The sequence below is a fragment of the Ictalurus punctatus genome, chromosome 14 (genome assembly GCF_001660625.3).
Source record: "Ictalurus punctatus breed USDA103 chromosome 14, Coco_2.0, whole genome shotgun sequence".
NCBI lineage: Eukaryota > Metazoa > Chordata > Actinopteri > Siluriformes > Ictaluridae > Ictalurus > Ictalurus punctatus.
This window is the reverse complement of record NC_030429.2, coordinates 6,739,618-6,811,706: the sequence shown is the minus strand read 5'-3', so window position 1 is coordinate 6,811,706 and position 72,089 is coordinate 6,739,618. Positions and strand designations below refer to the sequence as shown.

Here is a 72,089-nt window from a genome sequence, read left to right as displayed (position 1 = left end):
TTTAGAAAGCAATTTGGGTAAACAACTCTGATGATGAGGATAATAATTTCCAGCAAAATGGAGGCTGCCATGAAAAATACTGCACTTGCATTAAATATAAACCAGTACTAGACCATGCCTATGTAGTAGTAGTAGTAATAATAATAATAATAATAATAATAATAATAATAATAATAATAATAATTGTCTCATTCATTAGTCTTCAATAAGTGCTTTACAAACTTATTGTTTACTAAACAAAATATATTGTTTGGCTCAGTAATACTATAGGCTCCGAATCCACCTCAACCCTGACCAAGATAAAGAGGATACTGAAGACGAATGAATAAATATGAAAAATGCAAATCAAATTGGAGCTATGCTATCATCCAAAATAATTGCTCCACAATTTAAGCTATGCATTGTAACTGAGTCTAATGTGTGTAGTCTAGTGTGTAATGCTTTACGACTGTGCCTTGGGCCCCGTTTACACCAGTGTGTTGTAGTTAAAAAACAACGTTTTAAATCGAAAACGATCCTCATCCACACTGGCGTTTCCGCTGTGTTTCAGAAATGATCTCCGTCCACACTACGTGACCGAATACGCACGTCACATGACCATTCATGCACACTGAGCATGCGCGTAAAAGTATAAACAGGAAGTTGGTTGCTAGTTACGGCAGGCACAACAATGAGCATGATTGCTGGTGTTGCATGTTGGGCTTACGCCGCTCGAAATGAGATTTGTTGGCGATTGCTCTAATCATAGCTTGCCCCTTGTGCATGTAGGCAGGTGCAGTATTATAGTATACAGAATTTAATTGAACAATGGCTGCTAAGAATGACGACAAAGCCAGGTCATATGGTAGGGGCTTGACGAATCAGGGAAGAATCAGGGGACGAATGGTGGCGAAGCCATGCCTTCGTTTTCAAAAGTCTTTGTTTTGGTCTGTTTACACTGAAACGTGAGCCCGGCCTTTTCAAACTAAAATGGGATCTTTTGCGTTTCCAAAAGTCTCCGTTTTCAAGGGTGGAAAACGCCGGAGTAGTGTAGACGACAGGCCTAACCGTAGCAACAGTTATACATTTTAAAACGAAAACGCACTAGTGTAAACAGGGCCTTGCATGATGCCAGTAGTCACCAATCATGCCTTGACTGACTATGTTAAAAATTACAAAAATTTCACTCTAAAGTGTTAGCTCAAGTTATGTTCTAAAGAGTAAATAATAATTATTGGAAAGACTGCTTCATTAACAAAGAATGTCAAACATTTGAATGCAAAATGTCTGACTGGTCATGGAAACAGAATTATTATGTAAATATTGCCGTCCGTTTTATAGCTGCTATTTTAAAGTGCAAGACTGATTAAACAACCTTATAAGGATTGTTTTCCCCCTGAAATAGAGCCTTAAAAATCTAATGCTTTGTGTCAGATGCACTTAATTTTTTTGAAGTCGTCCTGATAAAACCCTGCATTACTTTCAGAAGGCATGAAACAGGCATGAAACAGGCTGTCATGTGCACTAACGAGTCCAGCATAGACTGATGATTCAGATAAGATGAAAAAGCCACTATAACAGATTTGAGGCGAGGATGTACAATGGCACAATGTAGGCCACAGCGGCGAGCATTCCCAGGAGGCCATTCAAGAGAAAGGCAAATATGTCTGTTTTTAAAGCACTGCAGTGTGTACTTATGTAACCACTGACCTTAGTGTGTTTGCAGAGTTTGGGGCAGTCTGCTGCACATTCTTACTGTTGCTACTTCTTTTATCTGTCTGATCAGTCGAACAATTCCAATTCAACGAACTGAGAGTTCAGCAAACATCATAAACCCCCTTAAGACCTGCATTCCACCCAGCAGTGCTTTAACCTGTGACCTAAAGAATCTCCCAGAGAGTTCCCACACATTACATTTATCACAGCTGTGTAATCACACTGTCTGAGCACAGAGGACACAACCAACACTATTTTGTTAGAACAACCTTAAAGCATGCAAACAAGGACACATCCTAAGAGGGCAAGGTTTTGTATACTTTATGTCTCTCTAAAAATAGGCCCATACAAAAGCACTTCTCTCTTTTCAGTGCGGCAGCAGCGTGACCCAATTCTATAGATGGCTTGCTCCCAGCAGGATTGGGGAAGTTAAGGTGAAGCACAATTCATGGGTGAAGGCATCTAATGTGACTTTATTTTTAGACTGCTACATATGAGAACATTCACAGCCTGGGGAATAAAGTCACTGGAGTGTAAAGCCTGGTTTGGCAAAACAACATGCACTTCCACGGCTACACGAACGGACTCCAGAGTCCATGATGGAGAGACGCTGGAACACGATATAACATTCTCCGACAGTAATGGCCAAAGGGATTGTGGGTAGGGGGATGGAGGGGGTTTAACTATGATCTATGATTCACAAGCATATTTTTAAATGCAGTTTTTATTTTTAATGTATTGGTAGACCTATAATAATCGTACAGTTTCAAAGAAATCTTATTGACAACACTGTCATTTTTAATCGGTTGTCTTGTGCTTCTGTGTTAGCATTTTTACAGCCTGGAATTTGGCTCCCCGCCCCCAGAGAGACAAAAACTGCTTAGCTCCACCCCCTTTCCCCTAAACTTCCTATAAATAAACAGTTTTAATGAATGGGTAGGGTTGGTTGGAGGTAAAGGGAAGCTGTTGCATCCTCTGTATGTATCAAAAACCAAATGCATCTGAAACAAAGAATTAGTAAGTCCTGCCAATCTAGCAAATCCTAGTAAATGGCTGCAAATGCTAGAAGACTGGCAAATGCTACAGGTTGATGTCTGCCTTGCAAGACTATTAAGCTTAGACAAATGAAGGTAGGAAAATTAAATTTAGTTTTTCAATAAAACAAATACAATAAATACATTGGACAAGGAATATGTGGTATCCACTGACTGTACAGGAAAAATGGGACATCATGTAGAACAGCTTGGTATTATAATAAGCTATAGCTAAGCAAAATTCTACAAATTGTATATTTTGTCATACTAATGTAACAGGTATAACTGTAAACGGTATATACCAGTGGTTTTCAATCCTGGTCCTGGGGGACCCACTGCTCTGCTCATTTTGTACGGCTCCTTTATTTAACACACCTGATTCAGATCATCAGCTCGTTAGGAGAGAAATTCATGAACTGAGCCCAGTGTGTCAGATATGAAAGACATACAAAATGTGCAGTGCCCCAGGACCAGGATTGAAAACCACTGGTATATACTATTTCAGATTGCCTTATTATCAGAGTAAATATTTAACAGCTGCCATGAGAGTTTCTCTCATGACTGGGGATAAGAATAGCGGTTACATCCTCTGTACAATACATAGAATGGTGAACACACATCACAAGCTGCTAGCACACATCTAAAAACACCTGATGTGGGGAAGATCTTACAGGAAAATTGCTTCTTCTGAACCTCATTTACCAGCTCTTGGGAGAGCACATAAAGCAGGCTCTGTTTCATAAAAAAAACACACACACCTGCTCCTATGCTTTGAAGAAAAGATGATGGGATTTACCAAAGTGATACGCTCAGTAACAAAAGACTGTATTGTTGTATACTGTGCTGAAGGAAAGCACTGTCCTCTCTCCTGTTGTTTCTGTTCTTTTGCACAGTGCTTCATGATACAGTCAAATGTGCAGTAGGATAAACAGATTGATGTGCTAGCTCAGCCCTTTGCTGGCGCTGTTCTATGTCAGGTTTGAACCTCATTGGTGCAAAAAGAAAGCAAAAGTGACAATTGACAAATACACATGCTGTTCTCTATAATATTTATATCCACACTGCACCTGCATATCTACCTTACTGAGGCAATTTCCTTCCACCCCGAATACACCTGATCCTGCTAATGAAGGTGCTCAGGAACACCTAGCATGTTAGATTATATTCATGACTAAATCTGGCAAGGATTTAATAATGCAAAGAGGCTAGCTCCAGAACAGAAGAATTTTTGGATGGTTTATTAACTGTGGGCACAGATTTAACAAATATAATAATTAATTTGCTTATTTTATCATCATTAGTACCGGTAGCTGCTTTATCCTAGTCAGGATCATGGAGTCATCCTGGGACCACTGGGCATGAGCAGGAATACACTCTGGGATGGGATACCTATCCATTCCAGGGCAACATGCACATTCTCTCTCTCTGTCTGTCTGTCTGTCTGTCTGTCTCTCTCTCTGTCTGTCTGTCTCTCTCTCTGGCAATTTAGGGTTATCAATACGCCTAACTGCATGTTTTGGGGAGGCGACAGGAACCCAGATGGAAACCCACATGGAGATGGGAAGAAACTGTGAAACTACACATAGGTAACCTGGTAATAATAATGATAATAATTTACTTTTAATTATAAATTTAAAAAAGACTGTGAGCTACATTAAGCAAAACATGCAAGTATAATGCAGGCATACCCTTGCAGATAATAATAAAAACACAACATCATTAAAGCGTTGCTCTGAAAAAAATGTTTACCATCTTAAAACTGTCGAGACTTGACACATTACTGGCCCGTTTCTGGCAGAATATTCAATATCCCAAGAAGTTTTTCTCAACCGTGCTGCAGAGCTGCAGGAGGATAGGGGAACCAGCTAATTGAACACACTGTAGGACTTGACTAGGTCACAAGGGCAGGAAGGGGCTGGGTCATGAACTGCTTTAGAGGCAAAAATGAGAATATTTATAGCAATATGTGTATAAACAGGAAGCCAGGGCTGTGTATAGTACATGAAAAAAATAGTCTGAAGCGATAAGCATCTTGTAAACATATGAATTAGTCATTACAGAACGCTTTCAGAATTCGGCAATTAAATAAAAGAGTGTAAACATGGAAATATGACAAGAATGATAAAATATATATTTGCAATATTGTAAAATGTCACTTGTGTTTTCCATCCATCCATTTTCTGTACCGCTTATCCCAGACAGGGTCACGGGGAAGCTAGAGAATATCCCAAGGGGCTCAGGGTACTAGGTGGGGGACACCCTTGGCGGGTTGCCAATTCACTGCAGGGCACAATCTCACACACAATCACACCACGGACAATTTGGAAATGCCAATCAGCCTACAAAGCATGTCTCTAGACTGGGGAGGAAACCGGAGTAACCGGAGGAAACCTCCAAAGCACAGGAAGATGGGAGTCAAATCCCCAACCCTGAAGGTGCAAGGAAGACATGCTAACCACTAAGCCACTGCGGCCCCCCTACTCGTGTTTTGAAAATCCTAAAATTCTACATTGCCTGCTGTGATGGGACAAGAAATTTTTTTTTCCAATAAACAACACAGAAGTGCCTACACTTTTACCCTCATCAATAAATCTTAGAGTAACATTCATAAAGAATAATAATTGGCACTAAAATTTCCTAACTCAGTGTTTCATCTTAAAACCAATTCACAAAACTAAGTTTTTATTAAGGAGTTACTCAACTAAGAGTTAGGGTAGAGTTGACCTCATTGCTACAGATAATGTAATGTCTAATAAATGAATGTTGACAGTGATTAGCTGACGTGGTAGCGGCCAGCACTATAAACTCGTAAACAAAAGCCCAATGCACGTAATAAATAACACAATCAAAAAGTGTATAGTGTTGCTGATTTCATAGATAAAAAGCATCTAAATACTCATTTAGTCTATGTATATTCATTTGTATTTTAATGTACATTCAATAAAATTAGCAATTTTGTAGTTAATAGACAACTAAAAGAAAATCGAGATAACATGTCAGCATTTGGATTTTTGTTTCTGTGCAGTAGGACATCAACAACGCCCTCATCTTATTTTATTCTCATTGTAATGTGAACTCAGGCAATGGATTCTGATTTATCGGGTTTACCCATACATGTTCAATTTAGTTGAGAATTAGTAACTGTGAAGGTCATAGCATATGATTTACATCACACCATTTAGTGAACTCTCATCCTATTTTACTTCTATCCTGCGTTCACTGCCATCAGGATGGAAATGCTTCATCATATCATAATGGTATCCAGTCAGAAAAACTCATAGTGACACTTATATCTAAGGAGACACATGGACCCTATGCTCTCAGTCTTTTTGAAGCAAGGCTTCAAAAGACAAACAGGGTTTATATACTCTTGGAAACAGCAAGTAAAATCAGGAAGCCCACCACCAAGGAAGTGCTGTTCAATATTCAGGAGCCAGAGACATCTGGTGGCTGGGAGGGTTACTGCAACGAGCTAGTGTCACATTAACATTAACATGGCCTTTATTTTGTTTAAGACGTTCTCCTAAATTGGCCAGTTAAGATCTACTTTTATTCTTTAGATTCTTTTTCAACACAAATTCTACTAGTATACAAATTGGAAACAGCCGCAACCCTGAAAGTGCCCAACCCCTTGCCTTAGTTACCAGGTGTTGCACAGTCAGCATTTGTATATTGAAACTTGGTAGGCTATTACATTTAATGATGCAATAACATCACTGGTCTGTCACTGGTTTAATACTAATTCAGATTTTATCAATGAGACCTTCATCTTCTGTTTCTTAAAGTAATAGCCACCAATTTAGTGGCAGTAAAGCGTACTTGACTTGACTGACTGTATTCTAACTTTATCTAGTGCCTGCACTCTTTAAAAAGGAACGTGGTTTATAAAGTCTAGGTTGACCTTAATATGTGGATAAAATGTCAAATGACTATCAAAGATAACTCCAAGATTACATACTTAAGCAAGGGGAATATCTGGGTGCTATCCGAAGGGAAAGTAAAGTAGCTTAAAATCACTGTTATCCTTATGCAGTTTAGTTGAAAAACATAGTGCTTACACTTAAAGTATTTGGCTGACAGTTTTATCTAAAGCGACTTAGAACTGAAACATACAACAGAGCAGTTGAGGATTAAGAGAGGATTGCTCAAGGGTCCAACAGTGGCAGCTTGGTGGTGCGACCTTATGACCTTCCAATCAGTAGCTCAACTCCTTAACCACAGAGCTATCATGACTTTGTGTCCATGGCTTGGAGAAAACTGTTGAGAACATTAGTGGTGGGTGTAAATTTTTTTTGCATCTGTATAGGTTAGAGAATCATCTGCATAGTAACCCAAGCCATACTTCCTGATGAGGTACAAAAACAGCATCATATATTGCTATAGGTTGGGTCGTAGTACTGGTCCCTAAGCAATACCTTGGACCGCTGAAGCAGTGCAAGATTAATTATGTCCCATGAGGACACATAGTCATTCAGATTAAACCAATGATGTACAGTACCAGATAAGCCATGCGATATCATTCAGCCAACAGTGAGGATGAGCAACACAAGTACTTCAATTGAGAGTCACATGATGTCCTATGACGTAAAGCTCATATCTTTTCCCAATCGATAAGTATGGTTTTAAATCTCTTTTGTAGACTTTTTCAACAATACAGCCACACAATCTTTTTTTTTTTGTATTTTTACAGACTATAAATAGAGTAGAGAGATAATATCAACATGAGTCACCACATAAAGGCTTTCCTTTAACCAAGTATGACAAATTCCCATCAACAGATGTGCAGAAATTTAATCAGCACATTTCCATTTTGCGTAAACACATTTCTTCAAAGCTTAGTGAAGAGTAAAACCGAGTGCGATTGTGAGTGCATTTGTGTGTGCATTCTTTCATCCGCACAAAGGTTTGGCTTTCTGCTCGGCTGAGCTCAGAAATGACTCGGCCACCGGTGATGTTGGCAGGTATGTATGGAGAGTGGTGCAGCAACCTTCTCCCCGACCCTATCAGAGCCATTGTGCTCTTTGTCAATCAACTGTGCACTCCTCTGAACAATTATGCAGCCTTGTCCACCCCTCATTTATTCTGAGTAAAAACACAAAGAATAATGTGTAGGTGGCACACTTAGATCATGTGGAGTATCTACAATAGAAATGATGGTTTGAATAGCATATCAAGTCATTTAAAAACAAACTGGTTAAAATCGTTTAGAGAACGTATGAATACACACTGTATTATTGCACATGGCAAATAAAGTTTCTTTTAGCTGTTCAGCTTAAATAGTACTGATTTTATTCAATAACACTCAACTTAATACAGACTTATGTTAACTGAAAACAACTGAGTCAGCGTGATGATTATATGTAAACCTATATGTTCATTTAACATATATGGAAGGAGTTTCTAGTGTCCGCGCTTTGTCATTTCCGCTATATGTAAGTGATGGGTAAATGTAACTATAAATGGATAAAATATGCAATGGGTTCATTAATAAAATAATTAATTTCCCTGGAAAGAAACACCATAGGAATGCTGGAAAATAATCAGGGTGTCAGGGTGGTAACAGTTATATATTTACACACACACACACACACACACACACACACACACACACACACACACACACACACACACACACACACACCTCAATAAAGCAGACAGCATCCTATAGGAAAACAGGCACAAATGGTCATATAACCACATGCAGGCTGTGAAAACACCCATAATATCCGATAACATAATAAAGGTGCACACATGGTATGGACAAGTGGAAATGTGAAAGCTCACAAAAGAGGAACATTACAGTAACTGTTGAGTAGGTACATGAAGGAAAAAATAGTTTCTGTAGGGAATTCACCAAACGCCACCGTATCACCTACGGACATGCTATGTCGGTTATGGGGTTTTACAGACTCACGTAAATCCTTTCTCTCTCTCTCTCTCTCTCTCACACACACACACACACACACACACACACACACACACACACACACACACACACACACACACACACACACACACACACACACACACACACACACACACACACACACACACACACACACACACACACACACACACACACACACACACACTGCATTAGAACGAGACTTAACCAAGAGCACCACCTACAGCAGCCTGCATTTATCAACCACCTGATTGAGAATTTTCCCCCATTGGTGTTCCTAGACACATTTCAAAGAATATTTTATACACTATATCTGGGGGAAAAAGGTTAATTTATATATTTTAAACAAATGTGTGTATACATCATGAAAACAGCACTATGAAGGCACATCTGAGCACCTGCTCTAGGCTGTGGATTGTAAATGCCGGCTGCTGTAGATGGCGCTCTTGCCTATATGGCCAACAATATACACATGACAAATGAAACCGGTGACTCGAATATGCTGTGTGTGGTATTTATATTGCTGGCATGATTTGCATTCAATTTTCCTCTTAGAGTGAAGTCTCAATGCAAATCAATACAAAGTTCTCCTGACTGATAACCTTTATCCTGTAAGGAAACTTCACTGTCATCACCCCAACTCAGCCCAATTGAACAACTACTGTATGGGATATTTGAGACAGTGCTCCTTAGAACATCATAAAAACACCAACTGGGGGAATATGTTTTGGAAGAACCATGTACATCCATAGAAAACAGCTCCAGAGACTTGTTGAATCAATAGCAAGGTGCACTGAAGATGCCCAACACTGCTGGCCCAACACCTTCCTAACACACGTATGCTGCTTTAATTTGCCACCAAATTGTATATCTAGGAAATTCTGAAGAAAAAAAAAACAAAACAAAAGAGGAAACTGCTGTTGATGTACCAAACTGAAAGGTATTTGGGGAAAATTTACTTAGCATCACAGGAAGCATGCCCATTCACTAATAGCTGGTTTTTATTCTATTGATGCTTGGAAACGTTGCCTTTTGAACACAAACTCAGACTAGTTTAACCATAAATAGGCTCGCAAGCCTAAAATCATCTGTAATTTGTGCGCATTAAAGGCCTATATCTGGATTAGCATAAAGTATCTTGCCACCTTTGTGGACCTCCCAGGTTTGAAGCGTTTCAAAGCTTAGCACTAAGTAGAGTGAGCAGTCAAGCAAACTTGGCACAGAGATTGTGGATTTTCAACCCAAAGGAGTGAAGCTAATCTCTGGAGCCGAAAGGCAATTTTGCACCTCGAAAACATTCTGCTATCAAACTAATGCCAGAGCTTGTTTTGAAAACAAAGGGAAGGAAATGGACTGTGAAATCGCTCGTAATTGTAACATGGCTCCACAGGACAGAGAGGCAGTCAGAGAGAGCCAGTAAATCTCACAGTTAAGTGAGAGAGTGAAGGCCAATCTCAAAATGTGTTCTGGTCCTTATCACCGAGCACAGTACATACACATGATTTCACAGTGGTTAAACTAAAATTGGAGGTCAAGCACAATTAAGTAAGGGTCTGGTTGACATGGAGCACAGCATTTAAGATCATATAAGGCTGATAAATCAAATCCCAGATCTGGAAAGCTTTGGCAGAGGGAAGATATATAAGTTGAGAGCCAAGGATCTGTGAAGAACAAGTACCAGTGTTTACTTTGTAGACTAGAGTTTTTTCCTTAAGGCACAGGTTCCCAACCCTGGTCCTGGAGTACCCCCCTGTCCCGTTTCCTGCTTTAACACACCCACTTAAACTCAGGAAATTCTGTTAATTAGCTGATCAGCTAAGGCCCTGTTTACACTAGACTAAACGACCTTTTAAATTGAAAACGATCCTCGTCCATGCTGGTGTTTCTGCTGTGTTTCAAAACAGATCTCCGTCAACACCACACGCCTGAATATGCATGTCACATGACCATTCATGTACACTGGGCATGCACATGCAAGTGTAAACAGGAAGTTGGTTGCTAGTCCAAACCGGCATTCCACGTGAGGCTTACACTGCTTGAAATGAGATTTGTTGGCAATTTCTCTAATCATAACATTGCCTCTTGCATATGTAGGCAGCTGCAGTATTATAAAATACAGAATTTAACTGCACAATGGCTGCTAAGATTGACAACAAAGCCAGCAAAGCTTGCGGTTCAGTCTCCGTGTTGTTGTGTAAATGATCAAGGTAGCATAACGGCCATACGGTAGGGGCTTGACGAATCAGGGAAGGATACGAAATGATCCAGAAGACCCAATCAGGGGGCGAATGTGGGTGAAGCCACGCCTTCATTTTCAAAAGTCTTCGTTTTGGTCTGTTTACACTGAGACGCGAGTGCAGAGTTCTCAAACTAAAACGGGGCCTTCTACGTTTCCAAAAATCTCAGTTTTCGAGGGAGGAAAACGCCGGAGTAGTGTAGACGACAGGTGTAACCGTAGCAACAGTTATGCCTTTTAAAATGGAAACGCACTAGTGTAAACAGGTCCTAAATGTGTTGGGAGCAGATAAAACACTCAAATGTACAGGACAGGGAGTTCTCCAGGAACAGGGTTGGGATGCTGTGCCTTAGGGGACGGCATGGTTGCTCAGTAGGTAGCGTTGCTGCCTTGCAGCTCCAGGATCCCTTGTTTGATCCTGAGCTGTCTGTATGGAGTTTCCGAGCATGCTCTCCCCTTATGCAGACACGATGGAGCAGGTAAAGCTTTGGCAAATTGATTGGTGTCCCATCCAGGGTGTATTCCCACCTCATGCTCAGTGTTCCGAGACTCTGGACCCACACAACCATAGCCAAGGTTACTGTAACAGCGGTTACTGAAAGTGAACGAGTTTTTCTTTAGGACTTTTTTTTTTTTTTTTTTTTTTTTTTTTTTACATATAATTACAGTTTACTCAGATTAGCAGTTAAAACAGGAAAAGAAAACAAGTGTTTCATCGAATACCCAAATCTTTGTACTTAAGGATTTGGTCATTGTCCACTCTCAGATTGAAATGCGTGCATTATTAAAGACCAGTGCACTTGTTTGGTCAATCAGTTACTGTACAGACTAGAACTGTTGTATGTTACAAATTGCCTAATTAGAGTGATATAAATAATATATATTTTTTAAAATCACAAATATTTCTCTGTTTACTTTAGTGTTTTTCTAATTTTAGGGTATTTAACTTTTTATTTAATATTAACTTATAATGTCATGTCCTGTTTCAGTTCCCCCTCTGCCAACCACTTGCTGTCATCAAGTGAAAACACAGAGTCTGTTTCATTTAGACTAAAAAAAAATGCCTCATGAATTCTGCTTCACTTTGTCATTTTTACCATTCAGTAATCTCTCAAAATAATTCCTCTGATTTCCATCTGGTGTATTTGTTTCAAAAACATTCAACGTTGCTTTAAAAATCTTTTAAGGGCATAACAATTACAGGTTCCTTAGAAATATATTATCACACCCATGCTACCAGAACATTAGAGAGCATGCCCAAAATACATGCAAAAACATAACAACTGAAGATAAATAACTCATGAAATTTGCCTACAAGCCCTGGTACAGCTGTGACTAATTTGAATATAAAGCTGTTATTATATTATTTGTTTTAATTCATACGTAATAACAGCCAGGGTGTAGGACAGGGTGTAGACAGTAAATTGGTATAGTGTTGACAATAGATGGAAAAGTTCAACTTGTCAAACTCAATAGGGAGCCACATTCCTGCGCTTATACACAGAAGGAGTTTAACCAGCTTGAATAGCTTTGGGAGAGACCCAGTGTTTCAGTGCGTCATGTAATGACACCATTTAATTAACTTTTCCCAAGACCACCAGGACGAAAAAAGAGAGCCATGCAGATCAACCTCAACATTTCAAAAGATTATGAGCATGAATGCCTAAAAGCCTCTTTTCAGCAGCTCAATTTAAAAAGCATTAGCAACCCTGCAGCCTTTGGGGTTGAGCTTATCTCACATTCTCAAATACTGCATCATCAACCCCAATCAAATAATTCATAATTTTAATCCAGTTTTCCATAAAGGTGCTGTTACTGTGTTTGTATTTATTTATTTATTTATTTATTTCTTTCTATGTTTTCCCTTATATTGGCCTGTATTAGCTTCAGGCTACTGATCCATATAAACGCATCAAGTTTCATCTGAAAGTTACATTTAATGAAAAGCAACAATGTTATTATAAAAACATATTATGGTACATTTGTTCCTCATATAAATATAATTATGCGACCACTACACGAAGTCATGAAAGGCTATATAGAGCTTGTGTAATCAACGTATTCGGTTTTGTAAGTTTAAGTTTGCATTTCCTTTGGCTGAGAAAAAAAAGTACAAAGTAGCACTTGATGATTGTTTTGATTTGAAAATTGCCCTCTAAAAAATTTTTAAAACACTGATTTCCTACACAACAGTTCAGTATGTCTGAAATGAAGCGTCCAGGTTTCTTGGACACTTTTTCAATTGACCCCAAAACATTTAGTAAAGAATGGAAGTGAAGAACAAAAACTTACAAATGACATTGTTAAGCTTTTAGTATTCAACCTACCCAGTTCAATTAAGTAGTTCAGTATATCCAGCATCTGAACCTGCATAGTCTTTATAATAAGGTGCATTTAGACACAGACTCCCAAAACTGTGGCCTGTAATGATTTTGCTTTGTTTTTGTGTGGAACATGACATCTGTTTCAAAACTTTTTTAAAGCTACTATTACAAAAAAAAATTTTGAAAAAAGAAAAAAAAAAAAATGACACATAGCCTTTGAACCTGTTTTTGTTGTTGCTTTGGCCACTTGACACACTTTTTAGATTACATATCAGCCCAATGGGCAAAGATGTTTAGGCACCAACAAACAGTCTTCAGTTTGGATGAAGAAAATCCATATTGCCTCTCAGGACAAATGATACATACTATAGGCCAAAGGCGTGGAGTAAATCCCAAGTGGAGGCATAGGGAGCATGTACCTGCGGAAAGGATAGTGTCCTGATTGTCCATAGAGGAGCGCTGCTGCTCCCTGTGGCTGACTGCTGAGAGGAAATGGGAAAGAGAGGCCCGAGTGTGCCGATGGCTTGGCCGCCATTTTGAGCTTCTCCATCTCGGCCTCCTGCAGTCGCTTGGCTTTGGCCCGTCTGTTCTGGAACCAGATCTTTACCTGTGTTTCAGTCAGGCAGAGAGAGCTGGAGAACTCGGCACGCTCAGCGATGGAGAGGTACTGCTTCTGACGGAACTTGCGCTCAAGCGCCAGGAGCTGAGCTGTTGTGAATGGAGTGCGAGGCTTACGATTCGTCTTGTGCTTTCTGAGAGAACATGTGCTCGGACCCAAGTGTCCTGTAACATGGGAGAAATTGCAAACTGCAATATGTTCTCAGAAAAAAATGCAGAAAACAATTACTTTTTTTTTTCCATTTAATATGCCTCATGGGCACAAGATAAAAGAGAATTTGCTGTGGAATTTATGTACTCCTTTATACTTTATAGGCAGAGCTTTATTTTTTAATCTGATGGTTCTCAAACCAGGGGTCCATGGCATATTGCCTCGGGTGCCTAAGTGTGTTCTTGTAGTTTTAATAAACTGCTATCAAAGTTTTCATAGGTATTATTTAGTCATTATAGTTAAACGCTTCCTTAGCTGGGTCACTGGGTTAAATGAAATGACTTCACTATTGTGTTTTTTTTTTTTCCTTAAAAAAAAAAAAAAAGTTCAATAACTAAATAACAAGTATGTATTATATCAACTTGATACTAACACATTATAAATGGTTTCAATATGTTAACATGATGTACATGGGGCCGGTTCTGTGGGTAGAAAGTTGATAAATAAAGCTCTAATGAGTCCTACAAATAAATACGATGAGAGGAATGGTGTCCATAACATAATGCCTAGCGGAAGAAAGTTTGAAAACCCCTGCTGTAACCTTCCGTAGATATGTAAGCATTTCGATGTCACTCGGGCGAATGGGAATAAATATTTTGGATTTTATTTTAAGAAATATATTATTATAGCTACAAGACTGTGTGTGTGTGTGGGGGGGGGGGGGGGGGGGGTACAGCATGTAGTTCACTGTATAGTTTGTATTGTTGCTCATCTGGACTTGAAAGAGCACTGAGCTACAGTAAGGTGTCATCATTGCAGTAGGAGTAACCACAACATTACACATTCAGAAACAAAGGGTACTAAACTGTACATTTCCTTGTCACCTTTACCTTTGTACCTTTAAATCTTTAATTAAAAAAACAAACAAACAAACAAACAAAAACAACAACTATTTATTTACTTTAATTCATATCAACGTTTCCAGGTGAAAGATATTAAAGGTATGAAAGTGCACGTGAGAGACAGGGAAATCTAGTTTAGTAGTAGCTGTTGTCACAACAGTGACATGACATATTATATTACACATGTTAAACTGTTGTATTGAGCCGTTGTGGAGAAAACCCCCGGGTTGTGAATGTGTTGTGCGTAAACCTACGTGGCTGCGGTGAGCACGCGGACTTTGGCCAGGTCGCGTCGTCTCGATCCGACGCTTCCGACTTGACGGGCGATGACGGGACGCAATCCTCTGGCGCAGGCGGGCCGTAGAGGAGCGTCGCGCGCGCGGTGCTGTAGCGAGGCGTTTCCGCTGGAGCTCTGGAGCCTGCGCGAGACATGAGCGCGTCCACGCTGAACGGCAGACTCGACGCGCGCTGAGCCGAGCACGCGGCGTCTTCGCGGAGCTCCGTGCTCATACCTTGCCTCATGCGTCGGCCTCGGAATAAACAAGCGCGTCACAATAATAATAATAATAATAATAATAATAATAATAATAATAATAATAATAATAATAATTGAATAAAAAATATTCGTAATAAACCTCTGTGCTTCCGCGTGTGCCAGGTTCTCCTCCACTCCGCTCAGAGTCAAAGTTCTCAGCGTTTGAAGAGCATCCCGGAGCAAAGTTGGAGGCAGTCACGGTCACCGCCCAGACAAGAAAAAATAAAAGTTACTGAGGGAAGTGTGTGCGTGCCATTGGCTCGTTTTAAGCGCATTTATTTAGCCCATTATACCTGATTAACGCGTGCAGATAGGGCACGCGCTAGGCTTGGTGATTAATATCGAGTTCCCATTAAATTCGTTTCACAGCATATATAGTACCTTCACACTACAGTGTCAGGAAAACATGGGTACTAAACTGTACCTTTCCTTGTCACTGAAGTGGTACCCTCAAGCATATTTCCCCATCTTTTACCTGAAAAGATACATATATTCTACCTTTAAATATTACTCTAATGTTCCTTAAGGTCCAGTTAAACATTTAAACATTCACACTACTAGCTATATAAAAGAGAACCACGGAAGGTACAAATGGTGTACCCTAACGTGTTAATGAAAGGTATGGTCTGCTTATTAACTTATCCATCCATCTTCTATACCGATTACTCCTTTTCAGGGTCACGGGGAAACCTGGAGCTTATCCCAGGGAGCATCGGTGACAAGGTGGGGTACCCCGGACAGGGTGCCAATCCATCGCAGGGCACACACACATACATATTCACACACCCATTCGTACACTATGGACACTTTGGACATGCCAATCAGTCTACCTTGCATGTCTTTGGACTGGGGGAGGACACCGGAGTACCCGGAGGAAACCCCCGCAGCACGGGGAGAACATGCAAGCTCTGCACACACAGGGCCCCGGCGGGAATCGAACCCCCGACCCTGGAGGCGTGAGGCGAACGTGCTAGCCACTAAGATCATCTACTGGTGAAGGAACAACAGACGTGGTGCTGGCAAACATAATCCCTCCTATGTATGGAGACTTTTGGGACAGCCTGTAGTATATCAAAACAGTACATCACCTACAGTAACCTATAGTACTGTGCTATTTTGATATTTAGTAGTGTACACTTACAGAAGAAAGCATGCCAAACTGTGAAGTGTCTACAAACCACATGTGTAAATTTCATATGTGAAATATGTGATTAATCACATCATATGACACTTCATATGACATTTCTGTAAGGGAAGTCATGTATCAATCTGACCTTTTCTATTTTCAATACAATACTGATATCATGGGTCTGAGTTTCGGCTGGTATTCATTACCCTACTGATCTGGTGCAGTAATTTTAGTACCCTGGTTACTTTCTGCAAGTTTTTTTTTTTTTTTTTTTTTGCCATGATGTACAAAACATCACAGATGTAGGCTAACAACAGCTGGCTTTAGTTGAAGTTGTATCAACGTAGTGTGTATTACGTCAGTCAGTACCACATGCATTCAAGGTATACTCTACAGTAAATCAGACCAGTAAATCAGACCAGAAAATATGAAAAATAAATAAATAAATAAACACACCAGTGAATACCAATTCAGAGCAGTATTATCATTGATCCCTATACTACATATCAGATGAGTGCATCCTTGTTAATATATATATATATAATATATATATATATATATATATATATATATATATATATATATATATATATAAATAATTTATATATATATATATATATATATATATATATATATATATATATATATATATATATATATATATATATATATAAATAATTAAAAAAAGTACAGAAGTACAGAAACACACATTTGCAAATTATGTCAAATCAATGAGATTTCCAATCCAATTGATCCAATAATTATATATCACTCAAAATGTTTATATTGGTTTGTCAGCAGTTTTCACAGCATGAACACACTGCATGAAATACACAATCATTAATCATTGTATCTAATCTGCAGTTGAAAGAATGTCCTGATCTATATTTTCAAAAAAATGTACACACTTGCTTGATAAGGTTAAACATGTCCAAAAGCGAAATCTGATCCTCTTTGAACTTTTGTATCACAGCCTGACTAATGATTCAGACACAGGAAAGATGATTGATAAAGGTAATTCCCCTCATGCGCTTCTCTTAGCATGCTGTGAAAGGCACTGGGATTGGGCTAGCTGGAAAATGACTGTCATTACATTGTTATTATTAACACCTTGTAATTAGGCCTTTGGAATCCGGTTCTTTTAACCGGGATTTAACGGTAATGACACAAAATTGCTACCTTCCTGAAGTGTATGGCGCCCACGCTGATTAGTCTGAGACTGTCATTTTAAAAGCTATGAATTTTGCTCTGCTGTCATTTGACCTTCAAACTGTACATAGGGCTGTATTTGTAACAATGCATGACTACAAGAAACTGAAACTATGTGCATGTTTTTCCAGCTAAAATTTGACTTATGATTTTGTAGTCCAGGTCTGGAGCATACCTCTGACAAATAGAAATTTGACTGCCATTTATTACAAATATGATTTTAACTTAAATGCATCCAGGTTTGCATGGATGCCCACTGCCAGCTGGGTTTGATAACAAGATTTACGTGTCAGTGACAAACTGTACTTCCACAAAAAAAAAAAAGTGCACTGTGGTAATTATTTGATTCACTCTGGGAATGCAACAGTACAAGTCAAGAGTAATAGTTAAGTGCCTCCACTGAGTCTGGGCTCCTGCATTCTTATTACAGCCCTCGAGGGGAACGCTGCTCTGTAATTGTGACAGGTTTAATGCCGTGGCGAAGGCCTCAAGGGCTTATGGGTTCATTAAGGTTTATGAATCGCTGTGTTCACAGCTTGACTTGTTGGTATAAATGCCTGTAAATCAATTAAGATCCTGCCTTTTCATCTTTTTTCACGAGTCCCCTTCACAAAAGCGGTGATTAAGGAGCAGTCATGGGTTAAAAATCAGAGCAAACTTGTTCCTCTGTGGCTAATTTGGAGTCATTAAGGTTACTTAATGAGAAGAAAGAGAAGACATAATTAGCAGGAAATTCTATTACAGTAGAAGAGCATATCCAGGAGCATAACACTCATTAGTGGCTGAAGGGAGAGCGCTTTGTATTTAGTTCTGCCAGGTAATTACTTATATTAACACCTCATGGAGTACTAACCACAAATGCAAATTTGAAAGAACAAAGAGCATTATGAAATAATTAATAAGAGAGCTTGGATCATTTTTGACAGCTTTTAATAAAGTGTGATAAACAACCTACTCTGACAAAGGTTGTGTGAAAATGCTTATAGGCTCAAACCAGTAGTATATGGAAAATGTTCTAGACCTCAAAAAACACAGAGTTCTAGACCTTAACGCTTTCTGAAACCATTTTAACCTCCTGTCACTACTTAGATGCATGACCAGGTGCTATGTTCTTGGCAAATAATAATAGGACCTCTTAGCTTACTTTGTCTACAAACCTAAACAGCAGATATATACAAAAAGAGTAGAGCAAAACATATATAATGCAATTTGATCATAGTAATTATGTGGCTGTTTTAGTACTTCCATCATCAGTGATCAAGCTTTCCATGATTTTTTTAAAAAGTGTAACTGTACGACTTTAAGATATAGTCAACTAAAATTCACAAAGGTTCAGCAACCTAAAAAAAATTCTTGCAAATGTCAGAATAAATTACTGACTGAATGGCAACAATTATCTTTTAATGCTTCCTTATTAGTGTAGTCATAGCTACAAATAAGACAATATGAAGTGGTTATGTTGTGTTTTGCATTAGCACTTCCTGGTACCACTTTTGACTTGAGTCACAGACTCTGAATAGATGACACATCTGTTTTGAACTTGAAATGGACAATAAATGCATACTTCTCTGCATACTTCTTTTACCAGAGAGTGTAAAAGAAATAATAATAATAATAATAATAATAATAATAATAATAATAATAATAATAATAATAATAATAATAATAAAAAGTCTGTAAAAGGTTGCAACCCTTCCTTTCTGAGTTGTCTTCAGCTAGATAATCTACATAAATATCTAATAGTCATACATACTTCATATATTTCAGAGGCTTGACTGCAGCAACACATGCCACAAGCTCTCCTTACCCTAGGTTCATACTAGCAAGCAACAAGTCTCTTGAGGATGTGTAACAACTGCTACTATTATTGTTAGTGGGGGTGCACAGTTCTTATAAATGTTAATAATCAATAAAAATAACAATAACAATCAAAAAATAACAATCAAAATGATTCAACCCCCATTGCAAACCAGGTTTATTGTCAAAATTTTCAGACTTTCAGCTGATTGCAATGAACAAATCAAACAAAAGCAATTGCAATATGCTGTCTATGAGGAAGCTAAAGCTTGGGCATCACTGGACCTTTCGACAGGACAATGATCCCAAGCATACCTGAAATTCCACCAAGGCTTGGTTGCCGAAAAAGTCCTGGAAGATTCTACAGGGCCATCACAGTCACCTGATTTGACACCCATAGAAAAGCTCTGGCGGGATTTGAAGAATGCGGTTGCAGCACGCAAACCCAAGAATATTACTGAACTGGAGGCCATTGCTCATGAAGAATGGGATAAGATTCCTCAGGAGCACTGCCAGAAGATGGTGTCTGGCTATGCATCTCGTTTGCAGCAGGTTACAACAGCAAAAAATAAATAAATAATAATAATAATAATTTCTCTACTAAGTACTAAAGATGCTTGCCATAAAGGGGTTGAATAATTTTGAAACTGGAGAAATCATTATAAGTTGCATTTTCAATTGAATTTGAGGAAACCGTTTGAAGCATTCATTGTGTCGAACTATTTCAATTGCTTTTGTTGGATTTGTTCATTGCAAGCAGCTGAAAGTCTGTAAATTTTGACAATAAACCTGATTTGCAATGGGGGTTGAATAATTTTGATTGCAACTGTGTAGCACATACAGCTCTACACAAAATAAAATTGGGTGTTTGATTTATATGTTACACATTAAACTTTGTACTAGTATTGTTGCAAGCTAACTTTACAAGCTACACACACGCACTACACTGCTATTTCCTTCCAAGCTTTTTTCTTCAAATGTCTCGATACGCATTTAGTGACAGGTCACATATCGTCAGGATAAGATGAAACCACAGTTACAGACTTTTCTTCCATTTCTATGCATCAAACAGTAAATGGGACTAACTGCAGGTAGGAACTAAAGTTTTGGGTGGGGAACTGTAGAAACAGACCATATGTGCCATTTAATTGGTCATTAATTTGGATTTGTATCTTTACTGTATCATACCAAATTTGCAGGGAATTAGGAAAATCTCAATTCAAGCGTCACTGAAATTGTGGCTCCAAACATTGCACACAAACATTGAAAATGAACGGTCAGTCACCTGGTGCTTGCTAATGTGAACCTAGGGTTAAACATGTACACTTGCCGATTCCTCTGTGTAACTTCCACAGCAGAGAAACAGTTAGCACAAATTAACGAGCGTAAAATAATCCTCATATCATCTGCCTTATGATCCTGTAATAATAATAGTCCCTTCTGTTGGCCTTTTGTTATAGTGCTACGATGTTTTTTTTTAGACATTGGAGTTGTTCCTCTTACTATAAATGTCATGTCTTGGGAGGGTCTGCAACAACGGGGCAAAAACCAAAAGGACGCCTGAAACAGTAAACAAAATCAAACTCCTATTTCAGTTCAAAGATGTGACAATGAAAGCACATCGCTAAGTATATCAAAGCAATTACTGTGTTTACAGAATGCTCCGAGGAAATGGAGCGCAGCATAAACCATTTGGCCCTCCGTGTTTACTTAAACATGCTTTATGTTCTGACGATCACTTCACAACTGGTTTTAGTAACCATATGCAAAGCTGACCCGTATGATTTATCTTCATCTTCATGGTTAGCATTTTATTTCTTGTCCTTGTCCTTTTTTGCATCAAGTAGTTTGTTTACCACCAATGTTAGGAAATCTGGCCTGAATGTGTGTAGCCACAAATGTGACCTAAACCGCTTTGATTGATGAAAGCATTTAAGAATCAATCAGTTCCACACCCTTATCATTCTAAATTAGTGTGGGAACTGTGTGTAATGTGTCTGAGGATTTCTCATGCACACTAACAGTGTAAAATGTTAACAGCTTACAAACAAAGTCAGTACAAAACAGTGGGTGGGTTTAAAGTGGTTTAAGTAAGAGACAGCAGCAAGCAGTGTATCTTCACATATTTTTAAAGTACTAGTCAAAATGTGAAATAAAAAGGCACTTTGAGGTTTAGTGCTCTTAACGGTCACGCTGCTTGATGCCCTAAAACAGCCAATTTCTGTTCGTCAGGCTACAGTGAAATGTAAGCAGACCATTACGAACAGTTCAAGCCCCATGAGACAGAGCTGCAGACAGCTCCACTTTTAGGGCTGGATTGCACCACAGGAACATTTTACTCCAAACAGTGCTGCCTTTGGCCGTATTCTTATCACAGCGGAAAAACAAAACCTGACAGAACAACAGACCAAGCCAGTTCAAACACCACTGACAATTCAGTTTGCACAGAGAACTATGCACAGACAAATATGAATGGCTGTCAGAAGCACTAAAACTGTCATACATCAAATCAGCACTAATGTTCGTCACACAGATGGCCTGGCTACCTCTCGGCTGTGTGGATGCAGCTCCAGGTCTTATCATGTTCTCATCAGAGCTTACGTAACACATGGCGCCGAAGCTCACTCTTGCCCTCCATAATACTCACCTCATGTTCCTTTAGGCGATGTGCAATTATACCTGTGCTCTAGGGTTAAACAGAGAGGCATTTTTTAGAACTGAGCTGAACGGCAGGCTAATTATCAGTTACATGTCACCATCTTAATTTACAGGCCATCAACCAGTGATTAATGACGATGCTGTCAGACAGGTCGAACGTCATATTCTATAATTTCAAACCTGCTAGCACATTTGTTCTTGCAAATAGGTAAGTGTCAGCTTATGTTTGTTATATGCAGAAATACTGTATGGTGCATGAGCTGATAAAACACTTTCATATGCTGGTAACTGCCTAACATTTTATAATGATTAGAGCAACTGATCTGTCCTCCAGGCATTTCAAACTTTCAGGAAGTTCTAACCTCATAAACATGTGCAACATAAGCCGCCAGGTGTGGACAAAGGACTATCCTGAATGCCTGTGACAAGAATATTATGTGTCTGTGCTATACTTATTTTTATTCAAGTAGGCCCAGTAGGCTAGAAGAAAGCCTAGAAAAAAAACAAAACAAAAAAAAAAAGCTTTTTTTTCTTCTCTCACAAACGACAGAAATTTTTTACTAACCGGAAGTATAAGCCGTTTCCCTTTCGATGGCACATGATGTCAAACACAGGTAAAACGACACCGCTAGCATTAGCAGAATACCCAGATTTAACAAAAATGAATTTCTTCAGTTTACTGTTTATGTCAGCATTACCTTTTATGCCAAACATGACCTCAGTCACCATCAGACAGAGGAGTAATCAAGTGACAGCAGAAAAAAGTGTGTGACCCAAGCCCTTTAAGGCATGGGAGTATTTTATATTTAATGTCACAAAGAAGACTGCAACCTGCAACATAGACATATAAATTTTAATGTTTATGTTATTGGCACTCCTATGAATTCATACGAGAGAACTATATTTTAAGTATATTCCCATTAATATTTACATATTTTTTTAGTACACCTGGGTGACTAGGAACAGGAAATTGTTCAACCATGACTTCCTGTTTCACAGGGGTATAAATATGAAGTAACACATAGGCCAAATTCCCTTAGTCATTCATTACAGTGGGTTAGACCAAGGAATATAGCTGTGACGTGCGGCAAAAGGTTGTTGAGCCTCACAAAATGGGAAGTGGCTATAAGAAAATAGCAGAAGCATTGAAAATGCCCATTTCCACCATCAGGGCAATAATTAAGAAGTTCCAGTCAACTGGAAATGTTATGAATCAACCTGGAATTGGACGTGTGTCTATATTGTCTCAATGGACTGTGAAGAGGATGGTTCAAATGGACAAAAATCTCCAAGGATCACAGCTGGAGAATTGCAGAAGTTATTTGCGTCTTGGGGTTAGAAAGTCTCCAAAAATACAATCTGAAGTCACCTACATCACCACAAGTTGTTTGGAAGGGTTTCAAGAAAAAAGCCTCTACTCTCATCCAAAAACAAACTCAAGCATCTTCAGTTCGCCAGACACTACTGGAACTTCAAATGGGATCGGGTTCTATGGTCAGATGAAAAAAAAATAGAGCTTTTTGGCAATAAACACCAGAGGTGGTTTTGGTGCACACAGAGAGGTAGCCATATGAAAAAGTACCTTATGTCCACGGTTAAATATGGTGGTGGCTCTTTAATGTTTTGGGGCTGTTTTTCTGCCAGAGGACCTGGACATTTTGTTAGGATACATGGCATCATGGACTCCATCAAAAACAGATATTAAATGAAAACCTGACTGCCTCTGCCAGAAAGCTTAAAATGGGCCGTGGTTTGATCTTCCAGCAGGACAATGATCCAAAACATACATCAAAATCAACACAAAAATGGTTTACTGACCACAAAATCAAGTTCCTGCCATGGCCATCCCAGTCCTGAACCCCATAGAAAACCTGTGGGGTGAACTGAAGAGGAGAGTCCACCAGCATGGACCTCAACATTTGATGGATCTGGATAGATTCTGTATGGAGGAACGGTCTCAGATCCCTCGCCATGTATTCTCCAACCTCATCAGGCATTATAGAAGACTCAGAGCTGTTATCTTGGCAAAGGGAGGTAGCACAAAGTATTGACTAAAAGGGTGCCAATAATTGTTGCACACCTATTTAACACACATATATATATATATATATATATATATATATATATATATATATATATATATATATACACACACACACACACATATACATTGTGCCCGCCACTAATATTAGCAACCTTGGTAAATTTGAGCAAAGAAGGCTATGAAAATGCCTTGTGTTAATGTGAAGTTTTAGTCTGAAATTTGTTTTTGTGACACTCAGTTTTGTGGATTTTATTTTAAATAAACAAAATCATGTATTGAAAATTTTAATAATAAAAAAATCTGATCAATCGAATAAATAAATAAATAAATAAATAAATAAATAATCGGCAGATTAATCGATTATGAAAATAACCGTTAGTTGCATCCCTAGTTTACTGTGAAGGTCACATGAAATAATTAACATCATTACACATATGGATAAGGGCGGGGTCATCCTGGAAGAGACCTCTCTCATTAGAATAGAAATATCCAGAATAGGATAGAAATATTTAGGATAAATAGGATCAGTCAGAATAACTTGATTTGCAGTGATGTTGTACTTCCCTTCCTCTAAGGGGACAAGTGCTACCAAATTATGTCCAGGTGAGCAGAATATCTGATTTGGGAAAAGGAATATCTGCATAATATTATTGTATTGATGGTATTTTGTCAAAATAACAAAATACATTGAAGATATAAATAAACATGCGCTAGAAAAGAAGAATAAAGTCTGCATGAAATGGACAGGAGTAGTGACCTCTCAGTGATGTAAGCTGCGGTGGAAAGCTTATTTTAAAGGCAACATCTTACACCTTATACCACCCATGTGGCCACACCACTGCACATAATGAGTGCAAGGTCTATATTATGGCTGCATACTGTACAACACCAGTTTGAGTTGAAAGCGGGAGAATCACAGGACGGAGTTTACTGTTTAGTCTCCAACACACCCAATTCAAGTAATGAAGGGCTTAGCAATGAGTTGAATCAGTTATAACACTAAACTCAGCGGTGTGTGGCCCACAGAAAACTTAAGAGCAAGCCATTTCCCTGGAGCCTGTAACAGTGAATAAATGGAGGATTGAGTCACCAAGATCTAAGGAGTGCAAAAAACGTTCCTCCAGAAAGAAGCCATTAAAACGTATCACTCCACACAGCAGTGGCTGAGGACCACAGAATTTAGCGGGTTAGGACGACATTAAAAAACAACATAGCCTCAAACTAATTTACGTTGACAAGATATCACACTTCACATTTACTATCGACTACTATCTAGTGAATATTTAGAGTAACCACAAAATATGCAGTTGAGTCAACAACATACACTCACCGTCCACATTATTAAGAACACCTGTACACCTGCACATTCACACAGTTATCTAATCAGCCAACCATGTAGCAGCAATGCAATACAATTTATTTTTATTTTTTTTAAATCCTGCAGATATAGGTCAAGAGCTTCAGTTAATGTTCACATGAAACATCAAAATGAAGAAAAAGTATGATCTCTGTGACTTGTGTCATGGATGTTGGTGCCAGATGCGCTGGTATGAGTATTTCAGAAACTGATGATCTCCTGGATATTTCACACACAACAGTCTAATAAAGTGAAGGGTGAGTGTATAGTCATCCAGCATACAGTTTAGTATCTCATCTTTTTAACACCTTTAGACGTACCTTTGTTCAGCTGTGTTTCCCATGTGCGAGATGAATACAGAAGAGCTAATATCATTATCCAGGATTGCCACGGTTCAACGAAATTTTCAGCCCAACTACATCTCTAAATCTACACAAATGGCTTGAAACTAACAAAAAATTTAAAAGCAGACACCATTTTCGTAGCCTTTGGGTGGGAAACAAGGTCACCGTGGTGTACAGACATTATCCACTCCATAATCCCTCCTTTCTCTCTCTCAATCTTTGCAACATATCTTACAATAGAAATAGTTTTGTATATCATATACTCACTGTCTGAAACTTATTAGCTTTAATAGCAAATCATTTGCTATAAAACAAGATGGTGACCAACGAGTATTTTTAAACTAGCCCGTTAATTGCGCTGTGCTTTTTGACCACTAGGTGCAATAATAACTCCATGAAAGCTTAGTCTCTTCAGTTGTGTAATATCTAGAAAGGCAAGCAACCAGTGGAACATATCTGTCAAATACCAACATTTATTTTTTTTTTAATTGTGTGAATGAGGACTTTTAACAGAAATGAAGTTCTCTATATGAATCTTCACCATGTCCGCTTTAGAACGAGCCAGAATATCCAGGTCTCCCTATTGAGATATTCACTGTACATGATGGCATGGCCATCAAAGCCATTTGTCACACTATATTCATTAATTCAACACAAATATATTCCAGAAAAGATTCCCTATGAAAAGGTCAACACTAAAAACGTTGCTACGAGACTAAATGGTTCCCGATCTACTAACATTTTTTATTCCAATAAATTAAATATAAGCATAGATCTTTAAAGTATACATCCTACGTTGTAGTAGGATTAGGAAACACACGCAAGTACACTGAGCTTTTGTAAGAGCCGAGATCTAACTTTATAAGTATCAATTATTCTGCATCATTTGTGTTCCACCCAAAAGAAATAAACTATCAAAAAGAAATTAACTTGCTGTGTATAAGGAAATGGAAGAAGTTAGTTGGAAGCTTGGAAACTGTGTATACTGAGTCAGTGTGGCCCAATTTGACCCGCTTATCCCTAGAGGGATAATTGCCGTTTGTGTTTTTCCTGTTTCTCTACCCTCCATTATGGAGATTATATTGAGCAGAGGTGGCATATTACAGCAATTAAAGGCTGGGTGGGGCTCTATTTGCTTTACCCATTTCAACATATGACATTAAATGAGCCTAGTGGTAAAAAATAATTACAGCTTAATTCGTCACTGGTGTCTGAAGCAAAATGTACATGGCCGTAATAATGTGGCGTGGCCACAGAAAACTACTCAGCACTGTGTTTTCTCTTTATAGTGCAGTCCAGCTCCAGGGTAGACTGGATCAGCTTTACCTAGTAGAGCAGCAGTGACTTGGCACAACAGAAGAAAAGAAAAAAAAGACAGTGTTAACACTGACAACACTGACAATATGGTGTAGGTTATCCTGTTCCAGATTTCAGCCCAGCATTGTCAGATCATCTTCACCACAAGTTTTGTCTGTGCATTCAAAGCCATCAGTCAACCAAGTCAATGTTAAGATCTAATTTCCAGAAGAGCAATGCCAGGATCATTTCAATTCAATTCAAGGGCTTTCCAAGGTTTTTAAATTACTAAATTACTAAGAGTCCCCATAAAACCGGGGTGAGCAAGCACTTCTCTGAGAAGCACTCAACTTCACATATCCTGCTGTAATGATTTACTGTGATGCATCAATTCTGCTGGAATCTCTATAGTGGATATAAGTGATGTCACAAGATTTATAAGCGTCATATTCATCACAATCAATCACATTTTATTGAATTTTGCTACAACGATTTTCATTAACCTGTGGAAAAGCATCTAATTTGTCCAAGAGAAGCTTTTTAAAATTCCACTGCAAAAGCTCAAATGTGCTCTCTGGTTCAAGGTCAAAATTCAAATGTTAAAATTATGACAAAGTTAGAAATGAAAGAAACCACAGGAAAAAAAAGTCATTTTCATTAACCACTTTATCCTGGTCAGGATGGTAGTATATCTGGACTCTATCCAGAAACAGTGGGCATGAGGCCTAAATACACCCCTAAATACAGGGAAACACTGTGGGTGGGATGCCAGTCCATCACACAACACCAAGCTCACATACTGTATTCACATACTCATTCACACTTAGGGGCCATTTAGAATCCAATCCACTTACTGGCATGTTTTTGGGAGGTGGGTGGAAGCTGGAGAAACTGGAGAAAAATCACTCTGACATGGGTAAACATGTGAAACTCCAGACAGACAGAAAGTAAGTAAGGAAGGAAGGACATACCTAATAAATACTAGCACCTAGGAAAAACCATAATCATTGTTAATCATGTTCCACCCATGTACAGTAATTATTGCTTAATCATAAAGTCTTTGAAAACTTAATTAATACTTCTCAATTTTAACCATGATACGACCTGTTTCATTTCATAGGCATTTCACTCTATGAAAACATTTATTTCAGACATGACTCATTTTCTATAAATGCATAAAGGCAGAGTGCATTTCTGCCTCTGAATAATTTGCCGTCTTAGTAAGGAGATTTTATTTATTATTTTTTAAAAATCTAAATGTAGTGAATAAAACACAATCATGATGTGGCCTTGCCCTTGGGACTCCTTCTGCATTGAGATGCTGTTGTGTCGTAACGTGTTGAGGTATCGTTGAGCTGCAATAATTATGAGCAGGTTTGCATACTGTTCATTACAATTTTGACAGTCATTAAAGATAGATATCATTTAAATGACTATGTTTTGAAACACCAGGCAACCAAGATAACAGTTTTGGGCAACAACTGCAAGCAGGTTTGATTGAACAAGTATAATCACTGTAAAGAAATAAACATTTCTGTGCTTCTAGAGAAGAAAAAACTATATAAAAAATAACACTTAATAAGTGATTTCAACGTTTCATGAAAAACTTCCAAAGCCTCCTAAACCACACTTTATTTACATAAGTACAGCTACATCTAAAGACTTAATTCTGTAAACCACAAGGAACCATAAAACAGTAGGAAACACCCCAATCATCAAACAGACCATTTGATGTCCCTTTCAGGCCACTGCAATAACATGTGTAGACACTAAGTTTTGTGTGTACACATGGTACACATACACTCAGTAAAAAAGGAAATGTCCCTTTTTCAGGAGACTGTATTTTAAAGATAATTTTGTCAAATCTGAATAAGCTTTACAGATCTTTATTGGAAAGGGTTTAAATGAAGTTTTTCATGCTTGTTCAATGAACCTTAAACAATTATTGCACATGCACCTGCGGAACAGTCCTTAAGACACGAACAGTGTACAGGCGGTAGGTGATTAAGGTCACAGTTACAATAGCTTAGGACACTAAAGAGACCTTTCTACTGACTCTGAAAAACACCAGAAGAAAGATGTCTAGGGTTCCTGCGTGAACATGCCATGGGCCTGCTGCAGGGAGGCATGAGGACTGCAGATGTGTTCAGAGCAATAAACTGCAATGTCTATAATGTAAGATGCCTAAGACGGTGCTAAAGGGAGACATGAAGGACAGCTAATCGTCCTTGCAGTGGAAAATAACATATAACCGTGTGTCCCCCCGGATGTGATCGAGAACTAGCAAATGCCTTGGTGGAAGAGTGGAGTAACATCTCACAGCAAGAACTGACAAATCTGGTGCAGTCCATGAGGATGAGATGCGCCGTAGAACTTAAAGCCGCTGGAGGACACCAGATACTGACTGTTACTTTTAATATTGACCCCCCTTTGTTCAGGGACTCATTATTCCATTTCTATTCCTCAAATGTCTGTGAAACTTGTTCAGTTTATATCTCAGTTGTTGAAGGTTTTGATGTTAATACAAATATTTACACATGTCAAGAAATTTGCTGCAAATAAAAGCAGTTGAATGTGAGAGGGCGTTTCTTTTTTTGCTGAATATATATTACAATGCAGCACAAACACTGTTTAGCTCTACTCAGTTCCTTAAACAGTGTTAAAAAAAATTAAAAACAACTTTTAACCTCTTAAGCTGGTTGTTTGAGTCATGTTCCTCATACCATTTCTAAACAATTTGTGCACTATGGCATGGTGCAATATCCTGCTGATTAAGGAATACTGTTGCCTTGAAGGGGTGTACTTGGTCTGCAACAATGTTTAGGTTGGTGCTACGTGTCAAAGTAACATCCACATTTCCAGCAGAACATCACGCTGCCTTCTTCCCATATTGCATCCTGGTGCCATCTCTTCCCCAGGCAAACGATGCACACACACCTGGCCATCCACATAATGTAAAGGAAAACATGATTCCATTGCTCCATGGTCCAGTTCTGATGCTCAGATGCCCATTGTAAGTGCTTTTGTCAGTGGACAGGGGTCAGCATGGGCAGCTCAGCAAGCTGTGATGCACTGTGTGTTCTGACACCTTTCTATCATAGCCAGCATTAACTTTTTCCACAATTTGTGCAACAGTAGCTCTTCTGTGGGATCAGAACAGACACGCTAGCCTTCACTCCTCACACACATCAATGAGCCTTGTATGCCCATGACCCTGTCACCATTTCACTGGTTGTCCTTCCTTTAATCACTTTTGTTAGGTTCTAATCACTGCATTCTGGGAACACCCCCCCACAGGACCTGCCGTTTTGGAGATGCTCTGACCCTGTCGTCTAACCATCAAATTTGGGCCTCGCTCAGATCATTACACTTATCAGTTCTTCCTGCTTTCAGCACATCAACTTCGAGAACTGACTGTTCATTTTTTCCTAATATATCCCACCCCTTGACAGGTGCCACTGTAACAAGATAATCAATGTTAATCATGTCACCTGTCAGTGGTTTTAATGTACGGGGGAATGTACACAATATTAGGCAGGTGGTTTTAAAGTTATGGCTGATTGGTGTGTGTGAAACCAAAACACTCACAGAATGTAATCATTGTATACATTTGTTTTCCACAATTAACTTTAATACTCAGTAATTATAGGTGGTGTTCGCGAACTTTTAATGGCTGAATGAATATGTGCTCTTCTGTGTGTCATGTGCAACAAGTGGTTACAGTTTAAATTAGGGCTCAGTAGGAAGAATATACCTTTCTTCTTATCTTACTTTACACATGTCTTTCTGCCATTTGTCTTTCTGTCAACGGTTAGATTGTCTGCACTCAAATGAGCTCTCATATATTAAGCACCAAATTTGTTTGCTTGTACTTTAAAAACCCAAAGAATATAATTAATCAAAGTGCTACTGAAGTGGCAAAATGTCTGTGATCATCATGTGACCACATACAAGCACGCACAAGTAAATGACAATTATCTTCTGATGAGATGAGAAATTTAAAACAGAATGTTATGCAAGGTCAAGTGCACACAATAGTAATGACCAGGAAAAAGGTCTTATTTTTATCATATATATTTTCTGAATATGAAATGTATCTGCACACACTGTGCGTATGACCAACACAGAGAAAGTAATACAGAACATTCTAAAAACTCAGAAGCTCAACAGTGACTGTATTAAAGAAATAACTATTTTCAATCCACAAGTTCAACCAGAGTGTAAACATCTTTGTAAACCCCAAGACAACAAAAGCAGACAAAATGACCTTATCACAATGCTTTTTGTTAGCAAACTGTTAACAAACAAATTCCCAAATACCAGTCAACCTTAAAATAATTCATGCCTCTCCAAAACCTAAAATTTGAGGGTAAATTTTTACCATTGCCATAAACATTTAAAAAAAAAAAAAAAAAAGAAGAAGTAACGATCAGTTAGTGAAAGCTTTGAATATAGCACCATCTAGGGTCAAACATCTAGTGTAATATTTTCAACATGTATTTTTTACTTTTTTTTTTTTTTTTTTTTTTACATGCATATAGGCAAAATAAAAGTCTTGAAAGTCATTCTCCAACATTTGCAGATCAGTCTCTACAGCATTCCAAGCAGGTTTAACAATCTTCTTTGATAAGTCTACAAGTTATAAGAACAACAAAATTCTATATCACAATGTGTTTTTAACAGGAACAGAACAGTATGTCATTGTCTAAACTAATGTGTGCAATAACGAATACCTTGTGTAAGCAACATTCCATCTTATCGTTTAGCTCCACTCTTATTTTCTACCTGCCTGAATCTGCAGGAGAAAACAGATTCCAGAAAACATTTCCTCAGTTCAGAATATATTGATATGTTTGTGATGTGTTTAATTGTTCTGGTGCTAATTTCTTGGTTGGTGCTGTATTCTTAGTATTCCTGTTAGAAGCAGGCAGTTCTAGAAAAGCTATATAACACACACACACACACACACACACACACACACACACACACACACACACTTATTCTATAATACGTGACCACATTTCAACAAAAACAAAATAACAAGAATATCAAATATTCTATATTGCAGTGTGCTTTTAACATGAAAAGAACATTGTGCAGGTCTAAAGTGATGTGTTTAATAATGAATAGTGGGAAGTTCACAGTTGTCTGCTGCACTGATGTCACATGGCTGAGGCATTTAATAGGAGAAAAAAAAAGTCAAATTTCTCAAACTTAATTTATAACAGTCAGGTTTTGCAGTTAGTGGCAAAAAAAAAAAAAAGGGTGAGAGGAGCTTTTTCCCCTCACTATTTTCCAATGACTCAAATTTCCAAAATGCAATGCAGCTAGACACGATTAGACTGCTAATGTAAAGAAACACTGTCACTGTGACCATCCAGTTAAGTTTGTCAAAAAGTTTGTGGGCACCTCAGCATTACACCCATATGTGTTTGTTGAACATCCCACTTCAAATTTAGTCCCGTCTTTGCTGTTATAATAAGCACCACTCTTATGCAAAATCTTTCCACTAGATTTTGGGGATTTGTGATCATTCAGCCACGAGAGCATTAGTTGGGTGAGTGGGTCTGGGGTGCAGTCGGCGTTCCAGTTCATCCCAAAGGTGTTCAGTGGGGTTGAGGTCAGGGCTCTGTTCAGGACACTCGAGTTCTTCCACTCCAACCATTGCAAATGATGTCTTCATGGAACTTGCTTTGTGCACAGGGGCTTGGTCATGCTGGAACAGGTTTGGGCCTCTTAGTTCCAGTGAAGGGAAACTGTAATGCTACAGCTTGCAAAGACATTCTGTACAATTGTGTGCTTCCAACTCTGTAAGTTTGGGGAATAACCAAATATGTGTGTGATGGTCAGGTGTCCCCATACTTTTGGCATGACCGAGTAGTATTATTTACATTTAAGTTATTTAGCGGGCGCTTTTATCCAAAGGTCATGCTCAAAGACCCAACAGTGGCAGATTGGCAGTACCAGGATTCAAACTCACAGTCTTCTGATGAGAAGCCCAGAGCCATCACAATATAAGCTCTATGAAGAGATTTCTGCTCACATTATTATTTAAAGTTCATTTCTAGGCAATGATTAATAATAATAAAAAGTCATACATTATTCAAGAATTTCTTCCTTTTTCGCTCTTGCTGGTTCAGAATTTACACATGCAGTCTTTTAAAATGTTTCACAAGGTACTCAGGCCTATATTCTTTTGACCACTAGAGGCCTCTATTAGACATCTGAAGCCTCAAAAAAGGAACAACTTATCAACACAGTTGGGTGGAAAATTTCAAGGCTTTAGGAAGCTTTTGCTGCATTCAAGGCCATGTTGCACCTTGTAATTCCCCACCTACAACTGGTAAAATTCTCATTTGTAAGTCACTTTGGATAAAAGCGTCTGCTAAGTGAATAAATGTAAATGTAAAATCCACAAAAAATGCCCCCTCAACTGCAACTTATCATAGTCTTCTAAACTATAAGTTCCTCCCTGTTTATTCAGTGACACCAAATCAACATGGTCATGCACAGTGTGAACAGTGAAGAATGACCAGCAACAGCTCCTTCTCTACTTTTAAATTAGTTTATTATTGGCTTTAAATCAATTAATATACAGACACAGTACTTGGCTAAATCTGTAACATCGGCCAAACTAATCACTGTTTTGAGAAAGTAATAATCACCATTAAATTATCACTAGCATTAGTTGGCTAGCTTGTTGATGTTGCTACTTGCTATTGTCCTCTGTTGTTGCTATACTGAAATTTCAGTCCAAAATGTTGCATGAATGTTTAAAGTTCACTATAGTAGAAAACTACCATTAACCACCTAGGCCTGTGACTGTCACAGTGGGGTTAAAGTATCTTTTTATGAGCTTTAAGTGCTCTGCCAAAGCAAACAAAATATATGCCGAAGTGGGAAATGATGTTATTACAACTTGCAAATTACCACTTACAAGGCACCATCAACATAGCATTTGTCTTGCCATTGCTGAGCAACCCTACCGATGTGAGAGAGCTGACAGACTAAAGGATTAAAGCGCTGCTGCATCGTTCTCTTTAGGCAGAGATGAAGCAAAGGCTAATGCTGCAATTGACTAGAGGTTGTAACTTGTAATTCCCAACCTCCAACCAGGAAAAAACAATGAAAAAGCCCCTTTAACTCAGAATTCCTTCTCGGGAACATGGGATGGTCTCCTCAACTCCAAGTTCATCAAGCGATGCCAAATCTACATAGCTGCTCACAGCATGAACTGTAGCACCTTTTACCTTTAAAATATATATATATATATATATATATATATATATATATATATATATATATATATACTGTATATACAAGTATATTTGCTTTAACACAATCAACATACAGCCATATCTCCTTGATAAAGCTAACTATACAATAGGAAGAAATTGTTCACTTAGCTGGCTAGCTTATTGCTAACAAAAGATGAACACTGAGGTGAACAACCTGTAGAGAGTACAGGCCTTCTAAACACATATGTTTCTTTTGCAAATCTTTTGGTATTCTGACATACTGCAATGCTTCCAGTAGTACAGTCAGGTATTTAGGAATTTGAAATATGCATAGGTTCTGAGGATTTGTCTAATATAATGTTTCAGGTTTACCTGAGATAACCTGTTCCACTGCTTTCTGATGATCCTGTTCTCCTGCAGCATCCTGGATATTGTCCTCAGCACACTCTGCTTCACTTCACACTGCTGGAGAAACAGTTAAACCTATAAACTGCTGAAAATAATATTAAGCTACATTCACAAGGAACCCTTAGCACCTGTCAGAAAATGAGAAGGTGAGTTTTTGACAGATTCCAGAAAGTTCTTCTGAATGCAACCTTAAACTCATATTCCACTGTATAGGTTAGATTGCCTAGATATTAAGCAGAAATACTTACAGTTCCTTTCTCCTTTCTACCTCCTGGGGCATTATTCAATGGACCTGTCAACATATCATGTTGGCATGTTTTATAAAAAGGCAATGTACACAATGTACAAATTGTTGTGGCCAAAAATGCTTCATTATCTTGCAGCTTTTTAAAATTTTCGACACAATTTGCAGATATTTTTGTACTTTTTTTTGGTGGAAAACTGCTTGAATTTGCAAAATTGCAATTGCATGAAAGTATTTTGCACGGTCTTTCAGAGTGATGTTTGTTGGGAAATGAGACCTTTTAGCTGTATTCATGGTCGACGCACATGAATCACACGGGGCTTTGGCTGAATGCGCGTTGTGATGACATCATGTGACGCATATTGGCCCAAATCTGCTGAAAAATCTGTGGTAATTTAGAAAAATTGCAAGTTCCTCCGAATATGTGCAGTGGTGGTTTAGCGGTAAAAGCTCTGGGTTAATTCAATTCAATTCAATTTTATTTGTATAGCGCTTTTTACAATAGACATTGTCTCAAAGCAGCTTTACAGAAATATCAACACGGTATACAGATATTAAAGGTGTGAATTTATCCCAACTGAGCAAGCCACTGAGTGGCGACGGTGGCGAGGAAAAACTCCCTAAGATGTTTTAAGAGGAAGAAACCTTGAGAGGAACCTGACTCAGAAGGGAACCCATCCTCATCTGGGTAACAACAGATAATGTGAAAAAGTTCATTATGGATTTATATGAAGTCTGTATGGCCTTAGGAGCAGCCGTAGTCCCAGCAGTCTGGAATTGGAGAAGATTTGAGCTCCATCCAGAGGCAGAAAGGATCTGGACCTCTAGTATCTCCATAAAATCGTGTGGGGCTCGGCAGAAGGAGAGAGGGAGAGAAAAGATTATTAGGACTGGGAATTAGTATAATAGAAAGTCTAGTCGGGGTAGGCTTGAGTAAACAAATACGTTTTAAGCCTAGACTTAAACACTGAGACTGTGTCTGAGTCCCGAACACTAATAGGAAGACTGTTCCATAACAGTGGGGCTCTATAAGCGAAAGCTCTTCCCCCTGCTGTAGCCTTCACTATTCGAGGTACCGTCAAATAGCCTGCATCTCTTGATCTAAGTAGGCATGGTGGATCATAGAAAACCAAAAGGTCGCTTAGATATTGTGGCACGAGACTGTTTAGTGCTTTATAGGCTAATAAAAGTATTTTATAGTTAATGCGGGATTCCACTCGGAGTCAATGCAGTATTGATAATATTGGTGTGATATGGTCGTAACTTCTAGTTCTAGTTAGGACTCTAGCAGCTGCATTCTGGACTAACTGGAGTTTGTTTATATTCCTACTGGAACATCCAGACAGTAAGGCATTACAGAAATATAATCTAGAGGTGACGAATGCATGAACTAATATTTCTGCATCATGTAGTGACAATATATTTCTTATCTTAGAAATATTTCTGAGATGAAAGAAGGCTATCCTAGTAATATTATCTACATGAGCATCAAATGATAGGCTGGAGTTAATAATCACTCCAAGGTCTTTAACTGCTGTACATGTTGAAACAGAAAGTCCATCCAGAGTAACCATGTGATCAGAAAGATTATTTCTAGCTACACGTGATCCTAATAATCGTATTTCTGTTTTATCAGAATTAAGTAAAAGGAAGTTAGTTAACATCCAAAGTCTAATGTCCTTTACACAATCCTCAACCTTACTAAGCTTCTGTCTGTCCTCTGGCTTCGCTGAAACATACAATTGTGTATCATCAGCATAACAATGGAAGCTAATTCCATGCTTACGAATAATTTGTCCTAGGGGTAGCATATATAAAGTAAAAAGCAGTGGGCCTAAAACAGAACCCTGTGGAACTCCAAAGGTAACCTCAGTATGTGTGGAGAAGTCTTCATTTACATCTACGAACTGATAACGATCAGTCAGATAAGACCTGAGCCAGGAGAGAACTGTTCCCTTAATGCCAACAACATTTTCTAATCTATCAAGGAGAATAGTGTGATCTATAGTATCAAAAGCTGCACTAAGGTCGAGTAACACAAGCAGCGAGACACAACCCTGATCAGAGGCCAGTAGTAGGTAATTTACTACTTTAACTAACGCTGTCTCTGTGCTATGATGAAGTCTAAAACCTGAATGATAAATTTCATGAATGTTATTCCTATCTAAGTACGAGCATAACTGCTTTGCTACAACCTTTTCTAAAATCTTAGAGAGGAAGGGGAGATTTGATATAGGTCTATAGCTGGACAGTTGAGAGGGGTAAAGTTCAGGTTTTTTAATCAAGGGTTTAATAACTGCTAATTTAAGTAATTTAGGTACATAGCCAGTGCTAAGGGAAGAATTGATTATATTTAAAAATCGTTCAATTACTCCTGGTTACTGATCGGAAAGTCAGGGCTTCAAACCGCAGCACTGCCAAGCTGCCACTGTTGGGCCCTTGAGCAAGGCCCTTAATCCTCTGTGCTACAGGGGCGCTGTATCATGGCCGACCCTGTGCTCTGACCCCAACTTCCTAACAGGCTGTGGGGAATGCAAAGAAAATAATTCCACTGTGCTCTACTGTATATGTGACCAATAAAGACTCATTATCATTATCATATTGCAGAGTTTCCTTGATTTTATGTTAATTTCTACGATCTCAAATCCACAAAATCCTGAAGGAACAGGCCAAAGGAATTTATTTTTAGCTTAATTAAAAAATAATAATAATATGCATAAAATCTTTGAACTATTACCTTCTTCGTTTTCTTCATCATCAAAAAGATAGGGCTCTGCATCTTTTGAGATAGATAGATAGATAGATAGTCTGTTACTACATCTTGACATGATTTAATAACACACTCTGCTGTTGTGGGTTTTTATCAAAATACAAGAAAAGGAAATGCAGGTCTATGGAGGAAATAAATTATGGAGGAAATGAAGTATATGAAAAAGGGAAGAATGTGAGTGATATGAAGGTTTAGTGGTTAGAGTGAATAGCTAGACTTTGAAGTAAAAAAAAAAAAAGAAGACAACCCAAGTAATAATAAGTTCTGTCAAGTGCAAGTGAAGAGTATTAAACAATATGCAGTTTGTTTATTTAGTTTGCTAGCTAATCTACCTTGTGTATAGACAGAGGTCTCTCTGCTCTGTTGTACCTTGTGCTGAGTTAAGCCCAGTGTAGCACCCAGAGACTTCTCCTTTAATTTTAATGAAGAACTAAACTTTAGATGTGTCTTTCTTGATAAGCAGGTCACAGAAATTTCGGGACTTTTTCTAACTGGCAACGCCAGAAAAGCTTTACTAACAACCATCTTTGTTTTTAATTTCGCCTTCGTTACTTTTTGGCGTTGCACACGAGACGTTTCTTTACTACACATCACGCATTAACTGCCCCCCTCCGTAAATTATATTTCTCTGGTAAAATGAACGGATCGAACTGAGCTAATTAACTGTTTTATATTTTTGTTTGGTTGCTTGTAAAACTAACGGTCGAAATTCAAACGTTACGCCCCGAGCCACTTCCGGATCGACGTCATCAACGACCTGACATTCATAATTTATGGACGCGTGTGGGTTTAGCCAATCACAAAACACTAGTCTCGTGCGACTCATCCAATCACAGAGCAACAATCCACCTGTCACGTCAAAGCAAGGACTCCGTCCCAAACCGCACACTACTTACTACACAGTATGCCTAAATTACTGTCGATACAAATAGTAATGTGCTAATTCGATACATTATTTAGGACGCATGCGCATTGGGACGCACCCAAGTCATTCGCGCCCTAAAGTCTCCGCGCGAGAGTCCCGATGACTGTCCACACAGAGTATTTAGCAGTTAGCCAGTGTGTGTGCGTGTGTGTGCGCGCGCGCAGACTGTAGCAGAGCAAAGCAGGAGAGGAAATGAATGTCTGGAGTTCAGGATTTTTGTTCTTGGGAGATTTACTTTACTTCAGCTAACCTTATGTTAGCTCACACTAGTACAGTTAGCTGTCCAACTTTTGTAGAAACCAGTGATAGAAGTGTGTGAAAGAGAATAATGTTACCTAGTCAGAAAAATAATGAGGAAAATAGCATAAATAGAGTACTGTATTATAATACCTTATAACATTACTACGTGTTGCAATGTGCTGACATGTTTATATTTAAATGTAGATGGTCCGCCATTTAAGAAACGTCTGTCAGCTTTAAGCATGGTGTAGGGATCTGGAGCTTAGTGACTGGATGAAGCAATGTGTTCATTATTAATGAATGTCCCAAGTCCTGAGGAAAACATTGAATACATTTGAAAACGTAAGGACTAAATCTTCAGTACCCATGTGGATCCGAGCCTATCCCGATAACACTGGGCGAGACTCGGGAATATACGCCAGTCCATCTCAGGGTATAATGGACACACACACACGCACACATTCCCAGCTGGGACACCAGTCCATCTCAGGGCATAATGGACACACACACACACACACACACACACATATATATTCCCGCCTTGGATGCCAGTCCATCTCAGGGCATAATACACACACACACACACACATATATATTATATATAACCAGTTGGGACGCCAGTCCATCTCAGGGCATAATGACACACACACACACACACACACACACACACACACATATTCCCGGCTGGGACACCAGTCCATCTCAGGGCATAATGGACACACACACACACACACACACACACACACACACATATATATTCCTGGCTGGGACGCCAGACCATGGACACACACACAAATACACATCTACCTAACGGCAGTGTTACCAACTCTTTTCAGAGGAAAGTAGCTAAAGCATGCCCAAAAATTCACTAGAAGTTGCTAGATGATGTCCTAGACAAATTTTCATGTTAATTTATTTATCATGAACATTGACATAACAAATTACAAACTAGAGTACGTTAAGACGGAAGGTTTTCACTTCTAACACGGTCCAAAAACTGTAAATGGTAATAATGATAAATAGTAAAAATTATTAAAAAGGCTAATCGCTCCCCTGCACCAGCCAGTGCAACTGCATTCACAAGCACATCAAGCCTGTTAAGGTAGAAAGTGTATTGTCCGTGTATACAGGGTTTTACAGAGTGCAGTGGAAACACCTGGGTTAAAAGGACACAGATGTTTTATTTGCAGCTGTGATTACAAATTGTAAAAGACTTTTGAAAAAAAAAAAAAAAGCTCAGTGGTTAGGACCTTGGACTTCTGCTCAGAAGGTCTTGAGTTCAAATCCCGGGGCTGCCAAACTGCCACTGCTGGATCCTTGAGCAAGGCCCTTTGTTGTATCAAAAAACAAACAAGAAGATATAATTGTAAGTTGCTCTGGATAAGGGTGTCTGTCAAATCCCATAAAAAAAGAATGGTGTTTCTCAAACTTAAGTATAAATAGGGTTGGTGTAAAGAATTACATAAAAATACCTGATAGCCTATATTTCCCCTAATGCCAAATGACACCAGCAGGATGTGCTGTTGTTTGTTTACAGCTGCTGTATTAGATGGAGAGAATGTAGTTTTAAGCGTGTACAGGCACACTATATGCATATGTGCATGACCAAGAGCAGGCACTTATGCACACCATACGTTTTTGGACACCTGAACATCAGACCCATATGTGAGCCTTCCCAAAACTGTTGCCAAAAAGTTTGAAGCACACAATTGTATACGATATCTTCGTATGTTGTGGCATTACAATTTCCCTTCACTGGAACTAAGAGGCCCAAACCTGTTCCAGCATGAGCATGTTGTAGGCATGAACATGCTGTTGTAGGCCCCAGCTTTGCCTAGCACCAAATTCAGTTAGTTACAATGTGCATTAGACAAGTCAGATGTATTGTCACCCCATTCATATGCCCATAATCAGTAGGAAGCTCACAGTGCAACATAAACGACTATGTAGGAATTCTGTATATATTATGGTCTGGTCCTCATTAAGACAGATACACTTAGAAATGCATAATTTCTGGACGTTCCATCCACACTAAAACAACATTTACCACCACCAAAAAGACATATAATTTGAATCCTCTGTCCAAAATGGATGAACCTGAAAACAGCTTTTACATTCTAGTGTAGAAAACATAGCTTTTCCACAAATGTGATTGTCATGTTATCACAGCAATTCCAAGATGGTGGAACACACCATTTCTGTATATAGTATTAGGTGTTGTCGAGAAAAACAAGATAAAATGGTGGAAATCCCCCCCACCCCCACATTTCATTGTAGACAGGAAGCTTTTTGGGAAATGGATGGAAAACAATAGTGTGGCCAAAACATAAAAACAGCTTTTTGCTAAAATTACCCCCGTCAGTGTGGACTACACAGAATAATGTATTAAATGACATAGTTCCAGGATACGTACAAGTGCAGCTCCATATATAAACTGCCTGAAGTGTAATTTGAATTGTCGTTTGCTTTTGAACAAATATTCTGTCTTCTCAGGACACACATCTATTCTGTGTGTGTGTGTGTTTAAAAATGCCTTAGGCTGGTACTGTATTTATGTCTATACTGCTCCACTTCTGCAGCAGCACACCCCTTAAAACAAAATCTAAAAATACATGTGACCTCGTGCCAGAAAACCACAAGCTACCTGCCTACCTGGGATTTAGGTTCCACTCGTGCGCGCACACACACACACACACACACACACACACACACACACAAATCACGGGCCATTTCATTTCATAATCATGCATTTTTAGATCAGAAAAGACCACAACAGCAGTTCTTGCTATTAAGTTTATTCATTCAACATTTCACAATACAAATACTTAAAAATTAGGCATACTGTTATAAATAGCTGGCTGCAAATAATTAAGACATTGGACTCAACTACAACAGCACACTGACTAACCCAACTATAAAACAATGATTTCTTTCCCTCAATTCCATACGGTGGTAAAATATATATAAAAAAAAGAAAATCTAAACTTATAAATGGCATAGCAAAAAATTAGACCTCTTATAAAAATCTATTGATAAATACAACCTTCTGATAGTTATAAACTATGTCAATTTAAATTAGCAGTTACACCAAGAATATTCTGATACTTTTCTTATTTTTCTGTAGACATGATGCACAATATTGTGATTAATAAAACTTGAAATTCTAATAAGCGTACCGTTTTACCAATCGCTAGTTATGTTCGAATGACAAAAGTTCAACATTCCAATTGAAAATATAACGTTTCATACGTTCTTCACCGAATATTTACAATTATTTTAATCACAGTAGCATAAAATTAAGTAGGAAAATATGTGAATACACAAAAAGTAAAAAATAACCTTTTTTGTTGTTTTTTTCTTTTTACACATAGTGGCATTTTAGTACAAATCAGAGAATGAAGAAAAGGTTATAATGAGAGGAGGTGGGTCTGTGAGCAACTCAAGAAATACACTGCAGAGATTGGTTTTGGAGAGATAACCATATTGCACATAATTTGAGGTTATTTCGCAAGCTGTATCACATTCAAGTCTCAGAGGCCCGAATCACTGTGGGCTTTATGAAAAAGGAAAATAAAAAGATTCTGAATGTTGGAGTATATGGGCGAGAGCTAATATTGGAGTTTACCCATCTTGAGAACAAGAAAGCTATAATTCAGTGAGGTTGGAAGAAGTTACATAAAACATGATTGTAATTTTACTGAAGCCATATCATACCATATTAGCTTAAATTTATCTCATGCATATTAATATTCATACATTAGCCTTTCTTGCATTCGGGTTTATATTTATTATAACGTGTATACACTACCAGTCAAAAGTTTGCACAACAATAAGGTGAATAGATATTTTACATTTGTCTTGAAGATGTTTTGATAAAAAAAAAAAAAAAAGAAGCTGAAAATCGTTTCTAAGACAAATGTTAAAGTTAAGGACTCAGACAGATTCCTGAATCAAAATATATCTTTTTAATAAGTAGTTTTACTTAATATTAAATAAAATGGTTTCTCTGAAAAAAATAAAGAGTAGTATTTATTTTGCACTTTGGAGACTCGGTGAGGGGCTCGGCCGATTTAGGAGCTTCGTAAAGCTGGTCGAGAAGATGGCTGGAGTGTACAAGATCAGGAATGTTGTGTAGGAATTTAAAATATAAAATAGTTTTGATTTGTTTAAAACTTTTTTCTTTGCCACTACATAATTCCATTTTTCATCATCAAGTTCATTTTTTATCATCATTTGAAAATAATCCGTAATTGAAATAACGTATGAGCAGGTGTGTCCACACTTTTGACTGGTAATGTACATGCACACTTATATACTTCTATAGCGATAAGCATTGATATTTCACGATGGAACATTCCTAATTGTGGTACAAAGTACAGTCTATCGTAAACCTTATTTACATTGCTCATAATTTTATTTCCACAATCACTAATGAGGAGTAATATCAGTTTCATTATCAATAGCAGGTTGGTGTGTTATATATTTCTAAAAGTGTTTTGAAATTTCAAGATTTCCTCCTTTTTATATGTCAATATTTATTCCTGCGATTATATTTATATATATAAAAAAGCTTAACTTAAAATTATTAATGACCTTTTTTTTTTTTTTACTTTCTTAATTCTTGCCTTTTTTCCCATGTGTCTTCATAACAAAGGTACAAAATCTATACCCAACAATTGAAAAACAAAAAATGAGGTATTGCAAAAAGACATTTTGTTTGTGGAAAAAAAAAAAAAAAAAAGTGCCTAAATGACTTGGGGGGGAAAAAAACAACAACAATATATAGAAAAAGTAGTGCATATGTTTATGTTAATGAGAAAATAACCATCTAGAAAACACAGTACAAAAATTAGCATACCATGTATAAAACAATATCCGTTTCTCTGTGACAGAAAATTCTTCAAAATGCGTTCAGCTACTACACTGCTCAATTCGAACGGCAAAAAACTCTTGGGGAAAAAACATGCAATAAAGCACTATCAATACACCACATGGTAATTCTCATTAGCACTACAATATTTGCACAAATTCCCTGACAAGTGAGCAATGTTACTGCTGTTACCATCACAAGCATAATTATTCTTAAGTAATCTTATTAGATGTGTTTTTTTTCAATCAAATGACGAACACTAGTCTGCCCTACTTGCGTTGCACAACAGTAATTTCAGGGAGGTCAAGACATTTGTTATCTCTAAGGCTTATCTTTGGTCAGTCTGACCTGTGGAACAGGCAACACAAGCGTGTGCTTACTCCTTGAGATCTTTAGACATATACTGAGCATGTCATGTGAGTATAATCCAAGATGATCATGTTAAAGTGATTGCAAGTGCCTGCAGTGAGTGAAATTAATATGCATATTTATCTAGACTATTAGCAGTATATCTGCCTCAGTGGCCAACGCAATTCCACCTAAACATGCCAGTGATGCTCAAACAGCCTTTTAAAAACCTGCATCTTGTTAGTTTTACAGTAGGTTTGGTCTCTTGCTAGTAAGGTCCGAGTGTTTCTTGCTAGAATAGTTTCTACATGTGTTTATTTGTGCAACTATTTGAGCTTGCGGTCTCAAAACTAGTCAACACCATGTTCATTTATTAATTATTTTTAAATTACAGTGAAATGTGCACCTTTAATGATCCTGCCTGTTTTCTCTACCGAGTCAACTACTTTTTATTTTTTTATTTTTTAAAGTGTAGTTCTGTCCATGTCCTAAATGCGACCCATCACAACAAAAAGGCAAGGTCTCAACAGTAGAATGATAAAAGTAAAACAGCAATTTAGAGTCAAGTCACTCTAAACACCTATATTGAGAAGTCTAAAGCATTCAAGTTTTCATGCACACCAAATTAAGACGTTCATTAAATTAAAACTTCATTAATCTTGGTTAGCCGGACCGCAAATGCAGCCAACAGGGTGATAAATGACGTCCTGGTCAACTTGTGTATGCAGGTTCAAGGTGACCTCTCGCTTCCTCCATGTTGAATGTCAATGAGACCAAGAAATCATTTCACGCTTCAGGTAAATATCTTATCTAAAATGTATCTGACATCAAATGTAGATCATGGAAATATAGGAATATAGCTCCTATATATCATGTTGCTTGGCCTATTCCAGGTTTCTAGTGTTTTTCTAACTGAAACGCTGTTATTAGCTACAGTTTGTTGATCAGTGTTACCAAAAACATTATCAGCTAAGTCTATCACCATGGCTATACAGTGGTGAAAGGATCAAATTTGATCTTGGGAAATCTAAGCTTGAATCGATTTCATAATACCTAGTGTGACTAAGATATAGGATATGTTCATGTCTTAGTTGTAAACTTAGCCCTGTTAGCTGTTAGTCAACACATACCAAAGACAACAATCAGTCTTGGATGTTATTCACCAGTTTAAGTGTATGTATCTGTCTGTGATTAGCAGAGTACCGATGTATAGCAGCTATTCATTGCTGCATGCAGTGCTTTTAAATTATTTTTTTTCCCAAGTGAATATTGCAGCATCAACAAATAAATAAATAATTGTTCATAATACCAGTCCAAACCAAAAATCTGCATCTACATCGCGTGAGAACCCTTTAAGATCTTTTGCATGCGTGATTCAACAATAAGGAATCGATTAGTCAGTCATTCAATCAGTTAGGGATATTTACTATTCTTGGCCGACCTATTTGGCGGTCCGGCAAAAAAAAAAAAAAAAAATTAAACAACTGAGATTACACTTCTTTTATCGTCATTATTTCCAAAAATTAAAAACTTAGAATAAATTAAATTTCAGACATTAAAAATAAATCTAAATAAAAAGAACGTAACCAAAAAAATAAAAGTGCATGTATGCTAGGTCAGTCATCCTGTGTGCTGGGTCAGTTCCAGCGGAAGGAGATATGGCGAGGCCGGTCTCCTCCCTCCTTCACCAGGGGCTTATGGAACTCTCGCCCTGCACGTGAATGTATGGCTGCCCAGCAGTATTCACAGTAGTACTGCAGACAGGTGACATTGGCACAGAAGAAGGGTGCAAACTTGCCCCCACAACGTGTGCCCTGACACTCATCACACAGCTGGTCATCCAGGACATATGGCTTCACTTCGACCTGGAGAGCGAGAAAGATCATTAGCACAAAGAAATGAAAGGAATGGAAGAAGGCTACAATGATGAATCATGATTTTATTCTAAACAATTTAAGATTATCCACTTTAGGTTACAAGCTAATCTTGTAATCCTGCGACTCCTGAAATATACTCAACTCCCAAAAGTACCCCAGCAGAAAATGAGATTAAATGGCTAATTACTTGTAAATTTATATAAAAAAAATAATAATAAAAAAAAAAATATCTTCAAAAAATGTATTCAGAGGTGAAGTTGAAATAGTTTGGTTGTAATTATGCTCTATAGCTACAGTGCCCTCCATTTTTTAAATATTTTGATTAAAAAAAAAAATCATAAAAATACTCTGCTCTCATGGATATGAAACAATTGCAAACTAAACATTTTTATTAAAAAAAAAAAAACTTTATTAAATATATGTGCAACAATTATTGGCACACCTATGAATTCATATGAGAAAAATATATTTGAAGTATATTCCCATTGATATTTCATATCTTTTAAATACACCTAGGAACAGGAAATTGTTCAACCATGACTTCCTGTCTCACAGGGGTATAAATATGAGGTAACACATAGGCCCAATTCCCTTAGACATTCAAAACAATCAGTAAGACCAAGGAATATAGCTGTAACGTGCGGCAAAAGGTTGTTGAGCTTCACAAAATGGGAAGTGGCTATCAGAAAATAGCACAAGCATTGAAAATGCCCATTTCCACCATCAGGGCAATAATTAAGTAGTAACAGTCAACTGGAAATGTTATGAATCAACCTAGAATTGGACGTGTGTCTATATCGTCTCAACACACAAGAGGTTGGTTGGAGTGGCCACAAAATCTCCAAGGATCACAGCTGGAGAATTGCAGAAGTCAGTTGCATCTTGGGGTCAGAAAGTCTCCAAAACTACAATCTGAAGTCACCTACATCACCACAAGTTGTTTGGAAGGGTTTCAAGAAAAAAGCCTCTACTCTCATCCAAAAACAATCTCAAGCGTCTTCAGTTTGCCAGACACTACTGGAACTTCAAATGGGACCGGGTTCTATGGTCAGATGAATCCAAAATAGAGCTTTTTGGTAATAAACACCAGAGGTGGTTTTGGCACACAAAGAGGTAGCCATATGGAAAAGTACCTCATGCCCACGGTTAAATATGGTGGTGGATCTTTAATGTTTTGGGGCTGTTTTTCTCCCAGAGGACCTGGACATTTTGTTAGGATACACAGCATCATGGACTCTATCAAATATCAACAGATATTAAATGAAAACCTGCCTGCCTCTGCCAGAAAGCTTAAAATGGGCCGTGGTTGGATCTTCCAGCAGGACAAGGATCCAAAACATACATCAAAATCAACACAGAAATGGTTTACTGACCACAAAATCAAGGTCCTGCCATGACCATCCCAGTCCCCTGACCTGAACCCCATAGAAAACCTGTGGGGTGAACTGAAGAGGAGAGTCCACCAGCATGGACCTCAACGTTTGATGGATCTGGAGAGATTCTGTATGGAGGAACGGTCTCAGATCCCTTGCCATGTATTCTCCAACCTCATCAGGCATTATAGAAGACTCAGAGCTGTTATCTTGGCAAAGGGAGGTAGCACAAAGTATCGAATAAAATGGTGCCAATAATTGTTGCACACCTATATTTAACAATTTTTTTTTTAATTAACCTGTGATTTGTTTACAATTGTTTGATATCCATGAGAGCAGAGTATGTGTGTGAATTTTTTGAACAAAAGATCAAAAGGTTATACAATAAAGACAATTTTTCACAGCCTTCGTTGCTCATATTTACCAAGGGTGCCAATATTAGTGAAGAGCACTATATATTGTTCAAAGTAGAAAAAGCAATCATTGATCATTCTGATATGAGTCACAATGGGCGTATTCTTTTATAAACGGCAGGAAGACAAATGTGTATTTTTGTCAGCTAGCTCATGCATTGTATAATCTGACGCACCGTTGACTTTTTCACAAAACGTTCCATCTGTTATTGTTTTGCGTTTATGTTTCCTTAAACACCATGGCATACTAAAATACTACAAAAACATTCACTGATCGTCACCACCACTAAGTAATTTAGTGGTCAAAGACATTTGGTGTGCTGCTGTGAAATAATATACCTGAACCAAAACCTACCATTTTTGATCGATCACATCTTTGAGCTTCAATAATTAAGTATACAGTGTAATGTTTGCCTTCCACATTCATGACACAAATGACATTAGTATTATAAGGTTCTATCTGGTTTTAGAACGAATAGGAATTCCACCTTAATCGTTGTCTTCAGCAACCTGAATGTATTTTGTCTGATGGTCTTCCCACAATAATAAAAATTAATAATAAGAAGAATAATATAGTTTAATTGAATGTTGCCAGTCAATTAAAAATATTAATTCATCTGAGATTACTGATAGCATCATTGATATAAGCAGAGGTTTTTCCACTATAAGAAATTTCCTGCACTACCAGTGGTTATGTTAAGTGGTGTGTAATATTCATTTATTCTCATACGATCTTTCCATCAATTATAGATGCCATTTTGTGAAGACCTGACTGGGCAGCTTCTTCTTTAAACAACGCGAGGTCATTATAAAGCCACAATGTAGCTGGTGTAGTCCGGTTTTCTCAGATTACCCATGTTGATTATGGTTTTGGAACGGTAATTGCATCTTTCCAGCCTGGTGTGGGCCATGAAGCTTTGTGATTGGTTGTGTGGGCCATGAGCTTTAAAATGCTAAGCTGGAACCTCTGATCTAGTCATTTGTTTCTCAGATATACCGCCCATCCCCCCCACCCCATTGTGTGCCCTCACCAACCCGTTTATCAATTTCGCCATGCTGCAGCTGCACAAATCGAGCGCTGATAGCAGCAATGTAGCTCTGCTGGTTGGAGAAGGCCACACGTCCGGCTCCCTTAGGATATTTCAGCTCAGGGTCAGTGTCAATGCCAGCATAACACACCCCTCCGTACAGCCTGTCCATAATCATCGCCAACTCCACTGCCACAGGCCACAGAGAAAAACAAACAAACACACACACACACACACACACACACAAAAGTAGCGTCAGCTCAACTGAAACATTACTGTCCCAGAAGACACACAATATAACCAGTGACTGCGGCACTGCAGTCAAAAAAAAAATAATAAAAAACTAAAAATAAAACTCATGTCTTAGCATACACTAAATCACAATTTTTGGACTCCTCAATTAAATCAGTGTTGAGCCACATGTTATTTGTGATACTTAGCTAACGTTAGCTTACTGACTGAAAGATGTGTACTCATTCTAGTGCATTAAATCACCATGGCTCATATAAAAATTTGATGCTGTAACTTTGGCATGTGCTACTAGTTCCCATATCCCGCCCTGTACTTAACCGGTACTCAGCCGATGATGAATTCTGGGCATCAGCTGTAACTTTTATTACTCATTGGATAAATCATCTTACACGAATGACAGATGATCTTTTTCAGAATCAGGAACATGTAAGGATGTTGAAACACTGACAAAACTGAGCAAAATATACAGTACAGTGCAGCGTATACCTATAAAAATATAACTTGACCTGCGAGTTAACTTGTGCTGCACCAGCAGTCAGCACGTCATGCTAAAAGGAAGACATTTTATGTTTATGGGACAGCATTATCACTATGTGAATTAGTAATACTTAGACAGTCCATCCAGGATTTTGTGAATTTGTGATTGCAGAAATTAACGCAAAATCAACGAAAATTTTCCACAGACTTGTTCCAAGACACATCATGTGATGTCATCACAACAGGCATTCAGTCAAAGCGCTGTTCGATTCACGTGTTAAAATGTCTCATTTAACAAACATCACTGTGAAAGACCATGAAATACAACTGCAATTTCGACAATTTAAGTAGTTAATTTAAGTAGCTGCAGCAAAATCAAGCATTTCTGGCCACAACAATCACAAAAAACTCAATATGGATACCTCCACTGCCATCGAGTCTAGATATACTTGTTACTAATTTGTATGGCTGAAATAAAATCTTAAAACATACATCAAACAGGAAGGAAGCTATTGAAGAATAACTATTTCAGATGGACACATGGACAGACTCATAGATGGACCGATGGCAAAAATCATAGGCACAGGAGAGAAAACCACAGCTCATTGCCTTAACATGTAGTATAATCACTTAACAAGTCAGACTTGTGCTGAAATCCAAGTATATAATTGAAAAGCATGCTCACTGGAGACTTTTGAATTTTGTGTGAAAAGACTAATTAACCCCAAATGTTTAAGCCAATAAGGAAGCAAAGCTTGTATAAATGCCATCTGGTACTTCTAACAATATTTAAACAAGAACATGTTTTTTTCCCACACATTAGCTACTTTCACCTTGAATATTCCTTTAAGGTATATTACTTTAATTATGATAATTATTCTGCTGTTTGCCCATGTATAGAGTAAACATACAACATATGGCCAACTAACCAAACACACATTCATCAAAATTACATAGAAACAAACCCATATTTAATCACACGGAATGATGTACAAATTAATTTCTGTCTGATTCATGAACCAGTCATACAACATCAAAATGAGCCATGAATCAGCTTCAAGTGTGTGGATTCAAGCTACTGCCCACGAATCCCTTATTTACGTCATGTGCATATGGCACACCCCAAATTACTCTCGTATACTAAATGGCCAAAACTTTGAAACCTGACGATTACACCCACATGTGATTTTTGAACATCCCATTACAGATTCTATCCACCTTTGCTGTTACCTTTGCTAAGTACCTCCACTCTTCTGGGAAGGCTTTCATCTAGATTTGGAGCGTGGCTTTTGGAATTTGCTCATTCAGCCACAAGAGCATTAATGAGATCAGGTACTGATGTCAGATGATGAGGTCTGGGGTGCAGTCAGTGTTCCAATTCATGCCAAAGGTGTTCAGTGGGGTTGAGGTCAGGGCTCTGTGCAGGACACTTGAGTTCTTCTACTCCAACCTTGGCAAACCATGTCTTTATGAACCTTGCTTTTTGCACAGGGGCATTGTCACACTGGAACATGTTCAGGCCTCTTAGTTTCAGTGAAGAGAAATTGTAACGCTCCATCCAGACAATTGTGTGCTTCCAACTTTGTGGCAACAGTTTAGGGAAGACTGGCATATGGGTGTGAAGGTCAGGTGTCCACAAATATTTGGCCCTATAGTGTACATCCAAATTAAATGAAACACACCCTAATTTAAAGCAGGCTACAGTCAGTTCCCGATAAAGAAAATAAAATTTAAAATGGAGAAATAGAATGGAGAAAAATACATTTTGGTGAACCTGAATACAAGTTTGGCTTTTAAATCATGTCCATTAGAGGGGGGGAAAAAAATAAAATAAATGTCTTCAAAATCCCAACTTCATACCTGCTCGAAGAGGTCGAGGCACTCCTCCAACGAAGATGGTTTTCCTGGGGTCCAGAGGCTGAGACCCATCCATTACAAAATCACTGTCGTTCAGATTCCATGGACGGATTTGTACCTAATAATACACAGCAATATTTTTGGCCTCAGCTGTAAATGACCAGTTTTTATTTTATTATAAATAGGGATGCACTGATAGCTAATCCAAGGTAACTAAAGTTAAATGTGGTTAGCTAATGCACTTGGCTGACATTATAAAGCAAGAGCCTAGTATCATATGTGCATAAATGTGCACATATTTGCTTTACATGGCTACTAAATAAACTGGGGAACATAAACAGAGCTAAATAACATGTCCACTGATACCCAGTTACTGTTTCAACCAAAAACATACATTTGTTCTCGAAATTGGTCTGAACAAAAGGGTATTGATACATTCTTAATTATAAGGCATTTCTGACACCTTCACAAATGAATTTTGGACAAATGAAGGACTGAAAAGTCTGGGCCGGAATATTATGTTTACTTCTGCCTGAGAAGAACTAGAACATACTAAAATATGGCCTGCAAAAGGTCACATGATGCATTTCATGTCAAGACCCTCAATTTCACACCTTTCAAGACTTTTTTCAAAAACCTGCGAGAACCCTGATGTTGTGAGTTTTGGCACTGCAACACAGCTCCACTGACCCATATGCTGTACAAATGGAACACTATGTGTGCAGAAGTTCAGAGTTACTCCGTAGGTTTATATTTAACTGCACCTACTTTGAGAGCACTGTTGCAAAGTGGCCACTGCCTCTTTTCATGAATCGTGCAGAAGGTTAAAACTACTTTGAGAGATGGAGTGGATATGTAGGCTGTTGGCTCTTACAGGCTTATCTTTGATGGTGGGGCTTGACACACACAAGTAGAGCTTCCCATCCTCCTCCATGCAGGCATCTATCAGCGCCTGCACTGAGCTCTCCTCTTGAAACAGTAGGAATGCATAACCTGGGAAAAGAGGACATTTTGCACACTTATTTAGTATTATTAAGTAGAGAAACAGCAACTTCTATAGCTTCATCACAAAAATATGTCGATAGTTTTGTATTAACCTCTGTGGTGATACAGTCTATATAACATCCTCCAGTCTGGATTACTTACCATGCTTGGACCTAATGACCCAGGTCAGCAGGCTTTTTTATTTATTATTTAATTAGAGCATTTACCTTAATGAGTTCTATATGAACATTATGAACTTAAGAACTACAATAGGTATAATGTCCTGTTTAAATTACAACTAGTATCTGAAAATTGACTTATCTATTATAGCTTGTGCTGGCTGCGACCTTTGTCAAGGGATAGACAGATGTGATTTAGCTGTTCGCCAATTAATTTGGGGAAAGTCTATGAATGTATATCGTGGTCATGTAAACAGATATATAACCAGACTTGGTTTGGAATGGGAAATAGGCTTGATGTTGCTATAAATAGGTAAGAGACATGTGACTGTAAGGTTTACATCAACATTTACTCTAAAAAGTGTGAGGATTTGATGATTTATTCATCAAAATGGGACATAGTCATATGCGTCAGTACAACTTTATAACGAAGACTTACCTTTTGGTGGAAAGTAGGACTTACTCTCTGCTTTGTGAGGCCAATCCACAAACAAGTGTCCAAACCGACGGAAACTAGCCGTTATTTCATCTAAAACAAGACATATTAACACCATTACAAACAATGCTATCATTTGCATATTAGGCACATCTGCATCACAAATGTGCCTTTTCTACTTTTCAACACATTTCTACTGTTGGAACTAGGGATGATTTTAGTTCCAGAGGTGTATGTTAATGAAACCTTTTACAGTGAGGGAAATAAGTATTTGATCCCCTGCTGATTTTGTACGTTTGCCCACTGACAAAGAAATGATCAGTCTATAATTTTAATGGTAGATTTATTTGAACAGTGAGAGACAGAATAACAACAAAAAAAATCCAGAAAAACGCATGTCAAAAATGTTATAAATTGATTTGCATTTTAATGAGGGAAATAAGTATTTGACCCCCTCTCAATCAGAAAGATTTCTGGCTCCCAGGTGTCTTTTATACAGGTAACGAGCTGAGATTAGGAGCACACTCTTAAAGGGAGTGCTCCTAATCTCAGTTTGTTACCTGTATAAAAGACACCTGTCCACAATCAATCAATCAATCAGATTCCAAACTCTCCACCATGGCCAAGACCAAAGAGCTCTCCAAGGATGTCAGGGACAAGATTGTAGACCTACACAAGTCTGGAATGGGCTACAAGACCATTGCCAAGCAGCTTGGTGAGAAGGGGACAACAGTTGGTGCGATTATTCGCAAATGGAAGAAACACAAAAGAACTGTCGATCTCCCTCGGCCTGGGGCTCCATGCAAGATCTCACCTCGTGGAGTTGCAATGATCATGAGAACAGTGAGGAATCAGCCCAGAACTACACGGGAGGATCTTGTCAATGATCTCAAGGCAGCTGGGACCATAGTCACCAAGAAAACAATTGGTAACACACTACGCCGTGAAGGACTGAAATCCTGCAGCGCCCGTAAGGTCCCCCTGCTCAAGAAAGCACGTATACATGCCCGTCTGAAGTCTGCCAATGAACATCTGAATGATTCAGAGGACAACTGGGTGAAAGTGTTGTGGTCAGATGAGACCAAAATGGAGCTCTTGGGCATCAACTCGCCGTGTTTGGAGGAGGAGGAATGCTGCCTATGACCCCAAGAACACCATCCCCACCGTCAAACATGGAGGTGGAAACCTTATGCTTTGGGGGTGTTTTTCTGCTAAGGGGACAGGACAACTTCACCGCATCAAAGGGACGATGGATGGGGCCATGTACCGTCAAATCTTGGATGAGAACCTCCTTCCCTCAGCCAGGGCATTGAAAATGGGTCGTGGATGGGTATTCCAGCATAACAATGACCCAAAACACACGGCCAAGGCAACAAAGGAGTGGCTCAAGAAGAAGCACATTAAGGTCCTGGAGTGGCCTAGCCAGTCTCCAGACCTTAATCCCATAGAAAATCTGTGGAGGGAGCTGAAGGTTCGAGTTGCCAAACGTCAGCCTCGAAACCTTAATGACTTGGAGAAGATCTGCAAAGAGGAGTGGGACAAAATCCCTCCTGAGATGTGTGCAAACCTGGTGGCCAACTACAAGAAACATCTGACCTCTGTGAGTGCCAACAAGGGTTTTGCCACCAAGTACTAAGTCATGTTTTGCAGAGGGGTCAAATACATATTTCCCTCATTAAAATGCAAATCAATTTATAACATTTTTGACATGCGTTTTTCTGGATTTTTTTGTTGTTGTTATTCTGTCTCTCACTGTTCAAATAAATCTACCATTAAAATTATAGACTGATCATTTCTTTGTCAGTGGGCAAACGTACAAAATCAGCAGGGGATCAAATACTTTTTTCCCCCTCACTGTAGTTCCTGCATCAAATTAAGTACTTTTCTGTGGACTGGAATCATTCGGGTAGAGCTTGGAATGATCAACTCAGTTACCCGCAAATTAAAAAGATTAAATGAAAATGAAATTACTAAAGCTAGTTTTATATCAAACAGCACAGCCAGTAAGGCAGAACGACCCTGCAGCGCGTTTGTCTTTCTTTCAGTGAAATCAAAAATAAAATAAAACAATAACATAACTTCCATCTCCATTTTGCTGCTGTAATATTGGTATGCACAGTTTGCATCATTCTGTTAACAGTTGCATAAGTTCTGTAACGGTAAGAATCATGGTTACTGCAGTGCAGCGGAAATACAAAAGAGGAACTCATCCATGAACTGTAGTTCTCCTTCAGGAGAGTTGTTGGAACCTTGGTGGAAACACGCATATTAAAAAGTAACTGAATAGAAGAAGCAGTGAATATACAATCCAACTCAAATTAGCAGAAACTGTGAAAGTTGCAATAAGCCTGTGTGTAGATGCTGAAGCGCAACGGGCAAGAGTTCAAATGACTGGTTGCACTTTCAGATTACCTTCATCTATATCAGGAGGTAGTCCACCGACGAACACTTTGCGAGAGTAGCGCTCAATACGCTCACCATTCTGATGAGGAAAGCAGTGTGGGGAACCCAGACCACCAAGACTCTGCTCAGACCTCTCATCATCCCCAAAACTGCGCTCGTCCTCCATGGGGAACAGGGATGACGGACCTAGCACACACATGCACAAGCCGTTATCATTATTCAATGGTTAAATGGTAAAAGACAAAAGGATCAAAACAATTGGAATTTATAATGGGTAACAGACATTTCAACCTGAGCATACACATATGGTCAAAGGCCTGAAGCCAAACTAAATACAAATACACCATGTAGCATTTACCTCGTCGTCTTCCATAATTCCTTGCTGCATGCAAAGTAGGACAAAATAGATTTCAGAATAGTTATCACTCATTGAAGTCTAATAATGTGTGTGGGGAAAGAGCATGGTAAAGGGAAACTTTACTGTGAAATATGACATACCATTCCCAGAGAGAGAGCCTTCCTCAGGTGGATGAGAAAAGCCAAAGCGACCTACAACAAAGCCGAACACAGACTATAAACACCCCATGCCCATGGGCAAACACGTAAAATTTGTTCACCACTGGTCTGCTGAAGAAGCGTTTGTTCTATATACTTAACCTGATCAAATGAGGCATTTGGAAATCTGTCACTTCTGAGCACCAGATCACTGAATCTAAATAATTGATGTTTGGGTCTTACTATTTTTCACATTTCATATCATGTTGCTGACAGTCAACACTACAATATCTTCTAGAGGTCGACCGATCGATCGGTTTTGCTGATTAATTGCCACCGATAACCGATTGCTGGAACTATCAGTTATCAGTAAAAAAAATCCACACCAATAGTTTTCCTGGTTGCATCCGTTGCAGGAGCGGCTGAGGAGGGTCCGCCGTCATCATGCAGTTCAAGAGCAGCCTCTAGAGGCGAAATAAAAACTCACTGACAAATTTTGTTATGTTATTTGAAGTGTTTTTAAAAAAATTTTTATTTTGGATTTCTCCATTTGTAATTGTTATTTGGAGTGTTAGTTTTTGGTTCAGTTTGGATGTATATCTTTTATTTACTTTAATATTTACTAATAATTAAGATAAATTAATATTTCTATATTAATTTCATTTCAAAAAAGTACAGTACATTTTTAATGGTACAGTCAGTACTGTTTATTTTTGTAATAAAGTTCAGCAATATGAGTGTTATGTTTTCATTCAGTATCAATATTAAAAACTAACGGTTGATTACGCGGTTATCGGCAGGTACCGCCCGACTTGGTTATCGTATTGATATAATCCACTATCGGTCGACCTCTAGTATGTTCACTCTAGTGAGTGACAAGTCGCTTGTAGTTCGTCTCTGGTGAGTGTGTAGTGACTGCTACTGTTACTGCTTGGGGTGGGGTGCACTGTCCACATTTTTTCCCCTTTTAATTAATGCCAATTTACTTTCAAAACATTCTGCCCACTGTGATGCCATTGCCAGAGCTTGGCACACTTTTCCTGCTGTGGCTCCGCACATCCACTGGACCTCCCTGATCCATCTTGATGCTCTACTCCTGTCTCTTCATCTGGAGCTTTTCATAGCTGCAAATTGCTTCTTCTAGCTGTAGATAATCTCATCTGAACACTGTAGACCTAAGAATAAAGACTGTCCTATGCTCATTCCAGGACTGCTACTTACAATATAATCATACAAAACATTAATCAACACATTTAGTACTGATTGTCTTTTCTGTACATGACTGTACCACTTTATAATACCATTATAATTTATTTATATATAAATAAAACCCATGTATAATACCACTATCAAATGTCACCCAGAAAAAGAAGAGTCTCTCAAGGTTTCTTCCTCATGTCATATCAGAGTTTTTTCTTACTATGGTCACCTCTGGGTTGCTGATTTGCATATTAAAACCTACATCCGGATTTCTGTAAAGCTACTTTGTGATCATTTCCACTGTTAAAAGCACTGTACAAATAAAAACAAACTGAATAAAAATGGAAATATTCGGTTTGATATTTACAGTAAATATGCTAGTTTACAAATGTACTTGCCATGTAGTTCTGTTGGAATATTTTCTTGGTGGAAGTTTGTAAGCAGGAGTAAAAGGATTTCAAGTCTCCCGTCACATTAGCGATAATCAAATCAATATCCCGTAAAATTTAATAAATCAAATTAATAAATGTTTTGTACTATGCAGCTATATAATAAACTTTATGCTGGGGTCTTGATTATTTTGCTTTTAGGTAATCACGTCCTTCATTCTTCATCTTTGCTTTAATGCTGCATTAGTTACAACTTTCTGAGGAAATACAGCATTGGAATGAAAAGAACCAGTTTCTGAATTAATGGGAACATACCCCAAACACAGGAGCTGCTTCATCAGAATCAGATGTCTGCTTTGTTTCCTGGGCTGGATTAGCCTACATCTGAATTTTGTTACATAAACATTTTGCATTTATATAATCAAAGTGACCTTAACATGGCTTTATGCTATTTATTTAGCAAAATCGAACATAAAACATTTAATTATCCTTACTGCTTCCTATGCACAATGTGCACATATTGGGTTTGCCTATGAACACACATACCAGAACAAAGTAACAAAAAACCTTAATTGATTGAGGAGCTGTGAATGGTAACGTAGAATAAGGTAAACTGATTTAATACTGAAAGGCATTAGGATTTCATATCTCTCAACCTGCCACAGCTGTGGCCTCAAGGTCTAACACAGATACCCTTCTTGGAAAATTTAACTCTTATCATGTCCTGATATCAATGAAATAAAAAATTCTCCATTTTGAGTGTGATTTTGCTGTTCTGTGTTATTGTTGCAGGGTTGAGCTTTGTTCAGATTAAAATCCTGGTCAGAAAAGCTTGTCATGGGGGAATTTTTGTAATCCTGCCACCTGTCATGTTTCAATGTTGAACCAGATTCAGTGCAAGCTAAACATTTGCTTTCATATCAAGTGACTGATTCTGGACATAATATCTGTCACAGTGTTCAATCAGTATGCAAGTCGGCTGAATTACACCCACATTTCCACTGCTGCTTTCAATAAAGCAGAAATGCTAACACTTCCTATAGCCCCTTCCGAAACTATCCGAACAGCAAGGCCAATTCAGTCGTTTTTGCTGTAGACTGGGAGAAAAGCAAGCCATTTTGAAGCTGAGAAAAGAGGGACAATCTATCAGAGCCACTGCACAAGCACTGGACATAGCCATTACAACAATTTGGAATGTCCTGAAAAAGAAAGAAACCACTGGTGTACTGAGCAAAACACAACAAATGGGTCGGCAGTTGATGAGAGAAACATTGTGAGAGCTGTGAAGGAAAACCCATAAACAGTCAGTGACATCACCAACATGGCAGAGGTGAAGGTATCACAATCCACCATTTGAAGAAGACTTCAAGAGCAGAAATATAGAGGCCATAACACAAAATGCAGTAACACAGATCAGAGGTAAGAATCCGAAAGCCAGATTCTGAAATTGCAAAGAAATACAAGGTTTAGCCACAAATGTTCTGGAACCAATATTAACTTCTACCAAAGTTATTGAATGACACAATGATCCAAAACACACTGCCAACTGAACAAAGGACTTCATCGGGGGGAAAATGTAGAAGCTTTTAGAATGACCAAGTCAATCACCAGAAAGTAACCCAGTTGAGCAGCATTTCACCTCCTGAAGAGGAGACCGAAGGAAGAAACCCCCAGAAACAAACAACAACAGAAAGAAGTTGCGGTAAAAGCCTGGAAAAGCATCACAAAAGAAGAAACCAACAATTTGGTGATGACAGTAGATCACAGGGTTGATGCCATTATTGCAAGCAAGGGATGTGCAACCAAATATTAAGTGTTATTTTCTTTACATCAAGACTTCTGTTCCTATACTTTTGCTCACTTAAAAATTGGGTTGTCTGATACAAAAGGTTCTATGTTTTAAGTTGTTCAACACATCTAGATGTAAAGACCAGGAAATAAAAGCTGAAATCCTAAACTCTTGTCTCACATCCATCTTTTGATCTCAAACCCAAATGTTTTTCGTGTCTAGCACAAACAAATGAATTGGCCTTGCCATTCCTATAGTTTCAGAGGGGACCGTATATATTCTAGGGCAGGCCGGAATATTTTGAATACTAGAGTATTTCTTCATTACCTTGGCATTTGTTTAGCATTCACAAGCCTTGTCTTTACCTTTTTAGTTCCTGTATAAGCACACCACATAGGCCATGAAATAATGGTTTCTCCACTACATGTAAATGCACTATAATGTTGAAATTGAGGTCATGTGACTCAAATCACATGCTACTTTATAACAACAGCTGACAAACAGAAGTCTGTCAAAAAAAAAAAAAAATATATATATATATATATATATATATATATATATATATATATATATATATATATATATATATATATATATATATATATATATATATATATATATATATATAAATACATACAAACACACACACACACACTATATATATATATATACCAAATCAAAAATATTATTGATTTTACAAAGTAATTTACAGGAAGAACGAAGCACACAATGTTATAATGCTGGGAGACTTAGGCTGGTTGCACCAAAAGCACTTATTTACAATTCTCTCCTTATTATACTTTAACTGCTGCTACAAATCTACTGAAACTCTTTCACTGAAGGCAAGTTTTCTAAATTCCCCTATGGACTATTGCTGATTTTTAGTAAACACAACTTGTATAGTATATTGAACTGCTATTTGTTCAGACTTGTGTTACACTGATATTCTGTTTATGAGCTAAAATAAAAAATTGCTAAACTAAATCTTGGTGTTATTTCATATGCACAGCTAATTGCAGTTTATTTTTACCATCACCCATGTACACTATTATTACATTGTTGACAATTTGACATGAGCCTGGATTTACCTGTGCTTCAAATCTGTTGTCAGACTTATTCCCAAGACAACAAGGCCATAAGCTCAAACCTACTCAGAAGCAGGCTTACTCACTGGCTGTTTACATGCAGCCTAATAACCCATTAATAATCGGACTGAAATCTCAATAGGAATAATAATAATAAAAAAAAAAGTACACCTTCATGTGAACACCTCAGCCGGGTTACAGTAAATTGAATGAGGTCAATGTGAATGAAACATCTATCTATTGAATGAGATATAATCCATTAAATAAAAGAATAATAGCTGTGTAAACCTTTGTGTCCGATTACTATCGCTATGGGAATCTGCACATGCGTTCGGGTCACAATACACTCCTAGTGCAGTAAAACAGTCCCGAAAAAAAAAACTATTCATTTGACAGGTTTTAATCGATTTGGAGGCAGACGTGGGTTGTGAATTGATCACAATAAAGGAAGAATTTAGATGAAACCTATATTTCTTGTGATGTTCCCAAACAATGGCTTTTAATGTTGGTAAGATTAAAAGCTGAGTAATGCCATTTGAGGTCATCTGGTTTTACCAGTGGATACCGGCAAACATGAAGCACTGAGCATGTTTACTGTAGTCACAAACTACTTCTTCATGCTGTCTGTTTAATAAATCACACCTGGATGATGTTTTACTTGGAAATAATTAAAAACCTATTAACACAAGCAGTGCGATTAGAACCTTGAACACACTGACCAGACTGTTATGGTAACATTGCCATGAAACCTCACTCCAACTGTGGGCAAAAGTTTGGATCGGATAACATGTGCATATAAGCAAATTTTCTACAGACTGTAAGCAAGATTAGCTTTGAAATGTTGAAATAAATAGGCCTAGAAAATCATGACAATGACATATCACTAAATATAAATCGCAAAGTTACTAAAAAGCGACCACGTAATTGCTATTGAGTTCATTTTTTTTTAAAAGTGTGCTCTCATCTAAAGAAAACATGCTCACAAACAGCTTATAGCTTATATGTTTTTAAGAGCTACACCAACACTAAATTTCTCAGCCAATACCGATAACTGATTATTCAGAGTGATATCGGCCGATACCAATAACCGATACCTTTTATACCTTCTTTTAAATTAATAATAATAGTTAATTCCACAATTCTGAAAATTCTGTAACTGGTCACAAACAGAAAACACATTACTCATGTTAGCATTAACACATGAACTAAATTCTGAAGATTAAAGTAAGATTATTAATTTATTGAATGTTATTAATTCATATTAACAGAATTAATTGACTGAATTGTAAAGATCCTCCTGTTAGTCTCACCTTCACTCAGCACAAACAAAAGCATTTCTACTTCATCATGAACATCAAACTGCTAATATATAATATACACTTTTTTTATATATATTAACAGGATTTGAAATATACTACTCTACAAATATATTTTTTCTGTGCAATATACACACTTGGTATATATATATATATATATATATATATATATATATATATATATATATATATATATATATATATATATATATGGTAGGAGTTTTGTTCCTATGGCTATACGAGCATTAAACACATAGGTACTCAGCCATTGTGATGTCAGATGCATTGTTGTATGATGATCCTGATGTTTTTCTCCTTGTCCCCTTCTCCCCTCTATGCCTGTGATTGCTTATGATGGTCTATATGTATGATGTAATGTTTTTGTACGCACCCACTGTGTAAACAAACTGCCTCTTTTTGAAGACCAATAAATGATCTATCTATCTATCCATCTTCAAACTGCAGTTTTATCATCATTCCACACAAGAGACATCTTTACACACAGCACAAAATCGATGTGTCTTCCCGCCCTCTTTTGATTGACAGGATACAATCAGCCCTGATCATCGGATGTTTTTAAACTATCGGCTGATGGCCTACAGTGTAAAAATAGCCTTTATTGACCGATACATCTCTAGTTTCTAAATAAATTGTTGTGGATGGATATTGCCATTCTGATCACATACAAATTCTGCCATGTGCTCCAGTGTTCTCCCAAAGACACACCTCAAAATGCTAGTGCAAGGAAAATATCTAGGAAAGGCATAGGAATATGTCTAAATTGACAGGTAAAATGATTGATAGGCATATAAAGACACCTCCTTGAACTGACTTGGACATTGGTGTTTCACATCTGTTTTTTCACCCAATTTTATAGAGTCTGGGCCTCTGAGCAGGTATTTTAGAGAAAGCTGTCTGAAGATAAGAGGAATTTAGAGGAACTCAAATATTACAAAACATTGTTGCAATTTAAACATCGCATGAACTTATGACACCATTACACTCCACTTCAAAATGATACACATGGCAAGAGATGTAAAAGGTATCAAAGCACTCTAACCAATTCAGTAGGACAGACTGTAAACACAAAATACCGTATCAGGCATATAAAAACTAAACAAAAAGTAACTTTTGGCAAAAAAAAAAGCATCTTTTGGCATTCCTGGATTGGTGTGTATTTTTCCAAAATTGACTGCCAAATATTTATGTCGGTTTATTTCCTCCAAGAAAATATCCAAAGTATTCTTTTCAGATGCATCTGTTATTGGGCAAGTGATAGTTCTTTAGATGGCAGCATATTACATACCTTTCAAAGAATCCTGCTCAGCTCTCATAATGTCAATCAGTGAGTTCTCCAGAGAGTGCATGCTGAAGCCATCAAAGGACCGACTGCGCTCCTGCTGAAAGCCAAGGAAGAACTGTTAGTAATCTTTAGAGATTGCGATCCCCTTCTTTCTGTTCATTTTTATACCCAAACACCTCTGCACTGAGGGATAGGCACTGTGACACTTGTCTGCATTCGGTAGAGTGGTAGAGATGCCATCAGAGCAACGCAAGGCTAATTCATTTTATACACAACGGTAATCAATATGATGACGACAACAATTAAAAGGAAATTAGAAACATTTATTGAAATAAAAGAAGATAAAATGAAAGGAGAAATTAGTTCAAATGAGGCGTATACAGGTTATTATTCAGGATATTAAACCAGAGTCCAGCAAACCTACAACATGCAGGGCTTCAATAGATTTTTTGTAGATCTGTGAATAATTGTGGTACGTTTTTGTTTTTAAACAGTAATGACAATTAGTATTACGGTAGGGTTTTCAGACACCATCCATGCATGTATTTGTCTGTGTACCGACACTGACTTGCAGTAACCCATAAACCTGATCTACCCTGCGCAATACAGTGCAATGGAAGATCTTTAAATACTTAAACAGGTCAGCCTCAGAACCTTCTGATAGATTGTCTCAGTAAGTCTTAAGTGATGTGATGAAAATGAAATAATCCTCATACTGTGATGGATTGTACAGGGCTATGAAGTAGGGCAATGCATGACAGATCACTATCATTTTGTACAATAAGGCTGCTATGAAGAAGTAAACGCCCATGGCACTGCACAGAAAAACAGATTTCAATAAGACAGAAGCAGTCACGATGTTAAGTCAAGGTTAGTTGTGGGTTTAATTAAGTATGAGAAATCTTAAAATCAGCTTTTAGTGTCATCTATACACAGTTGCAATCAAAATTATTCAACCCCCACTGCAAATCAGGTTTCTTGTCAAAATTTAAAGACTTAACTGTTTGCAATGAACAAATCAAACAAAAGCAATTGAAATAGTTCAACACAGCAAATGCTTCAAGTGGTTTCCCCAAATTCAACTGACAATGCAACTTATAATGACTTCTCCAGTCTCAAAATTATTCAACCCCTGAATAGAATCCCTCACAACATGACAAATATGCAAAACAGGTATTGTCTCAAGCACACCTGATTCAACTAATCAAGGGCTTAATTAGTTGCATCAGGTGTGCTTGAGCTGGAACACATGAAATACCTGAACTGGCTAGGCGTAGAAAATGTATGAAATACTTGGACGGGGCAGAAAAAGGAAGCGATCAACGGCTGCAACCAGACTTCTGAGAAGGCAGGTTGTGAAAAACGCTCGAGTGACTGCAAAAGACCTGCAGCAAGACTTGGTGGCAACAGGCACTGAGGTTTCACTGAGCACAGTAATGCCCAAAAGCACAAGAAAATTCAGCTCAAAACCATATAAATAAGACACAGAAGTTTTGGGATTCTCTTCTGTGGAGCGATGAAAAAACTGGAACTTTTCGGCACAATGGATCAGCGTTGTCTGGCGGAAGAAGAATGAAAAAAGAACACACTGTCCACAGTCAAGCATGGTGGAGACTCGGTGATGCTCTGTGGCTGCATTGCATCCTCTGGCACTGGAAACCTGCAGCGTGTGGAATTCAAGATGGATTCACTGAAGTATCAGGAAATCCTAGGAGAAAACATCACGCCATCTGTGAGGAGGCTGAAGCTTGGGTGTCACTGGACCTTCCAACAGGACAATGATCCCAAGCAAACCTCGGTTGCAGAAAAAGTCCTGGAAGATTATACAGGGCCATCACAGTCACCTGACTTGAACCCCATAGAAAATCTCTGGTGGGATTTGAAGAAGGCGGTTGCAGCACGCAAACCCAAGAATATTACTGAACCGGAGGCCATTGCTTATGAGGAATGGGCTAAGATTCCTCAGGAACACTGCCAGAAGCTCTGCATCTCGTATTCAGCAGGACATAACAGCAAAAGGGTGTCTACTAAGTACTAAAGATGCTTGCTATGAAGGGGTTGAATAATTTTGAAACTGGATAAATCATTATAAGTTGGATTTTCAGTTGAATTTGAGGAAACCACTTTCACAACATTCGTTGTGTTGAAATATTTCAATTGCTTTTGTTTGATTTGTTCATCGCAAACAGCTTAAAGTCTGAAAATGTTAACAATAAACCTGATTTGCAATGGGGGTTAAATAATTTTGATTGTAACAGCAGAAAACTCCAGAAATATTGCTATCCTTCATGAAAATTGTGCATAAATAACACCCATCTCTTTGAGCTTTATAAAATGTGCATACTGTATACATTTTAACGGGAAGAGGTAGCCAGATTTGGGGCTGAAATATCCTGTTAGCAGAATTATTATATCATCAATCTTCACAAGAATGGCTGAACCACCAGACACAAAAGAGTACCAATGAATCACTGACCACCATATTTCACAGTTTACAAGTACATTTGCTTGTATGGAAAATCTTTTTTGCAACCAAAACAGATTTGATCCAAACGTCTGACCGCAACATACAATGCTAGTTGTGGTCCCAATGATGTTTCGTGAAGTTCAGTTGACACATTTTGTATGTTTCAGGAAGAACTTCATTTGTGCAACGCTTCCAAATAGCTGGGTTGCATGAAGGTGGCAAAAATTGTTGATTTTTTAAAATTGACAACCCAAAAATTTAAATAAACAGTGTGGTGCTTAAACTGTGATATTTGGGTTCTTACAAATTTAAATATACCAGGGAAGCAAAATGTCAAAGGCAACCATACGGTTCCTGGAAAACGATTTTGTCAAGTAAGACACATTTATTTTAAACATTTGAAATGTTATTTAATATTGTAAATAGATTTTGATTTTTAGATTATTTTTGTTAAAAGGAAAAATAATATGAATTGTAATGCTTATTTTATATGCTAAGTTTTGCTCATTTTCATGAAGGCTACCAATAACTCTGGAGTCGACCATAGCTAGCATGGCATGTCACAGTGTAGTGTACGGAAGGACGTATTGGGTGACATGTCTAATAACCTGAGGATGTGCTCAATTTGGCTCAACACCCATAAGTGATTATACAAAGCTTAAATATGTCAAAGGTGTTAATGTAGGTCTAAAGTGGAGCAATAAATACTGTGTATATTTTCACAAGACCAACTAATGGAATGCAGTCCCTCATCGTTGTGAACTGTCTGTTAGTAGAACAGGCCTGGTCTAAAAGAGGAGGGCAAAAAAGCTTGCAGGCACAATACAAGCTCTGTTCTTGGAATTAGGCTAGAAGCTGTGCAGAGGGGAGGACTGACTAAGCATATGAAACAACAGTGTGTGTTTTCAAAGTCCCCACTGTTACCACTGGGTTCAAATGAGAACACCATCTAAGTAAACATAAACTGTGCATGCAACAGTAAATATTAACCAGCTAGTATAAGATATATATACACTTCTAATTTACACTAAGGTAGAATACTGGAATGATGTTTAAATGTATTTGTAATAGTATTTGGGAACAAAATAACCAAACTCTATGTGTGACTAGACTGTTACAAATTATGTCACAGTTGCCTACCCTATCATTACACCATGACAGGTGGTGGAAGACGACAACTGACCCCTGGTGAAGTCCAGAATTACAGATAATCATGCCATCCTGAGCCATTAACACCACCAGACACCATTTATCTTCCTATTTCCGTCTAGCTGCACGTCATACAGCCCATCCTCTGACACTGACTCACTCATACGTGTCTTTTTATATCAGCGACACACTCTGCTTGGAGAAGTACAATGGCAGAGGTACATTGCACATCTGGACTGTGATCTAACACATCCATCAAACCAAGCCTCAGGAGTGCCTACCAGTCATAACCAGATTGGCCTGAAAGCAAGTGTAGATGGCAAACAGCTATAAGCATACGTTGGCACAGTGCGTTTTCATGCATCATGTGACTGGGCGTCAGTGACATTTAAGTTAATTTAGTTATTAGGAGAAAATTAATTTTAAAACCTTTTTTTTTACTGGACAGATGCTGTATATTCCCATGCTCATTGTCATTCATAAGCCAGATCCAAATCTCATTCCTCAATAAAAACAAACAAAAAGTAAATTAGCCCACCTGCTCAATGCCTCTTACCTGAAAAGGAAAGAAGCTGTCATTGCGGTTTATGCTATCCTCCATCCACGGTTTGGGGTTGAAGCTTGAGCTATTGCGAGCATACTTCTGTGACGAAGACTGGCTGTTTGGGAAGGATTTCTTCAGTGGTGAAATGGAGTTAATTGCAGTCATGCCTCCATTCAGTCCTCGTCTGTATTCTCGCCCCTGAGAGCCTCCCCATCCTCCATAACCTCCACCTGGACTCCAGGAACTGGAGGAAAGGGTGGAGGATTGGCTCTGATAATTTCCCCATGGCGAAGGCGGTTTATTTAGGTTATTCCCCAAATGAGACAGCTGGCTGAACGCAGCATTGCGGTGGTTAAAGGGAGGAGGGTGTGGACTGGCGGGGGACCTGCGATTCTGCTGGTGCTGATTGTGGGGGTGCGGGAAGTGTGGAGGAGGATGGTGGTGCTGGGACAGTGGGCCAATCTGATGGGAAAAACTCCCTCCAAACCCAGGACTTGCGTGATGAGAGAAGTTTTGGAACAGCAATGGAGGGGCAGTGTTAGCAGTAGTGGCGGTTTGGCTAAAGAAACCCACCTCTTCCATCATGGCAGAAGGGTTGGTGGGAATAGCTGTGGACCAGCTGCTGAAGCCGGGCAAAGAGGAGCTGCTGGACTGTGCCAATGTCCCAATGCCAGCTGGTTCTTGGTAGTCAAAACCCGATAACACAGGAGATTCGATTCGCAGACCTTCTTTTCCATTGCCATTTTCTACAGCCCCCTTGTCCAGCTGACCTTCCTCTGGCATGCCACTTTCCAGTTCAGACATGATGCTCACCGTTTCTTGGTGGCCCTGAGGTGTACGAGGTCGCTTTTCCTGTAGTTCTTGGTCTTCTTGTTGCTGCTGTTGGGCCTTGGCTTTGTCAGACTCCAGTATCTCATCTTGTGTATTAGCATGAGCTGTTATAGCAGGGAAAAGCCAAGCAGAGCCAGCATTTCCACCACTGCTTGGAGTATTACTGTTTATGAAAGCAGGTGGACTTGAAGGCTGGTGGACCGGATGTTGCAGGTGCGGGTGTATTCTGACCGGGAAAACGGCTTTGTTAGACGTGTTGCTTTTAACCAGGACTCCAAAACTGTAATCCCCCATTTAGGAAGCCTAATCCAGTATATGTTGACTCCTTATTTTAAAAATTCCTTGATTTCTCTGAATATCTTGGGAGAAAGGTGGGAAGGGGGGGTTAGAGACGTTTTTAATCCATGCCTCATACAATTAATCCATCATATTCATTCATTCATTCATTCATTCACTCCATCAATCCGTCCATTTCATCCTTCACCCCACATCCACACCACACAACACCTTTTGGTTTAAAAAGCACTTGCCTGTAGAAAGCATCTGATCTGCTTCCTGATGTAATCATTAGAAAGAAACGCTCAATGCAGATGAGGGGAAAAAAAAGAAAAAAGAAAAAAAAAAAAAAAAAAAAAAACCTTTATCCCAGTCGACAGCAAATGTGCAGGAAGTTAATCATTTGGCCGAAATTTCATCGACTGCATTGTTTTATGGGCCAGATGAGGACGTATGATTTAAGCCGAAATGTACATATCGTGCTAAACGCTAACCAGGGTCCACCTTACACCAAATGGATCATTGTGATGACAATAATAAAGGTGTGTGTGCAAAGCAACGCGATGTCCTCTCTGCGTCGTGATATCAAATCAGAGAAAAGGAAATCGACCTACCGTTTGTTTTTTTTTTTTAATCCTCCTTTTTTCTCCAGTGACCTCCTCGGTCTCGACCATTTAACTACAGGAAAATGCTGATGACGTTTCCCGTGTGTGTGTGTGTGTGTGTGTGTGAGAGAGAGAGAGAGAGAGATATAGGGGTAGCTTCCCTTCTGCTCACTGTCACAGCAACACAGACGGGTTTTCAGCCATTGGAGACCTCTCTGAAGGGCAAGCGGTGAATGTCTGGCCACGTTTGCTAATATCCGGCGCTGAAATCTCGCTGTTATGTCGGTGTGAGTGCACAGCCTGTGAACCAGCAGTCAGTGTTCGTGCTCTGGTTGCCTGACGACACAACGCATCACTTTCAGTGCGCTACAACTGCGATAGACGCACTCAGAGTGCACACAGTGCGTGCGTGCGCGCGCGTCACTGCCGCTTTTCCGCCCGATCACAATTTACACAACTCATGCTTTCTGAATCGTAGTATTTTGTTCACTTAAACCACGCAATTCAATTATAATATATATTTATATATATATTTTTTTTTTCCGGCATTGGCAATGCGTTCTTAACCTTACATCTGACAGCTGAGTGGCCAATACTACCGCACTTCCGGCTTTAGCCACGCCCCTGCTCATTCTCCGCCCTGTTTAACGTCAGTGCAATATTATTAGCTTTCATAGTATCTGTTTAGAATCCGAAACTAATTGTAGGGTGTGTACGTGTAGATATAGTGCCCACTGTACACCAAATTAAAAATTTAACATATTACATATTACATACACACACACACACACACACACACACACACACACACATATATATAAAATTATTATAATATATATATATATATTTTTTTTGCTTAAATTCTACTTTTATTTTAAAACCTCTTTAGCTTCAAACCCACAGTCAGGCTTTTTTATATATATATATATATATATATATATATATATATATATATATATATATATATATATATATATATATATATATATATATGTGTGTGTGTGTGTGTGTATATATATATATATATATATATATATATATATATATATATATATATATATATATATGTGTGTGTGTGTATATATGTGTGTGTGTGTGTGTGTATATATATATATATATATATATATATATATATATATATATATATATATATATATATATATATTTAAATATAGTCGACTTCAGAATTTTACAGCCTATTTAAAAATTAACAACAATAACAACAACAACAAATTATCAAATGGCTGATGAGCTTATCAACATATGGAGCTTTAAAACAGTATATTCTTTCATTCATCTTCAGTAAGTGCTTTATCCTACTGTAGTCAGAGTTGCAGTGGATATGGAGCCTATCCTGAGAACCCCCAGAAATACACCCTGGACAGGACACCGGTGCATTGCCGGACACCGTTCACACACTCATTCGCCACTATGCGACACCTTAGTATAGCCAATCCTTTCTACCAACATATCTTAGGAGGTGGGAGGAAACCAGAGAACCAGGAGGAAGTCTATGTGGATTTTTGGTGAGCATGAAACTTCATATAGAGAGTAACCTGAGCTCAGGATTGAACCGGTAACCCTGGAGCTGCGAGATGGCAACACTACCCGTTGCACCACCGTTGGCTAATTGCAAAATGGTTTTCATTTGTTTGTTTGTTTGTTTTGCAAAACACTGGTATTAATATGAACAGCACTCACACAAGTACTATTTGGCAAAACTTAAGCTCTGATTATGTGTCCAATTCTTGGTTATATTATTATGGCTCTGATTGTGCGTAATGGTGTTTCAAACTGCTTATGTATTTTTTATATCCACTGGCTGACTAGGTCAACTTACATCTGTCTCTTTGTGTTGAAACCTCTTCAGGTTTCATAGTTATGACAGATATTTTACATGTTACATGTAAAATCATGTATTTTACATGTACAACCTCATATTTACACACCAGGAAACCAGGACATGGTCAGAGGCAGTAGAGTGTCTGGCGGCTGAGAGCAATTTTAAAAATAGAAATGCCTGAGTGAAAAATACGAATCATTGTGCATCATTATTGTTTCTATCCAATCATAGAGCATATGTGCCCATTCTCTTGAAGGCTGCCAATAATTGTGAAGTTGACTGAATGTTCCTTGTATGGCATTCTATGTCCTTATAAGTTCTTAAAGAGGTCCGTTTGACTTGTGGGACAGGTTTTTTCTCGCTGAGTGGTCAAGTTTATTCCATAAGAGTTTGACTGGTAAGAGTTATGAGCAGTGCCTTTTGGTAGTACCCCTTGCAGTTCTTTCCTATATAAATACTTTTGACATGGCTTTGAAGTGCGTTTGGATTTTTTATGCTTTTTCATAGTGAAGTTTTGTTCTATTTTATCATTCTTCACTGTTCTGTTGATATAGACAGGTAGACAGGATATCCCACTTCACCGCAACCTCTATCGCGTTTTAAAGAATGCGATGTAAAGATGTTTCCATCAGTCCAGAGTATATCCTTACAATCATCCACTCATCAGTCAGTGTTTTTTCTTGTTGATTGCTTGAAGAACTGGTTTCTTAGTGGAGACACATCCCATAAGGCCAGTTTCGCTTCAATGAGCTGAAGTGCCTCTTTTGTATCTAAGATAAAGCCTTATCTCCATTTGCTCCATTTATTCTGTCTTTCATTTCTGAAGAAGTTTTGCTTTGTTCTTGCTTGCTAGTGCCAGTGATGTACTTATTTGCTGAAACTGACATAATCAGTTCTTCTTCTTCTTCCTGTTCTCTTTTTGTTGCAGTGACCTTTGGTTTCTTTCTGAGGTGAACTCCATTGTTTGATACAACCAGCTTCTTTGCTATTACTCTTCTTGTATAGCATTCTTTCCTTAAGGTACACATCTTCATTCTTGTTTAAATGAATACACATACATAATAGACAATTACCAGCCGCTTTAATGTGAATGCCTGTACACCTGCTCATTTATGCAGTTATCCAGTCAGCCAATCATGTGGAAGCAGCGCAATACATAAAATCACGCAGGCACAGATCAGGAACTATACTGTCATTTTTGAAAAATATAGTAAGTAAAAAACTTCCTTAGAGACTCTTGT

At 38.2% G+C, this 72,089-nt stretch overlaps 3 protein-coding genes across 15 annotated transcripts; all 3 read right to left on the bottom strand.

Annotated features, from left to right (window-relative positions):
- Nucleotides 1-12,787: 12,787 nt before the first annotated feature.
- On the bottom strand, nt 12,788-15,646 carry msx2a (muscle segment homeobox 2a). 2 transcript variants are annotated; one of them, XM_017486161.3, is made up of 3 exons: nt 15,501-15,646; nt 15,120-15,395; nt 12,788-13,977 (listed from the first exon to the last, which is right to left on the bottom strand). In XM_017486161.3, exons 2-3 carry the CDS (start codon nt 15,385-15,387, stop codon nt 13,541-13,543), a joined length of 705 nt encoding a protein of 234 aa, XP_017341650.1. In that variant the 5' UTR covers nt 15,388-15,395; nt 15,501-15,646; the 3' UTR covers nt 12,788-13,540. The 2 variants fall into 2 exon arrangements, with proteins under 2 accessions (XP_017341650.1, XP_053541871.1); XM_053685896.1 differs by lacking the exon at nt 15,501-15,646 and having other exon boundaries at nt 15,120-15,469.
- A 15,224-nt stretch (nt 15,647-30,870) lies between these two features.
- Nucleotides 30,871-38,664, bottom strand: LOC124628872 (uncharacterized). Of its 6 annotated transcripts, XR_006983627.2 has the most exons (6): nt 38,227-38,652; nt 37,862-37,903; nt 35,129-35,172; nt 34,845-34,937; nt 31,968-32,029; nt 30,871-31,866 (listed from the first exon to the last, which is right to left on the bottom strand). XR_006983627.2 is itself a non-coding variant. In XM_047159941.2 (5 exons), the coding sequence occupies exons 1-5, from the start codon at nt 38,483-38,485 to the stop codon at nt 32,765-32,767; spliced, it is 669 nt and encodes a 222-aa protein (XP_047015897.1). In that variant the 5' UTR covers nt 38,486-38,664; the 3' UTR covers nt 32,184-32,764. The 6 variants fall into 6 exon arrangements, 4 of the variants coding, with proteins under 4 accessions (XP_047015897.1, XP_047015899.1, XP_047015896.1 ...); XM_047159941.2 differs by lacking the exons at nt 30,871-31,866; nt 31,968-32,029 and adding an exon at nt 32,184-32,998 and having other exon boundaries at nt 34,845-34,934; nt 38,227-38,664; XM_047159943.2 differs by lacking the exons at nt 30,871-31,866; nt 31,968-32,029 and adding an exon at nt 32,184-32,950 and having other exon boundaries at nt 34,845-34,934; nt 38,227-38,663.
- A 3,174-nt stretch (nt 38,665-41,838) lies between these two features.
- Nucleotides 41,839-69,593, bottom strand: cpeb4a (cytoplasmic polyadenylation element binding protein 4a). 7 transcript variants are annotated; one of them, XM_053685805.1, is made up of 12 exons: nt 69,015-69,589; nt 67,306-68,483; nt 63,137-63,230; nt 56,438-56,515; nt 56,055-56,105; nt 55,915-55,938; nt 55,566-55,742; nt 53,157-53,246; nt 52,429-52,547; nt 51,558-51,672; nt 48,976-49,157; nt 41,839-46,142 (listed from the first exon to the last, which is right to left on the bottom strand). In XM_053685805.1, exons 2-12 carry the CDS (start codon nt 68,416-68,418, stop codon nt 45,915-45,917), a joined length of 2,271 nt encoding a protein of 756 aa, XP_053541780.1. In that variant the 5' UTR covers nt 68,419-68,483; nt 69,015-69,589; the 3' UTR covers nt 41,839-45,914. The 7 variants fall into 7 exon arrangements, with proteins under 7 accessions (XP_053541780.1, XP_053541781.1, XP_053541782.1 ...); XM_053685806.1 differs by having other exon boundaries at nt 63,137-63,227; XM_053685807.1 differs by lacking the exon at nt 55,915-55,938.
- Between the last annotated feature and the right edge of the window lie 2,496 nt (nt 69,594-72,089).

Excerpts from the sequence above, each read along its gene's own strand:
- LOC124628872 (XM_047159940.2), bottom strand. The coding sequence starts at position 38,485 with ATGTGTAGTAAAGAAACGTCTCGTGTGCAACGCCAAAAAGTAACGAAG. Across the intron at positions 37,904-38,226 it reads GACCTCTGTCTATACACAAG|ATGCAGAGCCCTATCTTTTT; the intron begins GTAGATTAGCTA and ends CTATCTCAAAAG. Across the intron at positions 32,999-34,844 it reads AGTGGAACAGGTTATCTCAG|CATTACAGTTTCCCTTCACT; the intron begins GTAAACCTGAAA and ends TGCAAGCTGTAG.
- cpeb4a (XM_053685805.1), bottom strand. The coding sequence starts at position 68,418 with ATGGGGGATTACAGTTTTGGAGTCCTGGTTAAAAGCAACACGTCTAAC. Across the intron at positions 56,106-56,437 it reads TGCAACCAGGAAAACTATTG|GTCGCTTTGGCTTTTCTCAT; the intron begins GTGTGGATTTTT and ends GCTTTGTTGTAG. Across the intron at positions 46,143-48,975 it reads ATGGCGAAATTGATAAACGG|GTCGAAGTGAAGCCATATGT; the intron begins GTTGGTGAGGGC and ends CTCGCTCTCCAG.
- msx2a (XM_017486161.3), bottom strand. The coding sequence starts at position 15,387 with ATGAGGCAAGGTATGAGCACGGAGCTCCGCGAAGACGCCGCGTGCTCG. Across the intron at positions 13,978-15,119 it reads CGCGTGCTCACCGCAGCCAC|GACACTTGGGTCCGAGCACA; the intron begins GTAGGTTTACGC and ends CCCATGTTACAG.